This window comes from Trifolium pratense, linkage group LG7, assembly GCF_020283565.1.
Source record: "Trifolium pratense cultivar HEN17-A07 linkage group LG7, ARS_RC_1.1, whole genome shotgun sequence".
NCBI classification, from domain to species: domain Eukaryota; kingdom Viridiplantae; phylum Streptophyta; class Magnoliopsida; order Fabales; family Fabaceae; genus Trifolium; species Trifolium pratense.
In genome coordinates this window covers 11550812-11622900 of record NC_060065.1, presented here as the reverse complement: position 1 = coordinate 11622900, position 72089 = coordinate 11550812, and the positions used below count along the sequence as shown (strand labels likewise).

General features: G+C 33.8%; 5 protein-coding genes and 1 long non-coding RNA gene across 6 annotated transcripts; 4 read left to right on the top strand and 2 right to left on the bottom strand.

Moving 5' to 3' along the window:
• The first annotated feature begins 12519 nt into the window (after positions 1–12519).
• LOC123896987 (signal peptidase complex-like protein DTM1) lies at positions 12520–14186 on the top strand. The gene is made up of 2 exons (XM_045947457.1): positions 12520–12904; positions 13671–14186. Exons 1-2 carry the CDS (start codon positions 12660–12662, stop codon positions 13756–13758), a joined length of 333 nt encoding a protein of 110 aa, XP_045803413.1. The 5' UTR covers positions 12520–12659; the 3' UTR covers positions 13759–14186.
• A 4754-nt stretch (positions 14187–18940) lies between these two features.
• On the bottom strand, positions 18941–35329 carry LOC123896986 (probable mitochondrial adenine nucleotide transporter BTL3). The gene is made up of 4 exons (XM_045947456.1): positions 33739–35329; positions 32824–33127; positions 31559–32032; positions 18941–19665 (listed from the first exon to the last, which is right to left on the bottom strand). Exons 1-4 carry the CDS (start codon positions 34149–34151, stop codon positions 19594–19596), a joined length of 1263 nt encoding a protein of 420 aa, XP_045803412.1. The 5' UTR covers positions 34152–35329; the 3' UTR covers positions 18941–19593.
• A 4331-nt stretch (positions 35330–39660) lies between these two features.
• Positions 39661–42784, top strand: LOC123896984. The gene is made up of 3 exons (XR_006804716.1): positions 39661–39761; positions 40242–40351; positions 40799–42784. It is a non-coding gene; the product is annotated as an uncharacterized LOC123896984 (long non-coding RNA).
• Positions 42785–43024: 240 nt separating this feature from the next.
• LOC123896983 lies at positions 43025–44082 on the bottom strand. The gene is made up of 2 exons (XM_045947455.1): positions 43769–44082; positions 43025–43667 (listed from the first exon to the last, which is right to left on the bottom strand). Exons 1-2 carry the CDS (start codon positions 43985–43987, stop codon positions 43215–43217), a joined length of 672 nt encoding a protein of 223 aa, XP_045803411.1. The 5' UTR covers positions 43988–44082; the 3' UTR covers positions 43025–43214.
• A 17922-nt stretch (positions 44083–62004) lies between these two features.
• On the top strand, positions 62005–64180 carry LOC123896982. The gene has a single exon (XM_045947454.1). The coding sequence runs from the start codon at positions 62121–62123 to the stop codon at positions 63945–63947; it is 1827 nt and encodes a 608-aa protein (XP_045803410.1). The 5' UTR covers positions 62005–62120; the 3' UTR covers positions 63948–64180.
• A 1990-nt stretch (positions 64181–66170) lies between these two features.
• LOC123896981 (secreted RxLR effector protein 161-like) lies at positions 66171–67127 on the top strand. The gene has a single exon (XM_045947453.1). It carries the CDS (start codon positions 66181–66183, stop codon positions 66907–66909), a length of 729 nt encoding a protein of 242 aa, XP_045803409.1. The 5' UTR covers positions 66171–66180; the 3' UTR covers positions 66910–67127.
• Positions 67128–72089: the final 4962 nt, after the last annotated feature.

Genomic DNA, 72089 nt, shown 5'->3' with positions numbered 1-72089 from the left:
AAATAATTATCTCGTTCATAAAAGAACCAACGTAAAGGAAATGAAAAATAAATAAACCTAAGAATTGTTAGTCTATAATGGAACCGTGATCTTTGCTTCCTCCTTTCCGTTTGGCTTTGCCTTTTAAATTGTGATATTGTAAAACTATGAACCTGATCACATGTGTTGTGTTGAAATGTGACATTTTGTTGCCTTGTTTATTTACTGCCTTAACAATGGTACTTCTTATACTTTTGCTATAATCACCAAACTCTTTTTGAAAACTAATAATTATATTTTCCATAAGGTGAAGTGTTTTGTTATTATTTTATAATATTTTCTTGTGATGAGTATGATTCAATGTGGATACGGAAATTGACCCTTACAACCAACATTTTAAGTACTCAAGGGAAAAGCCATGATTGAATGTGATGACTGAAGCGCGCACGAACGGGGAAAATTGGGTTTTGTAAATTGAGAATTTTATGTAATAGATAGTTTGTTTCTGCTACGAGTTTTAAACTATTACTCATTTTTAATTAAGTTTATATTTCTATGAATTCTATTTCAATTATCTTTAGAATTGTTTTATTTCAAAAAAAAATATAGCCGTATTTTAAATAAACATCTATTTTAACAAATATCTTGGATAAAAATCCGGGATGTTACAAGTCTCACTTAATGTTTCATTACATGAACTAACTATTCTAGGGACTTTATTATTTTGTAAAACAAACATAATAAAGAAATGTCTACTTATATATATTAAATACATAAATCAAGTCACAATACAAAAGCAAATACTATAAAATAGATTGACTTTTAGGGCTTATTTCCAACAAGTTGTTCTTCTAAGTTTCACTTAACACAACATATAATTGACATTGAAGTCTATAAATTACTCACTAGTTAGTAGTTATGTCATATTTTTCAATCTTAAATATGCATGAAAATCATTTTTTGTTATTTTTTAATCAATTTAATATTTTAATAGTAATAGTTTCAATAATTTATTAATTTGAATGTATAATAGTATACAAAATTAAATTATAAAAATAATGGTTACTTTTAGTGACAGCAAAACCATGGGCAGAAGTATTTTTTTTTGCTTTTTGGGTTGTACCTACAGGCAATCGTAGCTAAAGGTTGAAAAGCTTCACGACATCCATTATATTATACATTGACAGACGGCCAAAAATCCGTTGAAAATCGAAGTACATGCATGGGGGCAATGGTCGTGGGTCAAAGTCAGGAAGATCTATACCTACGGTTTTTGACTTTTAGTGACAGATTTTGTCCGTAGGTACAGGTCAAATTTCTTGTAGTGTGAGTTCGGTAGTTACGATACGAAATCATACACATTCGTATTACAAATTCCAAATTGGTTTCAAGGGCAAAATAGTCAAGATGAGGGGCCTGAGAGTAATATATGGGGCCTAAAAAACAAATTTCATACACTTTAGACATACAAGAACAACAGGCCCTATGTTGTTCAATGTCTCTTTCTAATCCTAGTGAACTTCCTACATAGGACTTCTCCCAAATATGAGAACTCACCCACTTTCCTAATCACTAGCACATGTGATTTAATCAAACAATAATATATGAAAATGTTGGAACAAGTGTGTAACTTGTAGAGGAAAACTTGGTATTGAAATGAACACAAATGAAGAATTAGGTGTGAATTGAAAAAAGCTTCAATTAGTCCCACATTGGTTGGAACACACACATGAGTAGTGTTTATATATGGAAAAGTCACTACTTGGGGGCACGCCCCAAGGGGTACCTAGTTTTGTAAACGGGGCACACCATGCAGAATATAACACGCGCGCCTCCGCCGTCCGTCCGGGCTTGGGTTTGGTGATATATTCACTGAATATCGTTTATCTACTGCACTGTAGAAAACGGATTCTTAAGTAAGAATGAATTTGAGAGAGAATGAAGATTTCGAATTGCAGAATACAGAGAGAGAAAAAATTGTGAGAATTGAAGTGTATTTATAGAGTAAGCAAGGAACTGAATGGGAGGATTTCGTGGGAGCCTTATCAGGTCAACAAAGCAAAAACGTGGCCAAATATTATAGCCACTCAGTTGTTGAATTCGATGAGGTGGTAACGAATATAATTTTGTTTCTGACTTGGTCTCGTAATTTTGTTACCATCACATCACATATTTCACCTTTGCAAATTCATTTCTTGACTTTATTTATTTAAGATTTTGTTCTCTCTTTGAAAATCCTCGTTTGTCTCTAAAAATTTCAAAAATACCCTCTTACTACTTAAGTAAGGAAATCAGAGGGCGCCAAATTTGGGAAAAAATAGTTCGCATCTTAGTTCGCATTCTAGAATGCGAACCATAAAAAATATGGGGGAGGGGGAGAGATACAAAAAAAAATTGATTTTATAAGGGTCGCATTATAGTATGTAAACTGTTTTTCCCCGGTTTTTTCTATTTAGACACTCGCATCCTATGTTGCGAGGAGGATAGTATTGGAAGACCGGAGGACTAGATCTGTCAAAGGGGCCGGCCCGGGGGCCCGAACATTTAAAGGTCTGGCCTGGTCCGGCCCGTTAACTTTATGGCCCATCCCGTCATGCCCGGCCCGATAAGCAAAAGCCTACATGGCCCGATGGACCGGCCCGTTTAAATTTTTATTTTTTTTAAAAAAAAATGTATGAATGACACAAATTAGTATCCATAAAACAATATGGGTATCATGATTTCACAAGATAATAAATAATGCAAAATATCCACGCAAAAATCAAGAGATAATAAATTCACAAAGTGCACCCTCAAATCTAATAAATTTCAAGCTTACAATCCTTCAATTGGGATTTATGATTTAACAATGGAGGATTCGTTTGGGTTTAGTCAAAATTTTATTATAAACTATAACTTGAATTGATTCTAAATATGTTTGTCTTTAAATAAGCTTACAATAGAAAAACAAATGTAAAAAAGATAATAACTAACTTATTTTAAATTTATGATCTTTTAAATTTAAAACATAATTATCCTACTAATAACAAACTTAAGGGGTTAAAATATCTTTTTGTTTCAAATTCAAAATTTCAGGCTTTTTTTTTAACTTTTTTTAAAAAAATTCTTTAAGGGGCCGGCCCATGAAAAAGCCTGGTCCGATAAGGTCTGGCCCGATAAGGCCCGACCCGCTATTTGTGAAGCCCAGCCCGTGTAAATATATAGGGCTAATAGGCTGGCCCGATAGCCCGACCCATTTTGACAGCTCTACGGAGGACGTGTAGGGGGAGCGGGAAGAAGGAATTTATTTATTTTTGGCTTAAATGGAGTTTTACCCCCCTTATTTTGAATAAATCGGAATTTTACACCCACCTATTTTTAAATCCGGAATTTTACCCCCCCTATTTTAAAATCCAGAATTTTACCCCTATTTTATAATTCCTTGGATTTTGCCCCATTATATACTACAAGAAAATCTAGAATTAGCTACGACGGCGTTTGTAGCTAATTGGTAGCTATGTTCGAGTAAAACATCATTGTTATAACTTATGCCATTTTTATGTATTATTATAAGTTTGTCAAGGTAGTTTATGATAAAATAGCTTATAAAAATACAATTTTCACTAATGTGAACTTATAAAATACCATAAAACCTAATTTATATTACATAAGTTGTTTGCATAAGCTCAAAAATAAGCTAATTCAAACGGGGCCTTAATCTAAATGCAAAATCATCTAGTAGTGAATCCTCGAACGAGCAATTAGTCCAACATCTCGGAAACTTGGTAATTCACAATAGTCGCAATGCTAGAATTCCATAAAATTACAATCTAACATCATACACGTAAAATTCATTATCAATCATCTATCATCAACTGCAATAGGATAATTAAAGAAATAACATGAGTTGATATAACTAAAATTCAACACTGAATCAATCTATAATTAAAAAAAGCATGGCGAGTTCAATGCATTAGTAATTTTCACTTGATTGTCGATACAAGTATCATCGCCGTGATCGTCAACCTCTAATTCACAGAGATATCGAGAGAAAAGGAACAAAAATCAGGAAATTGAAAACGTATGAACAGTTTTTGCATGAATGATACATACCTTGGACAACAATGATGTTTTACTAGAAAATAGTTACCAATTAGCTACACACTCTGTCGTAGCTAATTCAAGATTTTTTTGTAGTGTTTAAGGGGGCAAAAACCAAAGAATAGGGGGTAAAATTCCATATTTTGAAATACGGGAGATAAAATTCCGATTTATTAAAATAGAAGGGTAAAACTACATTTAAACATTTGTTTTTAATGTGAGACTTAGTTTAAGGTACATTTGGCCCAATTTATTTGGGCTTATATCCTTATTAAAAGAAGATATAGGACAAATACTTCTAAAAAAATGGTGGTGTGTACCAAAAAAGAATGGTGTTGTATATCAATAATTGTTCTAGTTCTTTTCTTGGATTAATTTGTTCTAGTTCTAGCTGATAAAATATTTGGTCCCGTTAAAAATCACATAGTTTTAATATCAACCCTAGGATCAATGTATATTATAAGATGGTGATTTGATATTTATAATCTAAACGATCCAATAACAGATCCAAAGGTCATGATAGAAAACAGTGTGAAACTGTTTTGTTTTACTACTGCGGCAAATCCAAATCCCTAAAATATGTAGTGGCAACTTTGAGTTTTATGTATTAACTAAATAAAAATAATATGGCAGCAAAGCTACCTATAGATTTGGGAAGGCTATAGTCCAATCAAAAAAAATTATTTTTAATAATATATATATCAACTACGAGGGTGATTGTTTCCTTGATACAAAATTGTTTCCCAGAGAAGTTATTCCTAGGAATATTATGACAAGGAAATTTATTTCCAGAGTGTTATGAAATATAAGTAATAGTAATAATATATAAGTATAGAGGAGAGAAGAACAGAAGAGAGAAAGAATAGAGATTGTATTATTCTCATCAAGGTGTATCTTTACATGACAATACAAGTCCTATTTATAGGACAATATAATGGGCCAGTGGAATGGGTCAATGCTTAATGGACATCCACCAAATTATTCATAACACTCCCCCTTGGATGTCCATCGAGGATATGCCTCGTTAAAACCTTACTAGAGAAAACCCATTGGAAAAAAATCCTAGTGAAGGAAAAAGAGTACATCATCCTTTGTGTGTGAACTGCCTCATTAAAAACCTTACCAAGAAAAACCCAGTGGGACAAAACCATGGTTAAGGGAAAAAGAGTGCAGAACATATTTATATCTCTCCCTCATAAAGACAATTATATATGAGACGAAGAAAATCAAATAATCTTATGTAGTTGTAGTAGTTGCTCAAAAGTTTTACTTGAAGCTGACTTTGTAGAAAGACATGTCTTATCTTCTTTATCATATAATCTTCTCCAAATATGTAGTTTGTGCGACATTATCTTCATGTTGAATCGTTGCAAGAACCCTTTAGAAGAAAACTCACAAATTCTTGTATCTGATGAATGACACACTTCAACCAAATCACATTCTTGATTTATCTTCTATACTCCTCAACTTTCCTCGTCATTTTTTTCTTCATGATATTGTTATTGTTGTTTGTTTCATATCTCCATGAGTAATTGTACTTCTTCATGTGAACATATAGTTTGTTTGTGATCTATACCTTTACGAGGATTAAACAAATTACCTGCATATCTAAAATAACAAAATATATACTTGATGATATATTGACAACAAATAATAGGTCCATAATGTATTTGGCCCCAATTGAACTAAAATGTGGTACTTCAGGACCAATTAGTTCTTCATCATTTACTCGAACTCTAAAATATTCTTCAAATACTTATTTTGTAAGAAATAACAATATTTCAAGCTCTTAAGGAGTCTCTTGATTATATTTTTATCATCAACATAGATAGATAAAAAAATTCATTGCCAAATATTTTCTTAAAATGAACAAATTGTCATTTTCATATTTCTCACTTGGAAATATTCAACAAGAATATTATACAACATGCATATATATTGATCGAGTATTTAAGGAGACTTATTCATGTTTATTAAGTCACCTTTCCAATAGTTTGATATATGTGTCTAACGAAAATTAAATCCTTTTGGGATTTTCATATAATTATCAAGTGAGATGATTTTCATGTAATCATCATTATTAAGTGAGCCATTCAAATACATATACTAAACTTAATCAATTATAAAGAAGTTCTGAATTCACTTCAGGTGAATATGCCTCTTGAAAATTAATGATAGACGTTTATCATTATTCTTTAATAATGAGTCAAACTTTAAATATTTGTATATTTTCTTTTCTCAAATAGTTTGAAATGTATGTCTCGTGGAAATTAAATCATTCAAGGAGTTTTATATAATTCACACTAACAAGTGAGTCATACAAATATATCGTGACACATTTTTCAAATAAATTGAATTTTCCATGTGTTAATAAACTTAATCAAGTAAGACTTAATCAAGTAAGAGAAGGATTTTGATTTCACTTCACGTGAATATTTCTCTTCACATTCAATGGCAAACTTTTACCAATATGCTTGAATAAAAAAATCAAGCTTTTAATGTTTGTATGTCAACATTTTCTATTCACACGAAAATTAATTCGTATCTATCATGTTTTACATCTTCAGGTGTATGGACTGCTGGTCCAAAAATCTTCACTTTGCAAAGTGACTTTAATTACGTAGCAATTGCGTTTTCATTTAGACAATCATTGTCTATAATTCTCAATAGAATTTAGTTCATGATCCTCATTAACTCTTTTCACAAATAGCGCTATATTATATATAAAAATATCATCAACGTTGACTTCTTTTCGGTTCCATCATATTCCATTCATGACATAATTTTCATTCATGACATAATTCGTCAAGATCTCTTAATAAATTTCAGGTACCTGAGAAGTTCTTCTGGAACTTAAAACTCAATTATGTCAAATACTCTTTTGAAGTTTTCATATCCTCACTTGGGTCATCTTTTCTTTTTAGCTCCTTTTCTTATTTGAGGATTTTTATCGTTGGAACCGACTGATCTACCACACTTCAGGGTGGTTAATACTGATTTGCAAAATAAGATTGTCCAACAGGGACATCCATTTTGTTTGGAGCATTAGCAGCTAATAGTTGATTTCATAAATTTTGCAAATGATTTATATTTTGAACATTTGATTCAAACTATGAGGATCAATGTGAGATAATAACATTAATTTATTTCAAGTGATTCATTTGAACTTCTGGTTCATATTTTTCAGCTGCTTATTCTCCCCCCTAATATTGGGAAAATTAATTCATCACTTGAAAATCAGCCTACAGGGCTATAAATAATTCTCCAAATTTTGGCTCAAGATGATTTATAATAGATGGAGACTCATATCAAATACATTTTCCCAATATTCTTTAAGAACCGTTTAAATGCATTCTATTGGAGCAATTGCATATACACAACACATCCAAAAATGCTTATATGGGAATCATGTTTATAAACAAAGTTCAAATTGTAAATTAGGGGAGAACTTATAATAACTAGTTGGCTTGATGCGAATTAGTATCTCAATATACATGTTTGAATGTTCCCAAAATATAAATTAGAAGTTATGATCTCATAAGTATCAGTCATGTAATTACTTTAGACGTCTAAAGAATGGATCTTCTAGTCCATTTTTTGTATGATCATATTCTATTTGATATCGATTTCAATTGACATACGATACTTATCAAATATTTTCTAAGAATTTAGAAAATGAGATATTAGCAAAACTATTTGAGAAAACAAACTCACAAACTTCTGGTTGTGAGTAAACATGCATGTGACCAATTTAGTTGATGCATCAATTCAAGTCACAAAATATCTAAATGGTCAAAAATCTCAAATTATCAATTTCTTTTGGGAATTAGTAACCGATAAAAATTATTAGAATGAAGGAACTTCAGGCCCTTCACTATATATTTATAGTTTTTTTTTCGTATCATAATAAATCCGGGATGACCCAACCGGTATTGCCAACAATAAATTTAATATGATTTGTAAACTTCTGGTTTACAATAATTTGTGCTTCAATTGCATTATTATATATAAAAGTGTAGTATAAACTTCTGGTTTATAATTTTTTCATTACACTTAGTTTATCCAAAATATGTGTAGTAAATTAGTAATATATAGAGATATTCAACATCTCTTCATTTCTTGTTTCCATATTGATATTCATATATGAATGAAAGAAGATTATACTTATGCAATCAATTGGGACTATTGTCATTTATGTACGTTTAAAAACGTTTCATCATATTAGCGAGTGAGTGCCTTTACCAATCATTGGTACATTTATATAAATGAGCTCCAAGCAAACTTCAGGTTGCCACTCGAATTTTTCCTTACAAATGGAGCCAATAAATTTTGATGACTTTACAAGTCATCTCAAATAGCCACAAATCAACGGCAAACCAATGTATAATAATAAAAAAAAACTCTTATAATAAATCAATGTAAGGATAATTTAATACTCAATTAATTGTCTTAATAGTTCCTCAAAACAATAATTTCAATAACAATTTGCAAGTGAATATTCAAGTAACAAGACAATATAAAATTTACAAAATATTTACAAATATTCATATAAATAACATTTGGTGTAATAATTATCGTAAAAAAAATTTGGTGTAATAATTAACAAAATTGAGCCTAAAATAAATTTCCAAATAGAACACTTTAACAAAATAATTAACATTAGTGTTACAACTTTTAAAGTAAAAAAGAGTTTCTCATATAATATTTTAGGATCAAATCGTGAGATTAATATAGTTTAAAATTATATATGATTCACAGTTCTCACATTCAATCAACACCAAATATTTAAAAATTTCACAAAATAAATTCAAATTCCATAAATCAAGGATATGATATTAATATCAAACAAATATTCTTGAATTCTTGAATTCTTGAATTGAATATATAAAAAAAAATATTTCGGGTATAAATTATAATTAAATTTATTTCCAAAAGAAAAAAGATATGATTAAGGTATGAATTATAATTTTATTTCCAAAAGAAAAAAATATCAATTAAATTGATTTATTATGGAAGAAAAATATTTTCTTAATAAGACACAATTCATACCTTAAGCATTGTAGTAGCTGAATTAATTCATAATAACACATAGTACAAAGTTATCGTATAAAATAAAATGAATAAAGTATTAAGTCATGCACACCTTTTATTTTAGTAACATTCAAACTTAGTATATGAAAATAACAGGAAACATCACAATTGTCAAAAATAATGTAAATAAATAATCACTTAATTCATCATTTAAAAGGTCAAGTTGATTTCATCTTGCAAAAATCCCAGAAGTAATAGGTAGTATCACAATTACAAAAATTTGGCTAATAGAAATCACAAAAGAAATTAAAGGATATGATATTTCAATTGATATTTGAAAATTTGTCAAATCAACTAGTTTTATTTTTAAAACAAATCATTTAATTTCAAATAAATCAATCATAATACTTCCTTAATCGATAATGTAATAAATTGAAAACAATAAAAGAAAGAAATAAAAGGCATTCAATTGTTTTCAATGAGATTGATTGACCAAATTAACATATGAATGACATTGTTTTTTTGACGGTACATATGAATGACATATGAATGTATTAGTATTGTACTAAATTATTGAATTCTTCTAGAATTCGCATGGAATAATCTTGAGTTCTTCATGAACTACTCTTTTGAATTCTTCAGGAATTCATAGAGAATAATATGTGTTCTTCAGGAACTATGTAATAAATCACTATCAATTTACAATCCTTCAAGGATGTAGGAATATTGAATTCATCTAGAATTCATTGAAGAGAAAAAGAAGTTGTTTTATTAGTTCTTCAGGAACTATATAACACATAAAAGTATTTTGATGTGCAATCCATTAGGGATGCATGGTGATAAATGGTGATATTTCGTAAGTTCTTCAGGAACAAAATTAATTTTTCTAAGTTCTTCGGGAACTAAGATTATGAATTCTTCGGGAATTCATGTATTAAATGTCTAAGTTCTTCGGGAACTAAGAATAGGTTCTTTAGGAACCAAGATTATGAATTCTTCGGGAATTCATGTATTAACTTTCTAGGTTCTTCAGGAACCAAGATTATGAATTCTTAAACATGTTTATGTTCTTTTGGATGATCGAAGTGTTGATGTTTCACCATACAGGTGTCGGTCACGAAGCATAATGATGCTTCACCAGACTATTGTCGGTCACGAAACTCAAACAATATCAAACATCCAAAATATATATTATAAATAAATAAATAATTGATCAACATTTTATGTAATATTAATGATCAAAGTGTTATGCTTCACCATACAAATGTCGGATATCACGAAGCGTAAACAACATTGAATCAATTAAATACATAAAAAAATAATGCTTATTTATTTATTTAATTTTAATTATTATTATTTGATCTTTATAAGTATACAAGGTTCAAACAATTCATAATCATATAATAATCAAAAAATAAAAACTACTTGTGATTTCATAAAAATAGAATAAGAATTGCGTACCTCAGTTGGTAAGCTCGTGCTGATAACGTGTTATGAAATATAAGTAATAGTAATAATATATAAGTATAGAGGAGAGAAGAACAGAAGAGAGAAAGAATAGAGATTGTATTATTCTCATCAAGGTGTATCTTTACATGACAATACAAGTCCTATTTATAGGACAATATAATGGGCCAGTGGAATGGGTCAATGCTTAATGGACATCCACCAAATTATTCATAACACAGATATTTATAAAAATGTATTTGGTTACTATTTTAAGCCCATAGGAACTTTTCATTTTTAATTTTAATAAATAATTAAAATAAAGAATTCAAGTAAATGCTATATGCATGGGATAAACTTTAGAAGTAGAACCAAAGTAACCACTCATTAAGTAGTGGAGGCATGCGGTTACACACATAAATCGACCGGAATGAGATGTACCCAAGTTTATAAGTGGGGAATCAAATTCCTATATATTCATGGGAATAAAAAGTTCCCAATAATAGTAAATTCATAGGAATAATTATTTATTTTCTTAAAACAAACATGGGTATTTATTATTCTATCTTAAATTCCTAGGAATAAGTTTGTAATCTCCGAAACAAACGCTCCCTACGTAATAAAAAACATTGGTCTAATATTTATATCAAATTAAATTATATTATATTTTTAATTAATTACACATTAAAAAAATATAATATACTTTTTTTTATGCAAGAATTGTTTACCAATAAGAACACGGTTGCAAGAGAGGTACGTACCTTGCCAATTGGAATGTCCAGCTTGCGAAGAGGATAATAAAAATGACTTGGCATATTTTGTTTGCTTGTAATAATAACAGCAGCTAGCAAGCATGGCAGGCAACAGGAATTCAACATGCATGGCAAAGGAGATAATGGATGTCTGCAGGACAATTTCCTATGTTACTGTGGGTAATATGGGACAATCGAAACAATTTTATTTTTGTCTTATATTTCTCTTCAACAATTGCAAATTAATTTACCCACAATAAATTGGTACAAGCGGTAAGAGATTTGAGCCTTTTCAGTAACTTGTTTGAGGTTCGATTCCCAACACTTGTCTAAGGAGAAAATTCCGATGGAAGAAGAAAAATCACTTTATATGTTCAACAAGTTCTCCGACGATGATTAATCACTGCTAAACGACAGTAAAATTTTGGTATCAATAACATGATAACAAAAAGAAAATCAAATTTCATCTAAATATATATTTTCATTGGTAGTACAATAATAATTTCTAGCTTCCACCGAAAAAAAATTATGGATTCACCACTGTCAAGAATAACTGGGAACTAAAACCATGCACCGACGAAATGAATGGGAAGTTGTTCAGACAATGTGCGGCAACATAAATCAACCAGAGCAAATGCAGCAACATATACATTAGCATAATCCTTAACATGGTTGGCTCAAGTGCAATGTAGACGCGACTTTTCATAACGAGATTGGGAAAACTAGTGTTGGATGGTGCGTTGGAGATCATTTAGGACGGTTTGTACTTGATGGGAGCTCTTGGATTTAAGGTAGATGTGATGTCATAGAAGGAGAAGCAGTAGCATTACTAGGTGCTAACAAGCAATTGAGTCAAAGAGGGTTTAAAAATGTCGTCTTTGAAACCGCCTCAAAGAAACTAGCGGATGCAATTCATAAGTTAAATGGCAGTATGTCTGAATTTAGTTTTATTATAAGAAACATCAAATTTATTTTATCTTTACATTCGGACTTTGAGGTAAAGTCTATCAAGCGACAAATAAATATGGTTTGTTCACATGCTTGCAAGGGCGGTAATTTCTTGATCTAGTTTATTTTATTTAAAAAAATAAAAATAAAAATAAAAAACTGGCCAACCGGCATTATAAGTCGGTTACTATAGTATGATGTAAGACGTTAAATTAAATAAATATAAGAGTTCGAGTTTAAATAAAAAAAGAAGGGACCGTTGAGTTAGCATTTAAAGCTACCATTGCCGTAATTGCATTGTATGGCCCTTCATTGATTTTATCATGATAACAACAATAACATCAACAATTTAATTGAATCTAATCCCAAAGTTTCTAACATTGGTTAGTAAAATTCACCAATCTAATTATCAAATTCATCACCATGGCAAATGATGCAGCTCTAAGAACATCTCTACTTTGGCTAGCAGTAATTATATTGGTGGTTGGTATATGCACACACTCTTTCAAGAAGATGATGGTTACCTATGTTTTGGGTCTTGTTGGAATTTCTGGTGTTCTTTTACCTGATTGGGATTATTTCAACCGTCATATTTCACGTTGGCCTTATCCTGTTACAGTTGAAGAAAGATCAGCAGCTTCTCTTTCTCATGGATCTGGATTTCTAAGGTGCCCCCTCCTTAATTCACTTCAACCACTCTTTTATATTTTTGTAACTAAATTTTGATGAATAGTAGCATTAATATGTTTGGATTGACCGTGAGATTGTCAGAATCATGGTGAATTACCGTGATTTTGGCAAAAATTATACATTTGAGTTTCAACAAAATTAGGATGGTTGGTGTCCCTGATTTAACTAAACTCATTGTGTAGAGACATACATAAACTCTAGGTAGAAGGGAATTCACTTTATTAAGGTAGTACACTTTTGAAAAGATCTACTCTAGATAACATTGACTCGGTTGATAGATTATATGTAAATTTCCCTAACTTTGATGATATTTTAAAAGAACTGTAGTGTTTCTAAGTAAATCTTCAATAAGATTTAGGATTCTCTCTGACTTTTCCGATAGTATGCGTATGCCTTCATAATCTAAATTTTTAACAACTCTTAATTATTATCCACATCATGTGTGTGATAGTTGTTTTAGTTAGTATATGTGTTTGGATGGGCGTTTAAAAAAGTAAAACTGCAGCGAAAAACCACATTTACACAAAAGCTACGAATATTAATTAGCTCGAGTTTTCACGGTGTGTAAGTCTGGCCGAGAAAACGCCAATCCAAACAGAGGCATAGTAATTCTTTATTGCTTTAGTTAGCGAGTTATTGTTAGTTGTAAGGCAAACAAAGTTTCACTAAAAGTGCATTATGTGCATGGATGAATTATGAATTTCAATTGAATAATTTGTTATATAATTTTCTTCTCTGATACAGGTTTGCATGTTCTCCTCTGAGGGTGGTTGTTTATAGCTTGATTTATGGATATGGTATTTACAAATGGTGGGAGTATGTATCTAGCTAATTCTTAAACAAGTTTTGTGGTGACTTTTTTTTTAATCCCAAGCTTATAGCTATTTTTCTTCATACTTTTGTTGATTCAATGTGTTTAATTTGGAGTAATCCAAAAACCGCAACAGTGATTGTCGCCGAGGTGCTTCCTTTTTCAGTAGCAAATCAAGAGGACGATAATGGAATCCAGATCATCCCCATTTTCATATATCATTGGAGTCTAGCACGTAGGTGGTTGATATACGTAGAGTTTGTGAATGTTGGAAACTCTCTGGCATCAAGTTCGACTTATACTGATAAGAAAAATTTCTTGTTTTCATATATTATGTAACAGGTTGATGATTGATAAATATACTTTGGAACCCCAATTTTAGCTCTTAACTTGATTTGCAAACTCTTATGTTTTCCTTGCAAATTGTTATCATTTACGTATTATTATTTTTTGGATTATGCTCATCTCAAGGTGTTGATTTGGATCTTTGGAGTATGCTCATTTCAAGGTCTCAAGTTCGATTCCCCCTAGTGCCAATTTCGGTGGGTCAAGTCCATACAGAGCAAAAAAAATATCTGGCTTTAAATGGGCCCCCGCAAGTGGGCGGTGGGATTGGTCTATTTGGATTAGTCGGTCCTAAGGCCGGATACCAAGTTTTAAAAATAAAATATTGTTTCAAACAAATATAAACAAGTAGAAGCAAGGACGGATCCATAAATCAATCACACGGGGTCTGACTTTTTTTTAATAATAAATAATATGGTTAAATATAGTTTTCGTCCCTACAAAATAACGAGTTTTTATGTTATCGTAAAAAAAATGGGTTATTTTCTTTTTGTCTTAGATGAAGTGGTAATCCACTGAAATTAAACTCACATATATTTGTGAGATTCTGGGTTCGAACCCGGGTCACTTATGAGACCTAACAATTTTAGCATTTTACCAGTTGAGCTGAGACTTATGGGACCGAGTTATTATGTTTAGTCCTAGTAAACTTTAACTGTCAATTTAATCCTTTAAAATATTTCAGTCCGTAAGAATTGTCCCTATTTTGAACAAAAATTACAAAAAATTGATACTTTTTGTCCTCAAAATTGTTCTTATAAAATATAAATATGGGTTAAAAGTAAATTTTTTGAAAGACAAAACTTAAAAACTCGTAATTTTATCAAAATTAAAAATATATTTCCCTCAAAATTATTAAATAAAATCAGAATAGTTTATTTACAAGCATAGATGTCATTAACATCCATGTAAATTAAAGGCTACACACATGAAGGTTTGGACTTTGGAGCCCCTGCATCCCCCTTCAATCTGTCCATGAGTTGAAGTTATAATATCATTAAGGTTAAATAGGTTTTTGATCCTATAGTTTTCTAGATTTTTTGTTTTAGTTCCTGAAATTTGTTTTCACAGTTTTTAGTCCTGAAGTTTCATCAGTCAATGTTTTTAGTCCTTACTTTTCATTCAACTCGTGCACACCATTTGAAAAAAAAATTCCTGCGGTCATGATTAATACATTATACGAATATTTGTTACAAAAGTTTAAAATTTTTTAACAAAAAATGAATTAAATATCAATTTTTTAGTTTTTTGCACATAAAAATTCATAAATAATTAATCTTATGTTAAAAAATTCTAAATTTTTATCGGATATGCTCTTATAATATTATAAACATGAATACAAAAAATCATTCAAAAATGTGAAAGTATACACGAGTTGAATGAAAAGTATGGACTAAAAACATTGACTGGTGAAACTTCAAGGACTAAAAAGTGTGAAAACAAACTTCAGGGACTAAAACGAAAATTCTGAGAAATTATAGGGACCAAAAACATATTTAACCCTATCTTTAATAATCACGTAGATTGTTTAATCACATCGAATTAAATGTTTAACAAACATTTTTCAGTTGGAGAGAGTAAATAAGTTTATCCCAAATAGACTTAAGTGGTTAATAAGTTCCTTGACAATAAATTGTTTGGGAGAATCTGAATTACCATAGGGTTAATTACCAACATTTTTTTTAATCTCAAATAGAGTTTTTAATTCATTAAGTAAAACAATAGATAAATGATTTCTTTCAAACATATGCTCACACAATACACATCTGTGTGAGTAAAAGCTTTCCTAAAAATGAATTCTAATTTATCGTCCCTTCCCTTTGACTTGGAAAATTGATGAAATTCTCATGTACAAAACATATTGAGTTTAAGTAAAAGGCAAAACATATCTTCAATCTTATAGATGTAATTCACACATGGTGAATTCCATGCTTGATATCTTTCAATTTTATAGATGCAATTAGGGTGTTCAAAATAACTGTCGAATAACCAAACAGACCTACTAAGAATCAAACTGTGAACTAGCCCCAATCCTGTTTGCAATTTCAGTCATCGCCAATCTCATTCCTCACAATTTCTTCTGCCTCGGCTTGCAATTTCAAAATCGTAGTTGCTTCTTCTCATGCATATTTACAAGACTCCTTTTCTTGTTACCCCTGTTCAATCTAAACTTGCGATTTGCCAATTGAATTTCTAAATTTATTTTAAAATTAGATTTATGAGATAAAATATTATATTATGTATGACAGCCAAATAGATGTAGGTGAGTTGACAGGAAGATAGTAATCTCATAAAGCAACGTGTAATAATGAAGAAAGAAGAGCATTATGCAAATTTGCCAAATATTAAAACTTTCCCGCAAACTGGTCTGGAATTTTAAATTTGAAATCATTTTGGTTTCGTTCGGATCAAAAGTGATGAATCAGTTTACCGAACTGTTATGATAGTTTAGTTCGGTTCAAAACAAACGATTAACAATACAATTTGGTTTTTCTAAACTCTTCCAACACTTCGGTTTAGTTTTCTCTCTAAACCAAATCATGAACAGTCCTACTCCTAGATGCAATGACACATGGTGAATTGCATACTCCTTTTTAAGTCTTATATATAAACAATTAAATGTTTAGATTCATTAAAACAAAATGTATCTAGCCTATATTATAAGTTAGATATATCACTTTTCAATGAATCTAATTTTTGCTCATATATAAAATCGAAAGAAGTAGTTGTCGATTCTCTAGGACAACTGTACGGTGCACCTGCCATGGGATCCACACACTTATTTTACTACACTAGTTCCCTTATCATTATTTTCCTTTTTACTGCATTTTTCTATAATCTTTTTCTCGTTATCATTTTAAGAATGGACATTCAATTTTTAAATGTCCCATTTCATATGGAATTAAGAAAGTACACAAACCAACCATAATATTAAAAAAAGTATGAAATTTGTAGGGGTGTGCAAAATATCCGGTAATATGGATATGACTATATCCAAATCCAAAACCAACTCCAAATACCAGTTATTTGGAAACAGATATTAACCAGACCATTCTAAAAATGGTTGGGTATCCATTTTGTAAATCCGATTTTTTAATTAAATGCTCATATTCATGTCCAAATCCATTGGATTAGACTTTTTGCGCATTTCTTCATTTTTTGATAAGAAACTTTTGACTATTTTTTTACGCTAATTATCCTATAAAAACCTAAAATCGACTATAAATCCTAAAATCGGCAGAAAAAACCTAAAATTGGACAAAAGCCCAAAAATCGATTATAAACCCTAAAATTGGCCAAAAATTCAAAAAAATTGCAGAAAAACCTAAAATCGGCCAAAATTCCAAAAATTGACTATAATCCCTAAAATCGGATGAAAACCCAAAAAATCGGCCGAAAAACCAAAAATCGACCGAAAAACCCAAAAAATCGGCCGAAAACCTAAAATCGGCCAAAATCGGCTATAAACCCTAAAATCAGCCGGCAACCCGAAAAATCGGCAGAAAAAACCTAAAATCGGTCAAAATTCCAAAAATCGACTATAAACCCTAAAATCGGCTGAAAACCCAAAAAATCGGCCGAAAACCTAAAATCAGCTAAAATCCAAAAAATCGACTATAAACCCTAAAATCGGACGGCAACCCGAAAAATCGGCAGAAAAACCTAAAATCGGCCAAAATTCCAAAAATCGACTATAAACCCTAAAATCGGCCGAAAACCCAAAAAATCAGCCGAAAAACCAAAAATCGACCGAAAATCCAAAATCGGCCAACATCCAAAAAATCGGCCGAAGAATCTAAAATCGTCCCTAAACCCAAAAAACTCGGCCGAAAACCTAAAATCGACCCAAAATCCTGAAATTGGCTATAAACCTCAAAATCGGCCGAAAAACCTAAAATCGATTATAAACCCATTTTTCGGCCGATATTAGGGTTTATAGTCGATTTTTTCATTTTTCGATCAATTTTTCGTTTTACGGTCGATTTTAGGGTTTATAGTCGATTTTTGGGTTTTTTGCCGATTTTAGGTTTTTCGCCCGATTTTTTGGGTTTAGGGTCGATTTTTGGGTTTTCGATTAATTTTTTGGGTTTTCGATTAATTTTTTGGGTTTTCAGCCGATTTTAGAGTTTATAGTCGATTTTAGGGCTTTTGGTTGATTTTAGATTTTTCAGCCGATTTATGGTTTTTGACCGATTTTAGGTTTTTCCGCCGATTTTTTCGGTTTTTTCGGTCAATTTTTGGGTTTATGGTCGATTTTATTAAAATAAATAAAATTAAATGAAGGAAATTCAATTACATTATCCAAATAAAATATAGGAATTTATTCTATGTATAAAATTCCGATTTCTTTACTATTTTTTTTTACGCATGTTTTACTAAATTTAGATTTTTTTCAAAAAAAAAAAGATTTTTTTAAATTGTCTTAAAACCAATTTTTAAAAGGAAATAACTGATTTTTTTTATCAGATTTAAAAATAACCGGTTAAAAATTGGATTTAAAAAATGACCGCTTTTAAATTTGGTTTGGTTAAAATAACTGGTTATATATCCATAACCAAATTTATAACCAGTTTTATAACCGGTTTATAATAAAATATGGTTATGGTTATGAATCCAAATCCAATTAAATGGTTTCGGTTTGGATATGGTTTGGTTTGTCAAATTATCCGACCATGCACACCCCTAGAAATTTGTATCTAACTCCTAAACACTTCCCAGCCATTAGCCAAACATAACTAGTCATTTTGATGGCTGCAAACAAACTGAAAAGTGAAAACAAACCACTAAACCAGGTGGTGTTTGATCTCGTCCTGGTGTTCATTTGTAGCTACTCCTTGTCTATCCTTTTGGATAGACCTTATCAATAAAATCTTTATTATTGAAAAAACCAAAACTCTACATCAGCTCTTTAGAACTTCCTTGATTGTGACATACTGTGGCATGTATTCGGAGTCAACCATGCGATGCGAATAAGTTTTCAATAGCACAACACAGAACAGTACAATGAGATCTCTACTTACTTATCTGACTAAACCTTTTCACTCCATGAAACCACAAAATCACTTGCATTCACAAGTAGAACAAGTAGAATATCCAGTTAGGTGCAAGAAATTCCCAATAATTGATAAGCTACTTTAAGAGTTACAACCTAAAAAGCAAAGGGACTTGCTTGGACAAAAAGTAAACAAAATGTGTAGACGAAATAAGCATAAGAATCAAGATCCGGCATTTGCTACTATATTTTTTTGCAGACATGAAGCCTGGATATATTGACTGTAAAGCTGGTCCAAAATCTTTCTTCAGGTATTACATGTGACGTCCATACCGTGATGACGTTCACAGTAGTTTGGAATGGTAGACCCCAATTATGTTTTCACCCTCAAAGGGAAACATCAAATATAGCCAATTGAAGTTGAAAATTACCATTCCACAACAAAATCAGATGCTTGCTTATAAATCATGTTGCTGCTTCTTATCTGTATAAAACTGAAGATCTATTCATTGCCTACTCTACTTCTCTACTTTGAGAACAATCTTCATAAACTCATACACAAAGTAACTAATTGATGCTGAAGGAAGTACCTGAGCATGGGAAATCAAAACGAAATTTATTCAACTTTTATGATTAAGATAGCAACCTTAAGAAGCAAGAATTTCAAAAAATAAAAAACAACTAAATGTAAAATTGCGCATATGGTCCCCTAAGTTATTTAATTGTACCGGATTACTCTTTCATATTTTTTTCCCAAATAAGTCCTTTAAGTCCCATAGCATGCACGTGGTTGACCATTTTTGAGTTTGCATTCAACTTCGATAAAAATGTGTATGTGTCTGTTTTTTATTCCTACATCATATTCTAATCATTTTTTTTTATATTTTTACAAAAAAAAAAACATAGATTTCTTGCTTCTTTCTGAGCTTCTTTGAAGGGGAACAACCTAACATGTTATTTTTTATCCACATCAACATCATAACAACTACATAGGCATATTTTTTGAAATTCTGTCATCGGCAGGACAAATGTCTTACACGATGTCTAGGACAACTGTGGAGATTGCCAGATGTCTTAATTGGTTCAGACAATTGGTTCGACAACTGGATCGCAGGATCAACATAATAATACTGAAGTAAATACTAAAAACAATAAACGACACAAGTAATTGTTAACTCAGTTCAGTCCAAACCACACCTACTCTGGGGATACCAATTCAGGAAAGAAAATTCACTATTAGTAATTCTTAGCCTACCGGTCTTATATGAATAACCCCTTTATTCAAAACCTACTACTAAAACTACCCAATGACTTTCTACCTAAGAGCTTACTCCCCTTAGATATGAGTTACAGTCCACTTTCCTCTCACCACTAATCACAAGTGATGGAACTTCTTCTTTGTCATTTACAGATAAAGTTGAATAGCCATTCAACAATAACCTAGCAACTAAACCTTGGCACCTAAGCTTTAGAGGCTGGTATAATCCTAGCACAGTGGGTACAAGGTCTTTGACTCACAATCTTCAGTTATTGCGGTGCTTGAAAACGTATGCTTGAGTCTCTATTTATAGCCATGCTACTCCTCTTGATTATAGATTGTTTGAGATGCACGTTGATGAACCATCGTCACACTAGGTAATCCATGCACATATGAGAGGTATTAGACTTGTTTTGGATGTTTTTAAGTGAATAAACAAGAGAAATCAACGCAGAAATGGAAGTAACTTGAGACACAAGAAAACCAGAAAAAATGGTGTTTGAACTACGTCGGGGACGTGACATAACCACGCGCGGAGTAATTGGTGTTCACCTGGAGGGGTATTTTTCCAGTCACTTACGCGCGGCGTGATACCCTATCACGCGCGGCGTAATTCCTTTCCAAAGAAGAGGTGAAATATCTGCTGATCAAGCGCAGCGTGAGTGTGGACAATGCGCCGCGTGATGATGTTGTTGCACTACGCTGAGGGCGTGAAGAGGACCACGCGCGGCGTAATTCTTGAAGACCTAAATCCTGAAATTATCTGGAGACCACGCGCAGCGTGGGCAGTTATGAAGCGCAGCGTAGTTAAAAATTAAGCACCACGCGCGGCGTGATGGATCTGACGTGCGGCGTGATGGCAAACTGTATATATTGTCTGCTCAGATTTTGGAAAGAGGTTCGAATTCCTGGAGCAAGAATTGAGATTGAGTGCTTGTGATCGAGATTGGATCGTTCTCCTTCGATTCTGAGCCACAGATTGGTCACCATTGCAGCTACACAAAGCCATGAAAGGTCTAGCTATGGAGTGGAAGCTGATTCTTGACCAATTCACCATGAAGAACTGAGTTCTCAAGAGGTTGGATACATGTCTAGGATTTGATTATGTAATATTCAATGTGATCAACCATTCCATGTAATGAATTTCTCTGTTTAAGTGTTATACAATGAATTTTAGTCTTAATGCTTTCATGCTTTGATCAATGTATGAATTGAACCTTGATTTTGATTTGTATGAGAATATTAGTTGAAATCCGATCTGGATTCATTGTGCAGTTGTTAATTCCTTTGAGAATTTGAATTGACAATTGTAATGAAAGATTAACGCGCTTAACGAACTCCTTTACCGATAGTTTAGATCAAGAGATTGGCAAATTATAGGTAAACGATAGGATGAATTTATCAAGAGATTGAGATTCATCATCGAGTTAATCTAGTTGTAACACATGAGAAGTTCATCGCATCGTTGAGTTAATGACTTTACTTGTATCCGACCTCGTTTCCGTCAATTAAACTCCAAATTAGTATTCTACCAAAACTGAATTTCAAAGAATTTCCCCAATTATGTGTCTTAATACCTTAATGTGTCCGGATATGATTGAATTGATCGAATTACCACAATCCTCGTGGATCGATATTTTAATTACTACTTAAACGACAATCGTGCACTTGCGAAAAGTCATCAAGTTTTTGGCGCCGTTGCCGGGGATTGTCAATTAATTTTGACAAGGCAATTGAGCCAACAATTTACTTAGTTTGATTTTACTTTTGTTATAGTTGAAAATCCAAAAAAATAATCATAGTTTTAATTGTTCATTTTATTGTATAGTGCAAGTGCTACTAAGGTATTTTCTTTGTTGTTTAGGCAAGGAAGGAAGTCATGTTTGAATCATACAATCAAGAGACACTTTTAACTAGTTACAAGTTCAATAATGTCTTGCTACAAATTATTACCAAGCAACTAGAAGCCCAATGTATGGTGCAAGCAACCTTTCAAAACAATCCTTATTTCAACACCTATAATCTTGGAATGAAGAATCACATGAATTTTTCTTATGGAGCTAATCCAAATCAAGCATTTTCTCAAGATCAACATTTTGAAGATCACCTTGAATCTTTTGAAGATACTCTTATCCTATCCATGAAGATGACTCAAGGCAATTTTGAGGTGAGGAAGGCCAACCAAGAAATGTCAAGCGAACGTCATGAAGCCTCCATCAAAAATCTCGAAAACCAAATGGGTCAACTAGCAAGGCAAGTCTCTTCTCTACAAACTCAAAGTGGTTTTGGTGGAAACACCACGGATCCTCGTAATGAAAGTTGTAATGCTATTAATTTGAGAAGTAGAGAAGTTCCATCACCGGAAGTGGAGGAGAGTTCTAAGAAGAAAGAGAGTAAAAAAATGAGAGAGGTCGAAGAAGAACAAGTAAGCAAAGAAGTGGTTGAAAAGATGAGGGATGGTGTAGTTGAAAATAGAAAAAAAAATAAGAAAGAAGAAAAACATGAGGAAGAAAAAGCTTATGAGGGTGAAGTTGAAAAGAGAGTGGAGAATGAGTCTAGTGTCAAGAAAGGCAAGCAACCTCTTGTGAAGGACCCTAAGTTTCAAGTTCCTTCAGGATATGCTAAAGTGCCTTATCCAAGGAGGAAGAAGGTCAAGAATCAAGACCTTGAATTTCGAAAATTCATGAAGATGCTCAATAAGCTTGAAATGACCATTCCTTTTGTCGAAGCTCTTGAGAAGATGCCGGAATATGCCAAGTTCATGAAGGAGCTCCTTACAAAAAAGCGGAAGCCACTTGAAGATGAGACGGTGAACTTAACCGAAGAGTGTAGTGTTATTCTTCAAAGGAAGCTTCCACAAAAGAAGGACGATCCGGGAAGTTTTACCATCCCGTGTTCTATTGGAAATCTTCATATTGGAAAGGCCTTATGTGATTTGGGGTCAAGTGTGAATTTAATGCCTCTTTCAATGATGAAGCGCATTCCGGGAGTGGTGGCGAAACCGACAAAAATGCAACTCTCACTCGCCGATCGTTCACTTACTTATCCTTATGGCATTTTGCATGATGTGTTGGTTAGGTGTGCCGAATTCGTCTTTCCGGCCGACTTCGTCATCCTTGATATGGAGGAAAATGTCGAAGTCCCTCTCTTATTGGGAAGACTGTTTTTAGCTACCGGAAGAACGTTAATTGATGTGGAGATGGGGGAGCTCATGTTGAGACTTGACGATGAGCAAGTTTGTTTTAAGGTGTTTGAAGCTATGAAGAGCTATGGTAAGACCCCCGAGTGTTATAAGGTGGAAGTGCTTGAAGAGGTAGTGGTTGATATGAAAGAAGATGAATGAAATCGTGAGATTGAGGTATTCCTTCAACAATGGGATGTTGGCTTAGAGGAAGCACCTAAGGTGGTTGAAAAGCTACCGGAATTGGAAGAACTTCCTCCTAAATGGAAGTATGTGTTTTTGGGTGGCGACTCTAGGAAACCTATGATCATAAGTAATTTGCTCACTCCACTAGAAGATGATGACTTGTTAAAAGAAGCGGAGAAAGTGAATGATGACCTAGGATGGGACTTGGATGGTGTGATTCCTATCTATTGTTTGCACAATGGGGCCAAAGAAGAAGAGCCCAATCCGGTTGTTAATCGTCAAAAGTCTCTCATGTCAACATTGAAAGCTTCGGTGAAGAAAGGCTCTAAGAAATCTCCAACACGGTCTAGTAAGAAGAAAAAAACCAATTTGAAGACCAAGGGGGAAAGTCTCAAGAGTGATTTGGGAAGTGTGAAATCATTACTTGTTGATCTTAATATTGCTCCTTTTAAGGAAGAGAACAAGAGGAGCCGGGTTGAATCAAAGTTGAAGTATCCTCCCTAACTTGTGATGATGAAGTGTTAAGCTAATGACGATAAAGAAGCGCTTCATGGGAGGCAACCCATGAGTTTACGGTCCTTTCTTCCCTCTTACTTTTATTCTTTTGGAATAAATGAATTTGTTGCTTGGTGTGTGTGATGACAATTACTTGCTTGTTTGTTGTCTTATTTGAATGTCTTGGCCTAGATGAAAACCTTGCATTATGTTAATCAATTTGGCTATTGCTCTTAGGTTTTAATTTTGTTAGTTAATTGCATGATGTGGATAGGTGATGTTCTTAATTGGTTTTTGTGTCATTTGATGGCTTGTTAAGAAAATTTAGGGAATTTCTCAAATATTGACCACTCATTAATCCGGCCTAGCCGTGAGATTTTGAGCCATACACTTATGCTTCTTTGGTTATGAGAGTTCCACACTTAGCCATATCTCTAGAACTTGCGCATGTTCTCTTTAATTGGTTGATTGCTTTGATGTACACACGAGGCACGTTTTTTGGTACCTTGGGCCTATTTCAAGCCACCCTATATTAATGTTATTTCCTTTGTTAACCCCTTTTTGAGCCAAAAGAAAATATGTTGTTGTGAATATACCCAAATTTTGTGAAAATTGAAAAAAAAAAATGATTTTCTTGGAGGCTAGACACTTTACTAGTGCTTGTTGCACAATGCACATCATTAAGTTTGCGATTTCTTTTGGAATTAGCAACTTATTAAGTTTGGGGTGGGTGTACTAGAGAACCCTTAAAGAAGAAAATAATTGTTGATGGAAAAATAAAAGTCAAAAGGTCACCATGAAATGAAAACCAAAAAGAATGTGACATAACATATGGTGAACTTTTTCAAAAAAATAAATAAAGAGATATATGCTTGAAAAATTGGTCAAGTGAGTCCAAAGAAGAAAAGAGATTGATTTGAAAAATGGTTCTCTAGTATCAATTTTGTAAAAAGGGTTTTGGGATTCATATTTTTCTTGAACTAGGTGTATCTAGCTCCAAGTTTTTCTACTTACTATCCTAAAAACACCAACCATTTAACCCAAGCCACGGTACAACATATAAAGTCCTCTAAATGTGTGTACTCTTGGCATGGTAATTGATTTTTGAGAATGTTTGCAAACTTATGGTAGATTGGTTATGTTGTGTTGATTTGAGTGTGATTTACCCTTAAACACTTGAGAGTATGTGAGTGTGTGAAGAGATTAAGTTTGGTCAATATTTGTGAGAAGCTCTTTGTTTTCTTAATTTGAAATTATGTGCATATGAACCATGATAGAATTGATCTTTGAAGTGTTGTGTGATTATATTTAACACTAAAAGTTTGGGGTTGTGATAACTCCGTTATTACACACTAAAAGTGACATATTCAAGGGAGTTTAGAGGACCTTTTGATGAGATTTTAAGCTTGGAATAAGTGAAATTCATGGTTTTGAAGAGTTGGTTTATGTGGAAGAAACAAGGAAAAGCTGTTAAAAAGTGTTGCGGAAGGTCTGAAAAGCTGTCAAAAGTGTTGCTGAAGGCCTTAAGCTATCAAAAAAACTGTTGTTGTAGGCTCACTCTGGGGCGTGGAAGTATCACGCGGGGCGTAATTACTTGGTATTTTTTTGGCCTAAGTTGCTGCTCATCACGCCCAGCGTGGTACTGTCACGCTAGGGGCATGGTAGATCTGTCAAAATGAAAAGTATAAGTTGGAAACTCAATTTTTGGGAGAAGGTTACGAAATTTTGGATCAAGGTGAGTCTTTGGAGCTGAGTTCAGGCAACAAGAAGGTGGATCCAAGCAAGGAATAAAGTGTGGAAACACATCCAATTCCTCTTGTCATGAAGATTTCAATTCTTTTCATCCATGTAATTTCCTCTTTCACTATGTTTGGCTAAATTCTTAGATTGGATTTCTAGGGAATTTTCATTGTACTTTGTTTGAACCATGTGAACTTGATTGTATGCAATTGGATTATGATCTAGTTTCAATTGATTATTTCTTGCACTTAATGCATCATATAATTTGACGAAATTGTGTGATGAACTTAATAGTTGATTTATCATGAGAATGGAAATTAGCTATGGACTTAGGAATGATTGAACAATTGATAATCACTTTAGAGATTTAGGTTTATTGATTGTGGTTTAGGAATCAATGCTTGTGAAAACCTCACTTAAACACAAATTCACTCAATAGATTGGGGAGTTGTGATTAAGTGAGAGGATTATTATCCAAGAGATTGGGAATAATCATTTTATTGATTCAATCTTGAAACTAGTTGAGTAGTTCATGAGTATGTAATATGATTCACCAAACAAATTACTATGAAATGAACCGAAGAGATCCAATCGCCCGCCAACCGTTCGATAAAATTCCAATATTTGTTTTCAACAAATTCTTATGAACAAAATCCCCAATTATTCTTTTATTTTCTTTTAAGCATTGGTTTCATTGTTTTGGTTCAAAATTAAGGACAATCCTCGTGGACACGATATCTTAATTACTACTTGACGATAATTGTATACTTGCAATTTATCTATCACACGCTAATAAGGGATATTAGTTTTAAAACAAACTTTTGAGATGCACGTTAATTCAAGTAAATCTTTCTGCATCTCTTCTTGATTATAGACATCGTGAGATGCAAGCTCATATGATTCAGTTGATAAAAGATTTAATCTCATCATTTATATAAGTTAGTTATGATCCCCAATCATATCTAACACATAGGTTCGATAACAAACTGTATTATCTCACCATTAAACAGCTGGCAATCTTGAATTAGCGCTTGTAACAAACTTTGGAGTGAATCGCGCGCCTTGGATAAGCTTTAAGTTCTTCAGCCTGCTGTACAGGGGGCAAGATGTCCTACACTATTTGTTTGGGACATCTTGTTCAACATGTTGCACCTACATGTATTCTCCCCCTTAATAAGATGTCTAACACATCTTGCACAAGTTGTTTTAGCTTTATAATGCAGCCAATTCATAAGAACTACAATCTCCCCATTTGACAAATTATGGCTAAAACAACAATTTACTAGATGTGCACTCTTCAGTTTTGAATCATCAATTATAGCTTGATGGTGCAACTCTTTATCTTGAATCTGTGTTCTTCAAGTCTTCTTTGATCTTCAGATTTTTTGTGTGTCTTCAATGTTCAAGAACTCTCTCCTGTTCTGTCTTCAGTGATGGATTGTTTGTGATTTATGATTCTCACTATATAGGACAGTCTTAGTCTTGTCTTTTTACAATCCATTAACCACAGCCTTATAGCAGCAGAAGCACTTAATTAGAGTGATCAAGGCAAAAAAAGTGGTGTTTGGACACACACCGAGATTCTAAAGCATATGTAATGCTTTTAATTCATCTAATTATCCAACCCATCCTATTATTGCTACTCCCCCTTTTTACCATAATTTGGCAAAGATAAAATATGATTTTGATTAATAAGGGGAAAGCATACAAAAGGGTAAGCATATGTCAGAGCTTGCTTACATCAAGATGGGCAAATCCTTCTACATAAGATCAAACATGTTAATTGTCATTCCCTTCTCCTGTTTCTTTAGGTAGTTGGGACATTTATGTCTGATATGGCCAAATCCTTCACATTCAAAACATCTTACCCCTTTGTCTTGGTCAGAATCTTCTACATCTTTGACTTTGCCCTGTTGGATGTCTTGTCCACGACATTTGTCCTCCACTTTGCTTGAAGCTTGTTCAAGGATTTGTTGAAATTTTTGCTAATGAAGGCTATGGCGTCTGATAGATTGTCTTCATTATAGCTTTCCTCGGATACAAAAGCTATGTTCTTGTGTTTCTTCTCTGGTTTATCATTAAAAGCCATCTCAAAGGTTTGTAATGAACCAATAAGTTCATCTACCTTCATCGTGCTTAAGTCTTGTGCTTCCTCAATAGTTGTGACCTTCATGTTGAATCTTTTAGGCAGAGATCTAAGTATTTTTCTGGCTAGCTTCTCCTCAGACATCTTTCCTCCTAGGGCAAAGGATGAATTTGCAATATCACGAAGTCTAGTGTTGAATTCTGATATTGTTTCATCTTCGTCCATCTTCAAGTTTTCAAACTTTGTTGTGAGGAGTTGTAGCTTTGACATACGGACCTTAGTTGTTCCTTCATGAGCAGTTTGGAGAATTTCCCATGCTTGCTCGGCTTCTGTACATGTGTTGATTAATTTCAACATGTTTTTATCAACACCATTGAAGATAGCGTTGAGCGCTTTTGAATTGCCAGTAGCCTCTGTATCTTCTGCTGCACTCCAATTTGCTTCAGGTTTTAGGCTTGTAGTACCATCTTCTGCAGTAATTACTGGATGAGTCCAACCTTTAATGATTGCCTTCCATGCTCTATAGTCCATGGATTTAAGAAAGGCAACCATCCTTGCTTTCCTATAATCATAGTTTGATCCATCCAGACTGGTGGCATGTTGATTGATCCTCCATCTTTGTCCATATTGAACAAAATTTATCTCCCTGGAGCTCACCCAGCAGGTTAGGGTATTGAAATTCTGTTCTCGGCAGGACAGATGTCTTACACGATGTCTGGGACAACTCCTCACAACTTTCTACCTGAGAGCTTACTCCCCTTAGACATGAGTTACTGCCCACTTTCCTCTCACCACTAATCACACGTGATGGAACTTCTTCTTTGTCGTTTACAAATAAAGTTGAATAGCCATTCAACAATAACCTAGCAACTAAACCTTGGCACCTAAGCTTTAGAGGCTGGTATAATCCTTGCACAGTGGGTACAAGGTCTTTGACTCACAATCTTCAGTTATTGCAGTGCTTGAAAACGTATGCTTGAGTCTCTATTTATAGTCATGCTCCTCCTCTTGATTATAGATTGTTTAAGATGCACGTTAATAGGGGATTTTAGTTTTAAAACAAACTTTTGATTTAAACTTACCTCATAAGATAAAAGATTCAAGTAAATCTTTCTGCATCTCCTCTTGATTATAGAGATCGTGAGATGCAAGCTCATATGATTCAGCCAACTCATAAGAACTACATTTTTAGCGGAGTTAGATGGAAACTCAAAAAATGTCAATGGCATGCATATTATGAGTTAAATGACTTATTTGAGAAAGAAAAGAAAACATAAGGGACTGTTGAAGTTGTGAGATTGTTAGTAAAAAGGAAGAGAGAATGATAAGTGTTATAAATATTTGATTGATAATGACTGAATAGTAGCGTTATACTCCAACTTAGGTCAGTGCACATTCCAGCAGCTGAAGCCTTAGTCGAAACCAAACATCACAATTCACAACCATATTGGGTCAGCGCTCACTCCAGCAGCTGAAGCCCAAACTTGAAAGTTTCACAACTTCAGACAAACAAAAAATGCAGCGGTAGAAAACACACTAGAAAGCACACTGACAAGAGTGGCTTAGACAAATTATCATAATGATCTACTTCAAATTGACAGCGAGACTTGAGATATGACCACGCAAATGACAAAGATGATGCTAACAATAAAAACTAACAAAAAGATCCGGAAAATCAGACTGGAAAGAACTGTGCACTAAGACAAAAACATAGCACAACCAAACGTGAAGAACAATTGCATGAGACCCAAATGCCAAAACATTACTGCACTAGATGAGGCATAAAACAGTGAATTTGGCCAGAAAAATTTTTTTGATTCAACGCAAAAGAAAGCAAATAGTATACCAGAAGCCTATATGACCCGGATGCGAAATAGGGCCAAAACATGAAGAGGTAAGGGCTCTTTAAATAGGAACGCATATTTCGGTAGATCAAAACTGAAAAGTGAAGGCAGACCTGGAACCATGACGTCAAGGTGAGTTGGACAGACCAAACAGCGTAACGCAATCTGTGCATCAGCACCAAAAGTGTCACTGTCAGAATGGAGCGTGGGTGACCTTGTTGGAATTGCTAGAGGAGACAAGCACGGCGATGGAAAAATCGTCGGAAACGGACTAGGGGCGCATGAGATTAAACAACGTGTGAGAGTGCGTGGTTGGTCGACATTGGCACAAATTGTGGGTGGCCTTGTTGGAATCGCAAGAGCAGACGGCATGGAAACATTGCAGGAAACGGACTAGGGAGGCACCAACATGCGCAGTTGTGACGGTGGAGCATGAGATCCACTTGCAAGAGATGAAGCGATGTGTGAGAGTGAATGGTTGGACGGCCTATGACACAAACCGTGGATTTAACAAATCTGGACAAGACGAATATGGTCACTTTCCAGAAAAGTAACCTGAGAGGGTGATTGCGGCGGCGGCAATGGAGGGTTATGGCAGAAAACTGACGAGGTTATTAGTATATTCCCAACCTTTAGCGAGCTGGACAGCAGAATAATGGCAAAGATACTAGATGCCATGTTGAAATTGTGAGATTTTAGGTAAAAAGGAAGAGAGTAATAAGAGTTATGAATATTATTGATAATGACTTAATTGTAGCATATGATACAAAAGACTCAATAGTACTAATCCCTATTTATACGGATACACAGACCCAATCTTAAATTAAGGACAAATCTAAATAATAATAATAATAATAATAATAATAATAATAATAATAATAAGTAATATAAATTTTATCCTAAGATATAGTCTAAGATACTCAAGATTAATATAAAAGATACTATTAATTAAGACATTTTATAATAGGGTCATGCTAATTAACGCCCCTGGGGCACTAGTTAAGGAAACAAAAAAAGAAGTAAACTTTGTATTTAAAATAGCATTTTTTATATTTTTAACAGATTGACTACACAAGTTCAAAGATAAATTTACAATATTTGGTTCCTTTCCTTTATAATATTCTAAAAGAACTAATCTGGTACCGTTAAATAACTTAAAAGACCTTGATAGAAATTTCACCTAAATGGAAGCATACTTCTATTTAAGATCTAAATTTAGACCAGAGGAAGACAATCATAAAGCAGCATTGATTTTTTTGCCACCGTCCCTAGTATATACACTTCAATGATAAAAAGGTTTTTGCTTTGGTATATATAATTGATATTATAAAATGTTAAGCAGAAAAATATCCTAATTTCAAAAGTCAAAACATTTCATAAAGAAGACATTTCTGCGTTGAGGAAATTAGAGAGGGACCGTATAGTCAGCCTGTGATAACCGCATGGTGGTAAAATGTAAACGGAATTCAGATTTAAAAATAGAAGCATCACCCTATTTGAACCTTAATCTACATCCTCTATATTTAAAATAAAAAATTGAAGTAGTTACAATGTAGTGATTAATAATCAATATGAACAGATTGGTGACAACTGAATTTTATCATAATTCCTCTGCAAATAGGTATTCAAAAATGATAATTATAAGTCTAGTCAAATACAACTAGAGCATGACAAGAAGTTAAGAATTTAATACCTGTAATAAGCTGGGAATAAGTCCTGCATAAAGGGCTGAAATGCCTCCTTGTTCCACTATTTTGACAAAAGTCGCTAAAGAACTTAATTTAGTAGACTGGACTTGCAATTGAAGTCGCCTCCTCACCACTTCAAATGGGTATGTAGCAGCTTCTGCACATGCACCAGCAACAGCCCCATACAACAACGTTCTTACTGGCCCCAACTCAAGCTGATCAAAAGCACTCAGTTCATGATCCTGCCCCTGTTTATGCATATTCTGGATTCTTTGCATTCCTTCAGGTGAATGCAGATAAGCTGATTTTAGCATATCGTATACACCATAAAAGACTGCACTAGACGGAGCCATGCTTAATAGTGATGGCACTAAACCCTTGTATAAAGAAAAGAAGCCTTCAGTTTGAATCATGTATTGAAAAGCACCAATTACACCCCCGAAAGCTTCTCCGCCATGTGCCACAATCTTGGTCCTAATCTGAAAGGCACACAGTAAATTTTCCAAGAGAATGCACTGCAAAATAGCTGAATGTGTACACTTTTTTTATTAAATACAAAACCAAATTTTTAATGTGCACACAAGGTAACTTTTAAAGCCATTTTCTTACAATTTGGACTTTATAGCACGTCATATCATTAATTAAGTTACTCCAAAGGGGATCTGAAACAGTAGTGGATCGACCCATTTTATCTTCTAACATGATTCTCATTTTACCTTCTAACATGATTTTGACGTCCACTAGACAGGGTCCCATGACACAAACTCACTGATGTGTCCATATGAAAAATCTTATCTATAACAATAAAACTCTTCAATTTTCCTTCAAATTTGTATGCACAACAGAGAAACATATTCATATACAAGGATCACAACAAGCTAGAGAAGGAGAAGGAACCGTCTTACTTTATTGAAGGACAAACGTTAAGCACGACACCAAAATTACAACCCCCCCCCCCCCCCCACCAACAAATGTTTTTCAATTGCATAGATGCCATGTTTTCAGTTGGTTTTTCATTTGTTCGCACCAAGAGAAGTTAAACACATGCAATACAACTAGAAGGTCACTATTCAGTTCCCGAAAGTGAGGAATAGATACCACACCATTAAAAATTGTTGAAACTTGAGACCTTACTGGTTGAGCCCACAGTCATCATTGAATTCGTAGAACCTCAATTTCAAAGCTTAAAGTATGCAAGCTTAATCAGTTGGACAGTAAAAGATAAAAATAGGCTAAGAAATCGTGTTTCAGATTTGAAATTACCACATACAGTGTCGAGTGGCAGGCAAATAATAGTAGCAGTGACCCCAGCAGCAGCACCAGCAATAAACCTCTCAAAATTGGTAGTTTCCTCATTCCCAGAGAATCTAAGTAGTTGCTTTCTATAAGTATCGTATGCACTAAAATTAACAGCTTTGAACGGAGCTGTTCGCAGAACATTAAGAAGGTTCCCCTTCCAAAAACCTCTCAACCCTTGAGAAGTAGCAATGGATTTAATAAGCTCGAAGATATTCCTCTTCTCACCACGAACTATATATTCCAGCTTAAGTCTTTCAAGTGGAGCAACACAAGTTCTGGTAAAAACCAAATAGCAGCAGTTGAGATAGTATTTCTCAATACATAATCAAATGTGGAGGAGTACTTAACATTAAATACAGGCTATTGCTAGGGTAAAAAAGCGTCTCATATAATTAATTTACAGTGGACCAATGTTTTGATATCATATCACTAAAAAAATTAAATAGAAGTTTAAGGCACTTCACGTCCTTAAAACTGAGACATTGACCCGAACAGTATTGTTTTGAAAAAAACTAAGAAAATTATAAAAGTTGTAGTTTAAGGCACTCATATTCGTTATCTTAGTTTTTTGTCGAACAAATAACAATTGGGTTACACCGTTTCGATTGTGAGGACGAATAAACCACAAACTAAGACAGTTGTTAGAGTTTCAAACAACTTTTATAAACCGTTCCAAGGTAGACCGTTTGTGACACTTATCCATCTTAAAAGTGTCATAAATCAGATAGTTTCTCCATCTCACTTTTCATTTACACACTTTTCTTAATCTACTATAGTCAAACAAGTAACTCATTATAGTATTGATAGGGATTACAATTTAACAAACTTCAACTTAATTTCAATTGCAATATTCAACAAGGTATAGTGAAATTAAATTCAAATATACCTAGAAACCATTGCAGATATAGCACCAGCCCATAGATGCTTGGTGGTATTGACAGCACCGCGTTCTCTTGCCCTAACCTTTTTATGCAAAACGACACCGTCCAGTGGCGTCTCCTTCTCAGAAACGTGGTCACCATCTTGCAGTACGTATGGTTTGGGATCTACAGGAAGGTTAGTATTGCTAGGCAAACTAACCGACAAAAAACATGGAAGCCTTCGCCGTTGCCGGCGGTGAAGATTCGATTCAGAAGAAGCAGTTGCTGAAATTCTCAACGAAATGAAACGAATAAAGGAATCGGGAATTGAAGGTTCTAGAAATAATCCTCCAGTTCCAAAATCGAAACTAGGGTTGAAGAAAATAGGAAATGTATAGTTCTCAGTATTGCAAATGTTGTTGGGTTCAAGTATTGTCATTTCGTGAGTGAAATGAATGTAGCTTACTGGTTAAGAGGAGTTGCTTGTAGTTTTCAGAAACGGAAATTGAATAGCGGGTTTTGAGTTGTCATTGCTAGAGAAGTGCCAAACTCCATCGATAACTAACGATTGTTTGTTTCTTTTCTCTAGTCTTCTCTTTCAGCTGCTAATTACCACAGCGAACGATTTTTTTTGCATTATCCCCTACAATATTTATTTGTTTGAATTTGAATCCCAACCCTAAAATGTCGATTAGTAATTTTATTTTTTTGTCAAATAGTTTCCACCTTTACTCACTAAAAAAAGGGTTAATAACTCTTATCCATCAGCTAGTTTAGTTTTGGTTTATCCCTTATAAAAAAAAAAAATGATTATCACTATATTGCCTAGGTACGGGTACGGTACAGGTATCTAGTATGGGTATTGGTACGCGGTACGACATTTTTAGAAAATTTAAGTTACTGGTACGTTAATATAAAATATTAGAAAAATTATTTTTAAGTAAATTTGTTAGAAGTCCCACATTGGCTAGAGATGTGGCATAAATAGCCTTTATAAGTGTAGTGCAAACCTCAACACTCAAGCTGGCTTTTGTGGTTGAGTATAGGCCTCTTAAATTCTAATATGGTATCAGAGTCTATCCTAGATTCATTTGTTGTTTGTTGTGGAGACCTCTCATATTTGGGTCACCCGTTGTTGTTGATTCCACGTTCCAACTTGTTCATGCTTTGAAGATTAAATTTTTTTTTGTCCACCGTCTCAACTATTTTCATAAAAATGAGAGATAATTGAAATATAATAAAAAATTATAATATTTTAAAAGATTTTTCAACAACCAATATGTTTTTTCCCTATTCATCATCATAAATCAACCAAATAAAAATGGGTACGGAATCGGTGCGTACCATACGAGTATCATGGAGTATCAGGTACTGGTACGTACCCGGTACGGGTACTTCACCATTTTAGAAGTACTCATGCTACATAGTCCCCTGGCAATGCGAGTGAGTTTTTATTTATCCCCTCGGTAGACAACTTGGCTTGTGACCGGACATATTTGATGATTTGGCATGCCTATATGTGTTTTTTTTTCATTTTGGATTAATTTAATCAAAGCCACGTAGACTAATTAATTACATGTTCATTTTTTAAAAGAAAAATAAATTAAAAAAAAAAATAGAATGAAAACCTAGAAAATCAAAGTCCAACTTCATCGGTATCTTCATCATTCAAAATCCAGAAAGACAAAATCTTCATCTTCCAAAATTCAAACCAAAAACTAATTAAAAACTTAAAATCTTCAACTCAAAATTTTGTTCATGATCACTTTCCTCCTTCCTCCCACAATACCTAGATCCAAATTCAGCTTCCTCACCACCACCATACCAATATCCATGTTTCCTCCCACCACCACTACCACCATAACAACCACCACCAGAAGCACCAAATCCAACATACTCATGCAACAAACCCAGAACAATAGCATGAACAAACGCAGAGAAAAAAATCGCAGAATCAAAATTGCTAAACATCATCACAGGAAGACGCAAAAATCGTGTGACCTAGACGAGAGAGGAAGACGCAAAGCAAAAACAAAGCATAAGTAGAAAGAAGATATCCAATTTCTGTCAAGTTCTCCTTGATGATATCCAATTTTTGCAAACAAAAAACGTTACCCTATTCTCCAATTTTCATGAGCTTGATTTTCCATTTTGGGTTTGATGGTTAGAAGAAGAAGATGAATGAGTGCTTTGGTTCCATTTTGTGTTGTTGTTTTGAGGAAGACGAAAGCTCTCCCGTTTATTTTTTTATTTATTTGTTTTTCTTTTAAACACATTAATTTTTTTTTTTTGGTACAAAAACATTAATAATTAAATTAGGTGGTAATATTTATCTATGTGGCACTAATTATTTTAATAAAAAATGAAGGGAAAACCACATAGGAATGCCACATCATCAAATATGTCCAGTCACAAGTCAAGTTGTCTATTGAGGGGGGGTATATCAAAACTTGCTCACATTACGAGGGATAATCAAAAATTATTTTTTTGCGGGGGGTAAACCAAAACTTGCTCATATTACAAGGGGTAAAGAGCTATTAACCCCTAAAAAAAATAGTTTCACTTTTAAGATACATAAGTGGGTTGTTAGAAATTTGGTTCTATAAAATGCAATATTTCTATACCAATTGAGTTAAAGCTTATGCAGCCTACCAGCAATGAATTGGTCCAGGTGGTATAGGTTTTAAACATGTGGTCAAATGTTCGATTCTAGTGGTTAGGAACTTTGTCCCCTTAAATATGTGGTTAGGGGTTCGATTATTGGCTCGTGTGTATTGAAAAAATTTGGTTGCGGTGAGAGAATATGTGCCTATAGGTTCCCCGACAGACATGGACGAAGGCAGGAATTTTGTTTATGGGGACCCAGTTTAAAAACTTAAATTAGTAAAAAAATATATATATTTTTGAACAATTAAAAAAATAGATAAATTTCAAATTTTGAAAATAATATTAATCTCAAATTAATAGATAAATTTGTATTTTATGACCGTTTTTTTCAAGTTGAACTTTTTGATCTCCATTTACATATTTATTGTAAATTTTTGTCAAAAATAAAAACATATTTATTGTAATTTTTGTCTTAATTCATGCACTTTGACATAAAAATTGCGACTATTCTTTGTGGTGAAGGGATATTTGCTCTATAGGAGGGAGGATTAAGGGTAACATCGGGTGGTTTTCTTCCAATGTTAAATGTTAATAGTGTGTTGGAGAATGATTCATACATTAATCTTTTGCAAGAGAAAGTAGTTAGGTGAAACTCCTCTTTGTTTTGAGTTCATGCATATTTTTAGCCGTGCACGCAATAAGGAAGTTATTGTTGCTAACAGAGGCACGTGGGAGGGAGGTGAATGGATTGGCATTGGGATTGGATGGAGGATTTATCCAACATAGATTCAACAGAGCTCTCCGATTTAGAAGGAGTTCTCCAAGGCATTAAACCGAATATAAATGAAGCAGATAAGCGCAGATGGATTGCAAACTCCTCAAGTAACTTCTCGGTCTTGTCTTGTTACAATCTTTTAGTCTCAAGCAATCAAATCGATATGGTGAATCATAACGTTTTGAGGACGCTAAATGAACTCTAGTTGAATGTTATACCATCGAAGATTGGCGTGTTCGGTTGGCGTTTACTGCTTCGTAAATTGACAACGAGGGAGGATTTGTTTAATAAGGGAAGCATTACACACATTATAAACATGTCCTGTGTGTGTTTGTTGCTGCATATCAGAGAGCCATAATCATATTTTCTTCAAATGTCCGCTGGCGCGTCGTATTTGGACTGATATTTACGGTTGGCTCGGTTGCAGACCTATTACACATGAAGTTGGATGGACTCACTTTATAGCTTTTGGTGAGCCACTCAATCTTATAAAGTTTCAGGAGATAAGACAGTGGGTTTGGTGTGCAACAACTTGGTGTCTCGGGTCTCTTAGAAATAATGTTATTTATTTTTTATTTTTTTGGTTTACAATGTTGACACTGAGAATCGAACCCAGGATCTCATGCATACTACTCAAATTTCTCACCACCAGAACAAACCTAGTGGGTTGAAATAATGTTATTTTTAAGGGAGCATCAATCTCTCTTTGTAATTTGCTCGATAGAATTAAACACTTCTCTTGGGTTTGGTTTATTAGTAGGAGTGGAAGAAACTTATATTACTCCTATACCAATTGGTGTACCAATCCTTTATATTGCCTTCAAAGTAGGGGCGGAGCCCTTCATGGGCTGGACAGGGCCATGGCCCGCCCCAGAAATTTTAATTTTTTTTCATAGGTATAGTATTTAGCGGCGGTTATAAACCCCGGCTAAATAGTCTGTGTAGTTTGTTATATTTTGTTTTGCGGGGGTTTCAAACCATAGAATCCAGTATTCTTTAACAGGTTTGTATTTTGCGGGGGTTTCCAACCCCCGCTAGTTTGACGTCCCAGAATTCAACTGATTCAAATATACTTTTTAATTTAATTTTTTAAGCATCCATTCTAATGTTTTATTGTTTAATAATTTATAGATGTCTTAAAATGTGTAATTTATTTTGTAGAAGTATTCAAGTATATTTTTTTGGAGAAAAAAGTACTCAAATTTTTATTTAAAATAGAGTTTGTGCATAAAAATTCATGTTTGATCAATCTTTTGTTAAAAAAATTTAAATTTTTGTTAGAGAGATGCATATAATATTATAAACATAAATAAAAAAACTAATTAAAAAGTATGAAGTTTACACATTTGAGATATCCATACTAGACAGACCCTCAATATGATATGTCTTTTTTTTAGTAATTTCTTTTACATATTCGATTTATATTTGTAGCGGCCCGCCCCAATTTTTCGGGCTAGCTCCGCAACTGCTTCAAAGCATCTAAGATACTCCTTGTACCGGTTGAAATACTCACAGTACTTCCTTTTATATACATTGTCTCATTGCTTATAAAAAAAATTGTGACTTTTTGTATTAAAAACATGATTTCTAGTCTCAAAGAGATATTTTATCATTTAGGCCGTTTGTTATAGCTTATTTTAGAAAAAAATCATTTTTTTTAATAAAAATAATCACTTTTAATTGTTTTGCGTCCGTTTGTTACAAATTTTTAAAATAATCAGAAGCTAAAAATAATCAGAAAATAACTAAAAAAGAGAAGCTACTAAGAGTAGCTTATAAAATAATAGATTTTTTTTAAAGGAGGGAGAAAAGAAATATTAAAAGAAGAAAGTTATTTGTAATTAAAAAAATCACTTTTATAAGTTGTATCCAAACAAACTAAAGATTATTTTATTTAAAAAAATGATTTTTATTATATTAAACAAACACAAAGTACATTTAACTTTTCTAAAAATCTCTAAAAACTCATCTCTAAATTATTTTACATCAAAATCACTATTTTTTAATCTGTAGTAAACGGACCCTAAATTTAATGTTGAGCCAATAAATCACTTTTTTCTTTTTTTTTCAAAAAAAAAAATTTTTTTAGTTGAAAAAACACACTTCTTTTTTATGTTACATGATCAAATTTACACCGAATAAAAAAATAGAGCCAAAAAGTTGAATTAAAAAATACGACCATTTTCATGAGCTTAATAAAAATAGGTGGATCAAAAGTGAAATTAAGCCTATAATATCAAACTAATAAAAAAAATTAAAAAATATTGTCCCGTGAGCTTAAGTCAGTTGATAGGACATTGCATTATATATACAGCGGAACGAAGTTCGAACACCGGTCATCCCACTTAGCCACTAGGCTACTTGACAAAAAAATAAAATTTAGGGGCACCATTGCCTTGTCCCCTTATTAGCTCTGTCCCTAGCGACGGAGATTAGTGATCGGCTCATCGTTAATGACGATGGAAACTTCCGTCGAATATCATACTAACAAAAAAAAAACCTCTCTCAAAATATACAAAAAAAAAAAAAAAAGTTTATTTTTTTGATCTAGTTCCTCCCTCCAAAATCCTCACTATTGCTCTCCTCCTCCCTTCCAAACTAGCAAACAAATGCGGTTTGGAATTGAACTGCAATGCTTTTCCTTCCTCACTCTAATTTCGGTGTCAGGTTAGGAATTCAAACACAATCCCCTGCTTCATTCATTTTTTTATTCTTATTTACGATCGCTGAAATCTTAATTTAAATTCGATCATTAGGGTTTCTTACTGTTACAGCATCTCAATTTCGTTCCACTCTCTTGATTTTCCCCTATATGTATATAATTTTTTCATTTTATACGAATTTAGTGTCAAGTTTTTATTTATATTTCCCCATTGTCATTGATTGCATATCTATCCGTGTGTATGCCATTTTCATTTTAATGTCAGAAAATGGTGTTGAGGATTGGGACCTATCAATTAATTTAAGGACTTTGTTCCTGTACACTGATTCATTATCAATTCACATTTGGTTTCTTTTGTGACCCTTGTTACCATTGAAAAAGCTTGATGATTTGTTAAATTAATGCATTATCATTTGTTCTCCAACTATAATTTGGGGATTTATTTTGATAAGTTTGTTTGGTGATAACAAAAATCATTGATGCAGGTGTGTCCTTTGTTTGTTAAAGATATTAATAAGAGGTGTTGATTTCATTATTTTGTTGGTGGATTTTATCGTAGCTGACATGGAAATAGGAGTAAGACAATGACAGAGTGGTATGTACACTCTCTGGTCACTATTATAAGCAAAAATCAATTTTTAGATTTCTTGAATAACTGATGTATTTGGTCGATAATATTGAATAACTGATGTATCTAGTCTATAATATTAAATAATTGATGTATCTGGTTTATATTATATAGACTAGATACATTAGTTATTCAATGAATCTAAAATGTGATTTTTTGCTTATAATACAGTAGTGATTAGAGGGCATAACGTTTGCTTTATTGAGCATGAGAATTGTGAATCTAACTCCTCTAAAGTTAACAACACGATTTAAAGTGTAAAGTGTGTAATATAAACCATATTAGGAGATGATATTACATGCACATGTATATAACAAATCATGAGTGTGTTTTTTCATTATGTGCTCACTTTACTTTCTGCTTACTTTAGAGGAACCAAATCTACAATTCAAAATTATCATGTGTCTGAATCAGGGTAGTCAATCCCGTGGGATCCCGGTGGAGTGGAGCGGTTGCTTGCCGCTGTGGGATGGCTGCGAGCGACACAGTTAGCCTTAGCGGCTGCTATAGCCGGGTTAGTGGCTATCCCACTATCCGCAGTTAGCCTTGGGAGGCATAGCTTGTTACTCAGCTGCTTTACTTAAATATTATGCCATGTCTACTTGGTGATTCTTAAGTCAAATTTCTTTAACCCTTTTCATTGTATCTGCAAGTTAAAAGGATATAGAATCCGAGTTTCTAAATTTTAATGGGAGATACTTTGATATTTGGTTGTGTCTACCTACTATCTTTAATGATATCTTTGGTATTTGGTACAAGTTAAAACAGAAATTTATGGCATTTCTTATTTGTGGGTCCAAAATCTACTCTATTTTGAAAGATTGAATTAATCAGGATTATGGAAGTCATCACTAAGAATGAACACCTCAAACCCAGGTGAACATCTAATGGTCTGTATTGAATTGAATTAGATTGTGATTAGAATATGAATCTAGCATTTGTTTTCCAGCTTTTGAGAGTCTAGTATATGGATGTGGAGGCTGCATCTAACTGATCCACAATCGGTCGAGCCTCCATAAGTACCATATTTATTCAAAATTAGAATTTAGAAGTTAAAAAACAAAATACAAACTGAACATATTTATTCAAACCATCCCCAAACAAGGGCTGTTGTATCATCTAACTCATTATGATGAATAGCATCATTTATAAACATGCACAAAACTAATAAATTGATGTAAGAACCATCACCAAAGTAGAGATGTGCTATAATTTCCAAGTACTAGTAATGATTTTTTTTTGGCTACAGGCTTCCCGAAGGAAAGTCTAATTATAGCAAAATCTTAACTCTTCTTATTACCAATAGACTCACAAGATGAAACATTTCATAAATGCTGCTGATATGGTGGCTCCAACATCCACAGATTTATAAGTACAGTATATATCCATATAAAATTATAAATATTGTTTTTCCAGTGGATCAAGTAAGGATTATGGATTGTGTATCCCTTTCCAAAATCCTTTCCCTTAGCATTTATGGAGCAAAGAACGTTAATGAGCATGAGGCTACACATACAATATGCATTCAATGTGGATGTAAATGTACTAAAGGTAGTAGATTCAAGCAAAGCCATTAATAGAGTTTGGAGAGTGGTCAGGGGTTGGGTAGTTGGAAGCAACTGTGTCACACCACTGGAAATATTTTGCCATTTTTTTTTAATATAGAATTTGTTAAGTTATTAATGTGTCAATGTTTCGCAAATCAGAGTACTAGAAGTTATTAATTAATAATACTAACTTCTAACTGTACAAACCTACCATTTGCCATGTTGTAAAAAATTGCTGTTCTTTAGTCTCTGTAGGGCCTTTAGATCAGTGTGATGATCTTGATTAATTTTCTGCAACTTAAATTCTTGTTACTATTAGTATATAGTATGATGTTAAATTGTTGTATTCATTTAGGTATTGCCACATCAGCTGGTTTAGATTATAGAAGCACATTGCTCTTGTATTATTTTTCTTGCAGGAGCTCACAAATGAAATTTACTGTATGCCTAGATGTGGGGATGTGAATAATAAGTATCCTCCAGACAAAAATAACTTTGGTACACTTTGTTTCAGAATTGATTTTGCATCAGCATTTTTGTTTGACTAAATGTGATAAAAATTTGATTTTGGAGTATAATGAAAAATCATCCAAAAATAAACTAATTCACTTCAATCTCAAACATATAGTTGGGAGTAATTATATCTTATTTTTGTTTTTGGAGGGAATGTTGAAGGAGAATTACATCTTAACAAAAATGAAAAACTCCAATTAACAAACTCTTATAAGAGGAAAGATGATAAATGAAGAAAAACTTCCATTTTGCTAAAAAATAATCAAAATATAATTGAATACCATAACAACACGTAACCGAGACTACTTGTTTGAAGACGCATTTCCAGCAAAATGTACAGGTGGAGAAATTGTTTTAATAATATTGCAACACTCTTTTCTCTTTCGCACTACCTGTTTTACAGGTAGAGCAAAATTATTCTTCCTGGGAAAACAAAGTGATAGTAGTTTTTAGGTGAAAAATCACATTAATCAAGTTGAACATTTTATTCTTCTATGGATTAATGAAAATGGTCTTGGTTAGTTTCAAATCTTGAAAGAATCTACTGATATTCTGCTCCTGCAACATGGATAAATATAGATGATCGAGTCGAATATGTGGATAATATTATGATATGATTATTTACTAGGCTAGACATATATAACGAAACTTGGTCTATTTAACATGGAATAAGGAGAAAAGAACAAGATAGATAACATAGGATTGGTCCATGCCATGCTGCTGTATATAATAAAGCTTAGAATTTCTAGATGAGTAGTATCTGCACGTTCCTAACTAGAGCAGAAGAAGCTGCACCTGCTCTTCAAGAATTTTGAAGGGTTCTGATCTGGTGAGTGCATGAATTTGCAGTTAGGACAAGCAGGTGATGATTTGCATAGCATTACCAACATGTGGCACTGCATGCAAACTGTTGCAACCATCTCTTTGTAATCTCCCTCGGATGTCGTCAACCACGACAGAGAACCATTTAAACCACCTGATGAATCTTTCTTACACTTGCTTGATTCAAAACAAAGATCATCACGTTGAGTCAAATTCTTAGGTGAATTACCAGAATTCTGTTTTTCACTTATGTTATCGTTTTTCCTTTGTGATTCACATGCCAGGTTTAACTCAAGGTCTAAGCTCATATGATCAGAAGGAGGTGGTCGGAGGCTTCGTTTCGAGTCTTCAGTCGCCGTTTGATCCAGTGATCTTGTGTTACACAACTGTATCTGCCCTGACTGCACATAAAAAAGATTTTAGATTGATATCATAAAATATGCTATAATTGAAACTTTGTAATTTTTTTGACAATATATAGCTATATACAACACATTTATACCTGAATACTAAGGTATTGACACCATTTATCTGAAGGAAACATGGTCTTGAGGCGAGGCTTTATATCAAAGGTGGATTTCCCTTTCTCTAAATTTATTTGATCTTTGAAGAATTCTTCAGTAAATGGTTCTTCCAACTTTCTTTTCTTCGATGAAGCTTCAAATTCTTCATTAACTTCAGTTCTTGGACTCATGGAAAGCGCTTTGTATAAGGACACCATAGCTTCAAATGGTGGTTTGTGGTTGTGTGTGTCTCTCTATCTGTTAGTGATCAAATGTAGAACAAGAATTGGGTGTTTATATAGAGGATTTAATGTGTCTATCTATCTATCTATCACTTATAACTGCAAAGGAGAATTTAATGTGCTTAAAAGTTGAAAGTCCAAATAGAAGGCCTTTGCTTACGTGTAACGTGCTTTCCTATGTTGGCTCTTGATTTTTAATTAATTTATTACTGAATTTTGAGCAATTAAGTCTTATATTTGATTCTTCTTTTAATATGAAAAATTGTGAGTAAAAGATAGGAGATCATAAATTCATCCACATTTTTTTAACTCTTCGGTTGTTTGGAGAATGATTCTGGTAATCCGAAGTTGAGTTGAGAGGTAAATAAAATCTCATAAAAATTGTTTCTCTAGATATCAAATTCGGGTTCTTTGGAATGACTCATCTTTAGAGAGAGTTCATTAACCATTTGAATTCAATAACTTGTTTAATGCATCCACATTTTCTAAATGATACATTACGTTATTGATAAGTGCTAAAAAGGAATTAATTTTCATACATTATTTAAGCACTTATTAACTTGTTTTAGCAAGTAATTCAATGGAGAAACTTAACTATTTGTAAATATTGGTTTGAAATAGTAAAACAACATTTTTGTCCATTTTTACCGAATTCCTACCATTTTTCTAGGAAAATAGGAGTTTGATGAACTTATTAAGTTTCGTTGCCCAGCGACCAAAAGTCAAAATGTACCCCGTTTTTCTTGCCTCGATCGACCATCAAGCGAACGCAAACATAAGGTACCAAGTTCTGCTCATCAGGACTTCGCTCAATCGACAAAGAAGCGAACAAGAATGTCCCAAGTCTAGAAATTAGTAGTAGTTGCTCAGCGACCACACCCTCGCCGAGTGAACAAGGCCGATAAAAGGGCAAGTGGGCAAGTAATCTATGAGTTGGTCTTTCCCTCATATAAAGAAAGCTTGGTTGCTCAACGAACCATGTCTGTCTAGCGATGAAATGATTTACTTCCACCTATAAATAAAGCTCAAACTCAATGTAAAAATCATCAATGCCAACAGAGAGCACGAAATATAGTGAGTAGGGGCTAAAAGAGTGGTTTTCCACCACTGTGGAGGGCTTTGGAGCTTTGCTTTCAAGTCTTTGATGCAATCTCCTCTATTTCTTTATCATTTGTAAGTTATGCTCATGAATATTAGTAGCTAAACCCTCTCTTATGTCGAGATTATGTTAGTTACATTATCTATATTCTTAATGTAAATATGTAATCTGACTGGTTTATATATAAAGTATATTTTTATATTTTATATAATAATAATAATTAATTTCATTAGTTTTTGTTGTGGATGAAAATTGAATCTCTAACCTCCTTATCACTCCACTTCCATTTCATTCACCCAAACTACAAAATCATTCTTATAACTTCCATTCAACATTGTTCATGAGATACTCCGTACGTATTCACCATTGCTCACCATTGTTCATTTCAATTTTTTAATGTAACAAATATTTTTTTTTTTGAACAAGCCAGTAACAAATAAAATTGTATGTCTTAAACCACCATTTTTTTCTTTTATATTTCTATGAAGACTTGTTTCATGTGAACATTAATTGATTGATCTTTTTGGAATGATGCTATTAAGTATGGTGAAGGTAGTTTAACTCTGAGTCAAATAAAAATGTCATATTTGGCTTGTATTAAAGTCAAAGGGGTTATCTCTCGAGACGCAACTATATGCTAAAATAAACAATTTCATTTAACTTTTACTTACTTGTAATACAAAAACTTATTGACCTTACCAAAAAATAATTAATTGAGCCCTCCATGCTAATTGAATGTATCTTATAATTGATAATGTCGTAAGGTCTCTACTTCAATTATTAATAATGTTGAAATTCTTAAGTGTTATAAACTTTTTTTTTGTCAAGTAATCTAGTAGCTAGAAATTTCATCATTAAAGTGGATAAGTGAGATGACCGGAGTTCGAACCCCAGCTCCAGTAAAAATAATAACTTTATTACGGTAAAATTGAATAGTATTTTAGTAATGATAACATTAAATCAGTTAAAAATTAGTTATGCTAGACAAACAAATGTAGTCATATCTTTGAGACTAATAAAAAACATACAAAATAGTTCTGCCAGTTGGTTTCCCCAATCCCTAGGAGAAAATTCTAGGATTCTCGTTTTGCCGTGATTTTTGTTATGGTTGATCGATTAGAATTTTTGTTCATTGATCGATTAGAATTTTCTCCTAGAGATTGGGGATTCAATTGCGAAAATTCTAAAATTTAGTTTCGCTTAGAATAAAGTTTTTCAATCCCCTTTATTTAGGGTGACAACAATTGAGAAATCAATTTAGCATGTTCATCAACGTGTGTCTATGTATATGATGCATCATGGTGAAGATGACGTTACTTCATTCGTTCCAAAATATAAATTACTTTGACATTTTTTGAGTATTTGTGTTCAAATTGACCTAAATACTCCTTATTTTTTTTAAGAGACAAGATGTTTTTTAAATTTATTTATATTTGGTTTAATATAGACCAGATATATTAATTATTTAATAAATTTAAAAAATAATTTGTCTTTTATAAAAATGAATGAATTGGTGTATAAGATGTTTTTATTTTTTTTTTTAAAAAAAAATAAAAATTGTTTGGATCATATAAAACAACTTTGTTCATCAATCGTTAGTTGGTTCAGTGGTGGTTGACGCTGAACTTGGTAGGGAGGACCACCGTTCGATCCCCCGCAACTGCGATCGGAAGGGGGCTAGAACCACTTGATGCTAGAACTGACCCCCGAACCAGATTAAACCGATGGTGAAAGCAAAAAAAAAAACTTTGTTCGGATCAAATTTTAAATTATTTTTTTAAAACTGAACAAAACAGCATATTTAAATTTTAGTATTGTATAATTTTTTTATTACATTCCATAATATTGTTTGTTTATTGTTTTTTGAAAAATATTTTGTTTCAAATATAATTAATCAACTAGAACTTCGATCCGTGCGGTGCATGGATCTAATTAGCCTAATATGTAACAAAAAAATAATAATTGTAATATTAAAAGGTATTTTAAAAAAAGTTGAGTAACATTAAAAATTAATTCAACAATAAATTTAGAAAAATGTTCATAGAACAGAAATTATATTACGAATACTTCTTTATAAACTACATTGGAAGTCTTATTCGTATATTCACCGTCTTCGTCGATAATCAATATTTTCAATTCTTCTCTAACCGCAACATACAACTGACCATGTGAAAACACTGGCGACATAAGATATATCACAGCATGCTTAACTGATTAGGTTTAGAGTTAGCTTATCATAATAAGCTTAGAATATAAGAGATAAGAGAAGATTATAAATGCATTTAATATTAGGTTAACATATCTCTTATATTCTAAGCTTATTCCGATAAGCTAACCCTAAACCTAATCATTTTCCCTCTCTTTTTATTGCAGTTTTATATTAAAAAAAAATTAATTTGTTTACAGTGGGAATCGAACCCATATCCTTTGCTTACAATAAAGTTTTTCAACCACTATGTCTAGTGGTTGAAAAACTTTATCTTTTATATTATAAGCTTGTATACACAAGCAAACTCTAAACCCTAATTTATTTTCCCTGTTTTCCCTCCATTTTATCTTGCAATTTTTATTAAAAAATAATACAATTTTGTCTTGACTAGGATTCGAACCCGCAACCCTTCAATGTAAGCCAATATTTCCAACCATTATGGCAAGTATACCAATTGTGATTAAAATTATGTGCAATAATTGATAAGCACCATCAATTTTAAAAGTATATCATATCAAAATTATTGTTGACTATATTATTCATCACGAAATATTTTTATGTCTTTCCTGATCAATGATTTTTTTTTTTACCGGATCATAAATTTAGAGAATAATTATCATGTGAGATTTGGAAAGTTATTATCAAACTCAATTCTACTAAATCAATTTTTTTGCAATACAACCAAACACAACCATAGTCATGTCACTAATCACATTCATTATTTTGTTTTTAATATTGCAGATTTAATATTAACCGATGATTAATTGATATAATATGCACTAGCAGACCAATTGTGATTTAAATTATGTCCACAAAGTGTTAAGCTCCATCAACTTTCATAGGAAAGATTTCATACGACAATTAAGCACCATCAATTTTCATTGCACAATTTAAACAATTAAAAACCGATTATCTCTTATATTATAAGCTTGCTAACATAAGCTAGCCCTAAACCAAATTTTTTTCCCCTCATTTTCTCTTTCTTTTTATTGCATCTTTATATTAAAAATATACAGATTTATCATCGAACCTGCATCTCTTACTTACAATAAAACCTTTCAACCGCTAAAACATGTGCTTCAATTATGAAAGAATTTAGGAATCCTAATATGTTAACCCTGTTTTTCAATAAATTTGAACGGCGGAATTAATCACAATTTTTATTTATTTATGGATGTCTACTTAAGTTTATGTTCTTGATTACGTCTTTATTTTTTTTTTTAACCTTTAATTATCATCAATTTTTTAACCTTTAGTTATCAACAATTTTTTTTAATAAGTAAACAAAACGATGGGGTTCAAAAATTATTTAAAAAATATATAAAATATAAAATAAGCACATAAACAAATATAGAATAATTAGTCCATGAAATTTCCTATACTACTCTTATTGAAAATGCTCTTAAAATTTTTGTATTTTATTTTTTATTGTTACATATTACACCTAATTAGACTCATGCACCGCATGGGTCAAAGTTCTAGTTGTAAGCAAAGGATGTGCTTCAATTGTGATTAAACTTTATTGTAATCACAATTGAAACACATGCTCTAGTGGTTGAAAAACTTTATTGTAAGCAAATGATGCGGATTCGATTGCCACTGTAGACAAATTAATTTTTTTTTTAATATAAAACTGCGATAAAAAGAGAGGGAAAATGATTAGGTTTAGGGTTAGCTTATCGGAATAAGCTTAGAATATAAGAGTTAAGAGAAGATTATAAATACATTTAATATTAGGTTAACATATTATGATTTTTAACTTTAATCTTAATTGAAACACATGCTTAAGTGGTTGAAAAACTTTATTGTAAGCAAATGATGCATGTTTGTATTTAATTTTGGAAAATGTTAACATGTGCACCAAATACACATGTTAAGAATACAAATATAGTAATATTCTCTTGTAACTTGTGCATTATACTTTTTAAACGTTAAATTATTTTATGTTATTAAATCCAAATTTCAACTTTAGATACCTTAACATGTGCCTTTGGTGCACATGTTAACATTTTCCTTTAGTAATAGTCACACATATTTTAGACACATTTATTACGTCAATAATTTTATTGAATATCCGTAATTATTAGTAAAAGTTTATATAAAAAGGAACCAAGGGGTATTAATGTTTTGGCTCAAAATTTGTCAAAAACATACTATCTATAATTTTTTTTGGTATTACCCCTTTAGTTTTTATGGGAAGGGGCCATGGTAATTCACAATTCGACTGTGAGGTAACTAAAATATAGTCAATAATTGTTTTCATAAGGAATCGAACTTGAACTCTCCCGTAAGATTCGTTCTAAAGGGGCTGATTAACCACTTGAGTCCAATATCTTATAGTTACGCATGATCTATCCTTTTTTTGTTTGTTTTTGTTTCCACTACCAGTATCCGGTTCATTGGACTGTCTAATCTGGTCCAGATGGTCATTTCTGGCATTAAGTGTTTCCAATCCTCTCCCGATCGCAATTGCGGCGGATCGAACTGTGGTCCTCCTACCAAGTCCAACACCAATCACCACTGAACCAACTAACTAACGATTGGTGGTCTATCCTTTTTTTTTTATGTTTTTGTTTCCACCACCGGTATTCGGCTCACTTGACCGTTTGGGGCTTCAGTTCTGGCATCAAGTGATTTTAACCCCCTATAGGTAGTAGTTACATGAGATCGAACCGTGGTCTTCCCTATCAAGTGAAGTCTAACGGCAATCACCATTGGCACTGTCTCGTAAGTTTTGGATCAACATTGATCGAAAACATACGATCTATATATATATATATATATATATATATATATATATATATATATATATATATATATATATATATATATATATATATATATATATATATATATATATATATATATATATATATATATATATATATATATATATATATATATGTATTATCCCTCTAGTTTTTAGGGGAAGGGGGCCGCTGTAATTCACAATTTCGACTGAGAGATAAGTAAAATCTAGCCAATAATTACTTTCATAAGGAATTGAACTCGAATTCTCCCGTACGATTCGTAATAAAGGGACTCATTAACCACTTGAGTCCAATATCTTAGTTACGCATGATCTATCCTTTTTTTTGTTTTAACTACCAGTATTCGGCTCATCGGACCACCTAATCTGGTTCGGGAGGTCAATTCTAGTATCAAGTGGTTCCAGCTCTCTCTCGATTGCAGTTGCGGGGGATCAAACCGTAATTTTCTCTATAAAATTTAGTGTCAATCACCATTAAACTAATTAATGATCGGTCGCACGGTCAGACATATTATGAGACAGTTATGAAAGGGCAAACTTCGGTACTTATGAAAGGCGGTGACAAGTGAAGAGGGATGACATATTCATTAATGTTGTGGGTGTGTAAGCAAGCAGATGAAGGGGAAGTTTTGAATGCTCAATATGGTTCTTTAATGCTGCTGATATAACTCCAACTTCCCCAATTGAATCGCTCATAAAACTAAATAAAATCTTTAAAGCTCTCAACACCCTCTTCAGCCATTAAAACGAACCACACTCATAGATAGATGGATGACCTATACCTAGTATTAAACACCCCATAAAGCTTTAAATGCTTTCAACACCCTCCCCCATTAAACCAACCAAGTCCTATGAGTTACCGAAAATATTGAACGCAAATTTATTGTTCCTTCTTTCTCTTAAATACTAGTACTCCTTCTATCCCTATACTACTCCATCCTTATACTATCACTATTAGGATCTACGTATTTGATCGGAATTTTTTATAGTACAAATTTGTTCTTAATAATAATTTTTTTTCAATTTTATTTAAATTTAATAACATATAATCCAAATATTGAAACTGAAATATAGATAAATTTAGGGCCGTGTAGCGGCCAAACGCCCAAACATAATTAAACATCTAATACATTTAAAAATTTGTCAAAATTTCTTATGAAAAAAAATTAAATTTTCCACTTTTGATTCTTATAAAAAGGATCGGAGGGAGTATAACAATTACAGTTTCCTTTATAACATTTGTTTTACGAAAAAATTCATTTTTTTTGTTAAGCCTCATTTTAGTGTCTGTTTTAGGCCTCTAATTATGTTTGGCCGGCTGATGACAGCCAATTATATGATGTTTTTAGTAGTAGATTAGAGTAGTTTTTATAGTAATTAAACACCAAAAGCAAGCAAATATCGGGAAAAGTGAAGACACAAGGACCAGAAACAAGAAAAGTGGAAAAAGCAGCAAAAAAGGGCAAAAATGGAATAAAGCAGCGCACCATCGTACCCACGATGAGTCTCAGCGTGGCGCGATGAGAAGACGGATAAAATTGAAGAAAATCTGCTGAAAATCTTTACCATCGTGGCACGATGGCTTGTCATCGTGGCACGATGATGACCATCGTGCCACAATGATGACTTGAAAAATAAGCAGAAAATCCTGATCAAATCTTTCATCGCACCACGATAGGATCCATCGTGGCCACGATGAGGCGAAATTGCACGCCATTGTGGCCACGATGGGTGCGATGAATGCGCAGAAAAAGCCCAAACCTAACAGAAAAACTATAAATAGAGTCTTCCTCCTTCACTATTATTCATTCCAAAATATTCCAACATATTCAAGAGTTAGGAGAACTCTAAGGAGGAGGCAAGGAGGCCAAGGAACCCCAAGGCCAACAAAGTTCTTTTCTTTCTGTCTTTGTAATTTATTTTTCCTAGGTTAGGCGGAGTCGAGAATCTCCCTTACGAAAGCTTGGTTGTATTATTTATAATATTTATAAATTCAGTTATTTCTATTTCAAACTCTTTTGTTGTCTGATTTTAGTTATTTTAATATTGATCACATTAGAATAAATCTAAGGACCTAGTGGATATCGCATAGGAAACGAAGCTAGTAATCCCGACCGAAGGATGACATATTAAGGCCTACATGAGACCATTAAATTCAATATCTGTCGTCTTAGTATAGGATTGGAAAGAATGTTAATTTCTACCTTGCAGGGTTTGTGACTAGTTTAGGGCAAACGTGACAGCTTATCATTTAGGGGTCCCCAGGGCGATGAGACAAAAGTTTAAACGAAAAAGTGGAGTTCTGGATCATGGTGTCTAAATAAAGATATGACAACCTTAAATTAGGCCCTGTAAATGCTTGTAATAGAAATAGGACATAACATACTTCGAAGTAATGGAGGGATCCGACCACACTTAACCACCCGGTGTGGTCACACACACACCCTTTACTTTTCAGTTATTTAATTTATGCATTTATTTCTTGTCATTTACTAAAGTACCCGCAAAGATACATTCTTAAAACAAACAAAGCGAATTCAACTATCATATTCTTAAGCGAAACTAGTAACCTTGACACAATCCCTGTGGAGGCGATAACTTACTACTTTATTACTTGGTAACGATTCTGTGCACTTGCAGAACCACCGCCACCGGCCCTGAAACAACTTTTGCTGAGGACAAATGTTGTCTCGTGGGGACAAGAATTTCAGTTGTGGTCCAATTCCTTGGCCCTCTGTTTGTCCAATTCCAAGAACAATTTTAAAAACATGCAAACACAATACAACTGAAAATTTTCTTATTCAGTCTCTTATTTTTTAGCAGATCAAAAGCACCCTTAGAGTCCTTTTGGTGCTTAAGATATAATAATGACATGATATAATATAAAACAAGATAATGATAAGATATGATATGATTTAAGCAGAATAACAAGATAATGACATGATATGATTTAAGATATGATAATAAAACAAAACAAAAAATTATATATATATATATATATATAATTTTTTTAAATGACAAAAATACCCTTGTAAAAAAATTATTATTATTTTCTAATGCTTTAAATTTTATAATTTTTTTTAAATAATTAATCAAATAATTTTATAATATTTTAAATAAAATTACGAACAAATAAATAAGTTAATTTTTTTTATAAGAATCATGATTAAATAAATAACTCAATTAATATATGTTATATAAGCTAAATAAATATATGATATATTTTATATATAAATAATAAAACTACCATTGCAAAAAAATTATGTTGAATTTGTTATAAAATTTAAATTAATATCCCTATTTATTATTTTTATAATTATTTACAATACTACTTTTTTTACAAATTTTTTCGTTGATATATATCGAGAAAGACAGACAATATAATAGTACCATTTCAATTTAGGTTCAAATACTCAATAACTCACAAGATTCAATTTTTTTTAAAATATTTATAAAATATGTTAGTGTTTCGGATTGGACCAAAGCCTGATATACGCGACCCAAATGCTTCACATTCAGTCCAATATCATTCCTTCATGGAAGCTTCTTCTATACGTCACTCAATGGTAACAAACATAGGAATTATTGTGCACCACTTACAACTGATACACACCATGCACTCTTGGGACCGCTAGATTCATCTCGACGGTTCTCTTCATCTCCAATGTCAGCTATTGCTAGCTGGCACAAACGGTTATAACTGTTGATGACGGATCGTCACACTCTCTAATCCATGCCTATTTTAGCAACATTAAATGCTTTTTAGTAGGTTTTTAGCAATAAATATAAGAGAAATCTAATCAGAAACTTGATTACTTGTTTTGCAAGAAAACAGGAAAAATTGCAGGAAATTACTGATGTTCACTACGCTGGGGGCGTAGCCCATCACGCGCCGCGTGATGGAGATCATAGGGAGCCAAGTTTTCACTCTGATCACGCGCGGCGTGACACCTGACCACGCGCGGCGTGAAGCTTTGTTCAGGAATTGGTTTGCTCTCTGACTTGATCACGCGCCGCGTGATACCGTTACCACGCGCGGCGTAGTTGATGGATTTGCAACCACGCACGGCGTGATAGATCTGACGCGCGGCGTGGTTGCGTTGTTATATAAGGAATTCTGTTTTTCTGAAAAAGGGTTGGAAAATTGGGGAATCTGATCTTGATCTTGGGAGTTCCAGGCACGATTTGAAGACTGATCCTGTGTTCCAGAGGCTAAGGGTGGCTAGATTGGAAGCATTCAACATCATGGGAGTTGATTCCTTGAAGTTGGAGCAAGAATTGATCTACTTCACGATGAGAGGCTAGATCTCCATTGAGGTTGGATCATGATGAGGAACTAAACTAATGTATTGCATGTAATCAATTGTATCTGTATTGAATCTCTCTCTTATGAATGTTATTCAATGAAATTCTATCCTTAATGCTTTACAATTTATGATCAATCTTGCAATGAACTTAGATTTTAATTATGTACGAGAGTATGAGTTGAAATTAGAACTGAATTCATTGTGCATTTGAGTGTTTCCGGTCGAGAGATTGAAACATAGAATGTAGCATACGATCAACGCGTTTTCAAATACTCCGCTACCGGTAGCTTCCATCCAAGAGATTGGAGAAGTATCGGTAGAGGATAGGGTGGATTTTGACAAGAGATTGCGATTCACCATATTGTTGATCTAGTTGTAACATTCGAGTGATTCATTACGATACAATTGAATTGCATGTGAATACTATTGTTTAGGGAATTGTCGACGATCCAACCTCATTCTTAATCAATTGATTTCTCAACATTTTCGTACAAACACATCATTCAAACCAAACCCCCAATTTATGTGTATTCTTTGCATCATGTTTATGAACACTATTAGACTCGTTTAATCACACAATCCCTGTGGATCGATATTTTTATTACTACGTGGTAATTCGTTCACTTGCGAAAATTATCCATCAAGTTTTTGGCGCCGTTGCCGGGGATTGTGATTGATTCGACAAGGCAATAGTGTTCATATTTTCTGTGTTTTCCTTATTTTTCTGTTTTATATTTTTCTACCGGAGCGTTCTACTTGTGTGTTTCCTTGTGCATGCGGAGGACAAGTCCCATTGAGCTACAGTTCGATCCAGAAATTGAAAAGACAGCTCGCGCAATTCGGAAGGCAACAAGGGAAGCTCAAGCTTCAAGAGAAAAAGCTTTGCTAGGTGGTACACCGGACTGTCAAGGACAGAGTTCAGCTTAAATGGAAGAAGAGCAGGATCCACCGGTCCACGTTCCACCGGTTCCTCAACCACAAAGACGTACTCTTGGTGATTATGGGCGGAGAGACAATGACGCCCTAGCCAATCAGGGTTTTCAACCGGCAAACCCGATTTCTTTTGACATTAAGAATACTGTCTTATCCGCACTCAAAGAAAACCCCTACTCCGGATCGGAATCCCAATGTCCCAACCTACATTTATCACATTTCTATGAGGCTTGCGATTATACCGACCCACCGGGGTAAGTGAATCGGATAAGAGACTTAGGTTGTTCAAGCACTCTCTCACCGGCCGTGCTAAGGATTGGTTGGACACAATACCTGCCGGAACTATTGAGACATGGAGACAACTTGAGCGGAAGTTCTTAGACCGCTACTTCCCTATTCATAAGTTTTTGGAAAGAAGGGCTGAAATTAGCAACTTCGAGCAAGCGGATGGGGAGACGCTCTATGATGCTTGGGAAAGGTTCAAAGTTTGTCTTAAAAGGTGCCCGAATCATGGTTTCGATGGCCACAATCAGATGCAAATGTTCACCCAAGGCTTGAGGGCGCAAACGCGCATGATACTTGACGCATCAGCCGGTGGTTCGCTGAAAAATCGGGACGAGGCTGAAGCAAGAGAGTTGGTGGAAAGTATGGCTCAAAACGAGTATAGAGCTACTAATGATAGAGGAGCTAAAAAGAGAGGCGGAGTGTTGGAATTGGATACTCAAACAGCCCTATTAGCACAGCAAAAGCTAATGACTAGCCAAATGGAAGCAATGATGAAGCTGCTGTCCAATCCACAAGTTCAAACTTCTCCAATAGGTAAAATTGACAATGTGCGTTGTGATTTTTGTTTGCAGGACCACCCAAATGGCGGATGTTTCCCAGAGGGTTCAGAGGAGGCTCGCTACTTAGCCAACTTCCGGAAGCCGTACAACAACAATAACAACGGGTCCGGGTGGGGGAACAATATGCAAGGTCAAGGTGCACCGCAACTGCAGCAAAGGCCTCCATCAAGGATGGAAGAGACTCTAAATCAGTTCATGCTCATGACCCAAAGCAACTTTGAAGCAATGAAATCGAGTCAAGCAACCTCTAACAAGAATCATGAAGCTTCTATAAAGAATCTTGAGGTGCAAATGGGTCAACTCTCGAGACAGTTTTCAATGTTGCAAAACCAAGGAGGTTTCGGTGGAAATACTCATGATAATCCGAAAAATGAAACTTGCAATGGAATCACTTTGAGGAGTAGAGAGATACCGGAAAGGCCAGCTGTGGAGAAGCCTTTGAAAAAGAAGGTCATTGAGGGAGAGGTTGAAAATAAGCAAGAGGTTGTAGTTGAAAATGAGAGACATGAGGGAGAAGTGGAAAATGAAAATATGTCTAAGGAAGTGGAGATTAGTGAGGATGAGGAAGAAGAAGTTGAAAAACAGAGGGAGATAAAAGAAAAAGAAAGCAAGAAGGTTGAGAAAGGTAAGGGAATGGATGAATCGCCATATGCTAGGATGCCTTATCCTAGGAGAAAGAAAGTTAAGAATCTTGAGCGAGAGAAGGAGTTCAAGAAGTTCATGAAGGTGTTGAACAAGCTTGAGATGGCTATACCATTAGTTGAGGCATTGGAGCAAATGCCAAGTTATGCAAAGTTTTTGAAGGAGCTGCTTACAAAGAAAAGAAAACCACTAGATGATGAAATGGTAAGTATGACGGAAGAGTGCAGCGCCCTCATCCAACGGAAGCTACCTCAGAAAAAGAAAGATCCGGGGAGCTTTACAATTCCATGTTCCATTGGAATTCTCACTATTGAAAAGGCTTTGTGTGATTTGGGTGCTAGCATAAATCTGATGCCGTTATCAATGATGAAGAAGATACCGGGAGCGGTAGCAAAGCCGACAAAGATGAGTCTCTCTTTGGCGGATAGATCGATTGTGCACCCGGAAGGTATTCTCCATGATGTGTTGGTTAGAGTTGCTGGATTTGTGTTTCCCGCAGATTTTGTGGTCTTGGACATAGAAGAAACTAGGGAGTGGGAGCCTTTACTCCTTGGTAGACCCTTCTTAGCAACTAGCCGTGCCCTAATCGATGTAGAGATGGGTGAACTCATGCTAAGGACCGATGATCAGCAGGTTACATTCAATGTCTTTGATAAGATGAAGTGTGATGATGGAGACCCACAATGCTTTAAAATCCAGGTTTATGATCATATTGTTAAGGATGCCCTTAAGTTACCTTGGAATGCACATTACTTGCCACATGGTGGCACTACTTTTCCTTAACCCTTAGGGGCATGGAACGTCAAGCATCGGGACGTTAAACAAGCACTGGTTGGGAGGCAACCCAACGGTTTCTAATGTTTTAGTTGTTTTGTTTTTGAAGATTGTAGGTAGGTATGCAGCAGAAGCAAGGACTGAAGCAAAATAGGGCAAAACAGAGCTTAACTACGCCGGGGGCGCAGCACAATCACGCGCGGCGTGCTCTTTCAGTACAGAGGAAGGAGTTTTCAGAATCTACTACGCGCGGCGTGGGGGTACATCACGCGCTGCGCAAAGCCTGGAGAAAGAAGGACTCTCTGACTAGTGATTACGCGCCTCGTGATGGTGATTACGCGCGGCGTGGCCTTTATGAAAGAAGTTCTTAACCGTTACAATTTATACTATGCGCGGCGTAGCAGGGGTCACGCGCGGCGTGGCTGCACAGGAAAACGTGTAAAATTTGAATTTCTTCCTCTTCCCTCAACCACTTCACCACCACCAACATCAATTCACTCGTATGCTCACATGGTAAACTCCATTGTTAACCCTTTTTCATCTTCCAAACCTCTCCAATTTCATCTCTAATCACTCCAAATCATCCCACTCCTTCACATTCACATACAACCCATTTCACTCACTCCTAATTCACTCCAAATCCCTCATTTCACCACTTTCCCAAATTAACCCATTTCAATCTTCATAATATCACCATGTTGACACGACTAACCGGAAAGGGGAAGAAGAAGAGTGACGCTAATCCCCCACCAGAACCACCAAAGAAACAAAGGACAAAGATGAGTGCAAGCAAGGGCCAATCTTCGCGGTCCGCTCAAGCATCTCCTCCTCGCCGGAGCAATGTTACTCGACCACAGGTCCACCCTCACTTCATCAGTGAAGTTCATGAGAAAAGGTACACACAAATTCGAACCTTTACTATTAATCAAGAGAAGGGTTTTGGTGAGGATTTGCTGAATGGTGTAGCAGAGATAGGAAATGAGATTAAGTCTAGGGGGTGGGAGAAGTTTAATAAGTTGATGATGAAAGATGAAATTAATCCTGGCAATCAGATGTGGGTTAGGGAGTTCCTTGCAAATGCCTATTTACCGGATCAACCAATGTTTCCGGAATATACTTCCGTGGTTAGGGGTGTTAAGGTGAGTTATTCTTTTGAATCTATCAACAATCTGCTTGGTTGTGCTGCGGGAGGTGTGTGTGAATTCTTGCGTGATAGAGAGAGGATCGACAAGAGTGGTATCGAAGTTAGGGAGGAACTGAAAAGTATCGTGTGTCGACCGGGAGCAAGGTGGCTAGCCCACTCACCAGCTTCTCTCCCTAGAAGGATGAGTTTAACAAGTTTTAATCCTATTCACCGAGCTTGGGGTGAATTTTGGTTGAAGAATGTGAGAGTTGTTGGTAACAATTCAGAGATTCAACTTGATAATGCTTACGCAGTCCGATTGTTGGTTGAAGGGAAATACATTAATCTTGGGTATTGGTTACAAAAAGATCTTCATGATATAGCCAATCATCCGAATCCGACTTTTACTTTGGGGCATTGCAACTTAATTGCTGCTTTGTGTAGAGCAAACAATGTTCCAATGGATGTGCAAGAAGGTGATCTTCATCCTGTTCGCCCCTTGTCATTATCTTACTTCATCAAAAGTTTGAGAGAGGTCCTATTGTGCCCCGGGGAGAGGGGAATGCTGTGAGAGAGGAAGCTATGAGGGAAGAAGAAGAAATCAATAGGTTTGAAGATGGTGATCATCCGGACCAACAGGGGGATCCGGTACATGAGTCTCAAGAGATACCGACACATGCTCCTCCTCTTTATTCTCACGATGTTAATCAGCTAGCTTCTATGTTGCATCAGATGGAGATTTCACAATACTCCGGGCTTCCTAATCTTTACTTTGATACCGCCTCTTCCATGTACACCGAGGCGATGACTTACCGTTCTACCTTCCCTCCTCCTACTTTTGGGGCCTTGTATCCAGTTGATGCTGATTGGGAGGCACATCAGGCGAGGGAGCTGACTTCATTCCAGGCCAGACAAGTTTACAATTCTGGTTTGAGAACTTCTGAGTTGGCTGAGATCGAGAGGCGCCGCCAGATTGAGCAGGATGAGGCAGCTGCTATGGAGAGGGAGATGCTGGATGTGGACGGGCTGAATCTGAACTTGAATAGCCCTTTCACAAACTACTTCACTGGCCAGCCGGATGACACCGTTTGACGTCTTTGGTTATGATTTTCTGCTGCTACTCTACTACTCTATCTTTATCTCTACTTTTACCTTCTACTACTTTACTTTTGTTGGTTTGTAATAATAATTTGATGTTGCTTGGATTTGGCTGGATTGTACTATTTTAACTTTGAATTTGAACTTTGTCTTGTGTGATTGTGGAATGGTTTTTACTTTTAGAGTTTGTTTCAATACTTTGGCATGTTCCTTCTAGTTACTTGAGTATCAATTGCTTGATTTTCTCCGTGTGTGATATGTGAAACTTGCAGTGCAATAGATTGTTGCACTCATGTGATCAAGAGACAAAGGAAGGAAACGCACACTTTTTGACCGGTTCTTTGATTCGACCCAACCGAGAGGTATTGAGCCAAACACTCCTTTTTCTTCTATGTGTGATATCCACTCATGTATTGTCTCTCGATTTTGCTTGTCGTCTTTTTATTTGATTAGTACTTTTGTAGCACACACGAGGCATGTTCCTTGGTCCCTTTGAGCCTTTCTATCCACCCTTACATATAATTATCCTTTGCTTAACCAAGTTGAGCTGAAAAAGAATATGTTGTTGAGGACAAAATCCTTATTTGATGTTTTAAAGATAACAAACATGTTAATTAATTTTAATTATGATTATCTTGTTATCTACTAATGTGTTTTGTGAGAAATGTTTCAACGATAATGATATCATCTGTCAACGGTAACGTTATGGATGAACAACCAATGGACAAGCAAAACATATAAGCAATGAGTAGAAACAACAGAAGCATCTTAAAGTCTTGGCTTAAATGATGAAGTGCTTCACAAAGATATTATTCCTTTGCCTCATCAAAAGTGGTAGTATTTTAAGGAAACACATATGTAAGGAATATGCCAAACATGGCATAAATTGAATCATGGGCCATAAAGCCTTTTTGGACTAAAGTAATTAAAAGCCCCTTTGGACAAACAAAGGAAGCTTCCATCAATGATTGAAGAAGATTTGAAATTCAAATGAAAGCCACATCATACAATGATGGCTTGGACGAAAATTGGCCAACAAGGTGGAGTCACACCATAAGCCAAGTTGTAGCTTGCCTCATTCTCTTCAAGGGAACATAGAGGGGACAAGGAAACAACAAAGGACAATGAGTCACCAAAACAAAGTACAATAATTACATGATATTTTTTCCCACTTGCATACAAGTTGTCCAACCCTAAATTAGGAAAGATTCCTTCTTATGGACATATATGGGCCACGTAAATGCAGTGGTTGTCATTGGATTAAAAGTGTAGTGCAGATTGCCATAACGGTAATGTTACTGAAGCAACGATAACGCACTATTCACAACAAAAAGACAGCACAACATTGTGACATGTCAAGTTGGATTTGAAATTCAAATCCCTCTCTCATACGCTCCTCCAAGGTTATATTTGCCTATAAATACAATGGAGCTACATGAAGAGAAGATTAAGAGTTTGCAAAAAGAATCAAATCATATACTTAGTTGAAGCAAAAATCAACAAGTAATAAACTCTTCAAAAGCAAAGCAAAGCATCAAAGATATATCATAAATTTGTGAAAAACAAATAGACAAAGCTTGCTATTATCAATCTCTCACTTGAGTTGATTTAACCCATATTCCCCACAAATATTGTAACCCTCTCAAGTCTTTCTTTCATGTTAGATTGAGTGTTTGTGAGAAAGTCTTTTCGAGTGAAGAAAAGCATTTTGAGTGAAAGTCTTTTCGAGTGAAGAAAAGCATTTGTGTGAAAGTCTTTTCGAGTGAAGAAAAGCATTTGTGTAAAAGTCTTTTCGAGTGAAGAAAAGCAGTTTGTATTGATCCAGTTGTGATCAAGTTTTTGATGCGAAGCAGAAGGTTCTGATCTGAGCATTTATAGTGGACAATCTCACAAGGACTGTGAGGACTGGACTAGCCCAAGTTGGGTGAACCAGGATAACTTTTGTGTGTTTTTCTCTTGGACTCTAAAATCCTTAAAACATACTAAATTAACTAACTGAGTAATACCAGAGTGCTCTGGGCCTTAAACATTTACTTATTCAGCCACTAACTCAGTATTTATTTTGTTCATTTATATATTGTTTATTTTATTGTTGCTAACTATATTTCTTTGTTAATTGTTAACTAACCAATTAAAAGAAATATTGTCTTGAGTTATTTTAAACTCACATAAAAGATTTTTAAAAAGGGTCACAATTCAAACCCCCCCTTTCTTGTGACATTTATTGCTACTTCAATTGGCATCAGAGCCTGTCTCTACAGGTTTATACACTTAACAAGTGTTAGAGGAAAAAGATTCAGGAAGAAAAAATGTCAAAAGAAAGATACATTCCAGAAGGAGGATCTGCTTCAAGACCACCTTTGTTCACTGGAAAGAATTACTATTTTTGGAAAAACAAAATGCAATTGTTTTTAAAATCTCAAGAAGTAGGAATGTGGCGCATAGTCACAGAAGGAGATTATGTTCCTACTGTAACTTCTGCTGAGGGAGTCATTTCAGACAAACCTGAAGATGCATGGACAACTGCAGAACAACAAAAGGTACTCCTAAACTCTAAAGCTCATTTATTTCTATCTTGTGCTCTAAGCATGGAAGAAAGTGAAAGAGTAGATGAATGTGATACTGCTAAAAAGGTTTGGGACACTTTACAAGTTCACCATGAAGGAACTAGTCATGTAAAAGAAACAAGAATAGACATAGGAACTAATAAATTTGAAACTTTTGAAATGATTGAAAACGAAACTATTGATGAAATGTTTTCAAGATTTACTACTATTATAAATGAATTAAGATCTCTTGGAAAAACTTTTTCAACTAATGATAGAATTAGAAAACTTTTGAGATGTCTTCCAGTCACTTGGAGACCAATGGTTACTGCCATTACTCAAACTAAAGATTTGAAAACACTTCCCATAGAAGATCTTATTGGTACTTTAAAAGCTCATGAAGTTATTCTTCAAGGAGATAAACCTCTAAAAAAGGAAAAAACCATTGCTTTAAAAGCCTCTCAAAAAGATATAAGTTTTTTAGAAGATAACTCTAAGGAATTAGAACCTACCCAAGAAGAGGCAGAAGGAGAATTAGCTCTCATTTCTGGCAAAATCCAACGTATGTTAAGAAGAAGAGATCAAATTAGAAGAAACTTTTCTTCAGGAAAAGACATGCAGAAAAATGACTTTGACAAAAGTCAAGTAACCTGCTTTGGTTGCAACAAACTTGGACATTACAAATCAGAATGTCCCTTAAACAAATCACCCAGAAATTTTCCCTTCAAGAAAAAATCTATGTTAGCTACCTGGGATGATGATGTTGAATTTGAAACAAATAAAGAAGAAGAAGAAGCCAACATCTGTCTAATGGCAGATTCAGAAAATGATGAGGTATTTCTCTTTGATAAAACTCATCCTTATGAAGAATTAGAAACTAATTTTGATAGTTTATTACATGATTCTGAATTCTTATCCAAACAATGTTTTTTGTTACAAAAAGAAGTTTCTGAACTAAAAGAAGAAAAGAAAAAACTTCAAATTGACATTCTTAATTTTGAGAAAATTAACAAAGACTTAATTGAGTCAAAAGAAAAACATGTTTGCTCTAGTGTTTTATCTAAGAAAATAGATGAAAATGTTGTGTTGAAAAATGAAATAAAAGAACTAAGAAATGATCTCACTGGGTTTATAAAATCAACTGAAACTTTTCAAAACATTATGGGATCACAATCTCAAGCTCTTAACAAAAATGGCTTAGGTTTTAATGAAGTTAAAAACAAAATTTTTGAAAATGTTCTTTTACCAGCAAATAAAGAGTTTAAGTTGAGATGTTCATTTTGTAACAAAAATGGTCATCATGAATCAATTTGCTATCAAAAAGAAAGTTATGAAAGTTTTTACTATGAACCAAAACGTTATCGTCACTTGGAAAGAAAAAATAAACATTGTTCATTTTGCAAAAACCTTGGGCATCTTGAAAAAGAATGCTATTTTAAAAATAAACAAATTGTGAAAACTAACCCTCAAGGACCCAAGTCATTATGGGCACCTAAACGAAAATTTCAAAATGCAGGGATACTATCAAAGTGCAAAGAAAAAGCCATGGTTTTTGGACAGTGGCTGTTCAAAACACATGACAGGAGATAAAAGGTGTTTTCTCTCCTTCATCAAAAAAGAAGGAGGGTCAGTTACGTTTGGTAATAATAATACTGCACAAATAAAAGGAAAAGGTATTATAGGTAATAATGATTCTGCAAAAATTGAAGATGTTCAATATGTAGAAGGTCTAAAACATAATTTACTTAGTATCAGTCAATTATGTGATAGTGGTTTTGAAGTTATTTTTAAACCAAATATTTGTGAAGTCAAACAAACTTCATCAGGAAAAGTTTTCTTTTCCGGATCAAGAAAGAAAAATTTGTATGTTTTATACTTAGATGACATTCCAGCTGAATCATGTTTTATGTCTATCGAAAAAGATAAATGGATTTGGCACAAAAGAGCTGGTCATATAAGCATGAAAACAATTTCAAAATTATCTCAACTTGATCTAGTAAGAGGTCTTCCAAAAATCAAGTTTGACAAAGATAAAATCTGTGAAGCTTGTGTAAGAGGAAAACAAGTCAAAAGTAGTTTTTATCCAAAAGATTTTATTTCAACTAAAAAACCTCTAGAACTACTTCACATTGATTTATTTGGTCCTGTCAACACCACTAGTCTTGGTGGAAAACAGTATGGTTTTGTTATAGTTGATGATTTCTCCAGATACACATGGGTTTTGTTTTTGAAAAATAAAGATGAATCTTGTGATGCTTTCAAAAACTTTTGTAAACTTGTTCAAAATGAACAAAGCTCAAATATCATCTCTGTCAGAAGTGATCATGGAGGAGAATTTGAAAATTCATCTTTCAAATCATTCTTTGATGAAAATGGTATTTCTCATAATTTTTCTTGTGCAAGAACTCCTCAGCAAAATGGAGTTGTTGAAAGGAAAAATAGAACTCTACAAGAAATGGCAAGAACAATGTTAAATGAATCAAATGTTGAAAAATATTTTTGGGCTGAAGCCATTAGTACTTCTTGCTATATTTTAAATAGAGTTTCAATAAGAAAAATTCTAGACAAAACTCCATATGAACTTTGGAAAAATAGAAAACCAAACATATCATATTTTCATATTTTTGGATGTTTTTGTTATATCTTAAACACAAAAGATAATCTTGGTAAATTTGATTCAAAATCAGATAAAGCTATTTTCTTAGGTTATGCTACTAATTCTAAAGGATATAGAATTTATAACTTGAAAACACAAACCATGGAAATAAGCATGAATATTATCTTTGATGAATTTGATGATCTTATAATGCCATCAATTGATGATGAGCAAGAAAGACTAACTTCTCAGGATGTTCCAAATCAAAAGAAAGAAGATGATCCTCTTCTTCCTCCAAAAACATTGAGAATTGTTGGGAATCATCCTCAAGATCAAATCATTGGAAGTTCCACTGATGGAATAAGAACAAGACTATCATTCAAAGACAATGATAACAACATGGCAATGATCTCCCAGATAGAGCCAAAATCCATTGGTGAAGCCATTATTGATAAATCATGGGTAGAAGCAATGAGAGAAGAACTTCTTCAGTTTGAGAAAAATCAAGTATGGTCACTTGTTCCATCTCCTACAGATCATTCAATCATAGGAACAAGATGGGTTTTTCGAAACAAGCTAGATGAAGAAGGTAAGGTTATTAGAAACAAGGCAAGACTTGTTGCTCAAGGGTATAACCAGCAAGAAGGTATTGATTACGATGAAACTTTTGCTCCAGTTGCCAGGTTAGAAGCAATAAGAATTCTTTTAGCATATGCATCACATAAAAATATTAAATTATTTCAAATGGATGTTAAAAGTGCTTTTTTAAATGGTTTTCTAAATGAAGAGGTGTATGTTCATCAACCTCCTGGTTTTGAAAATGAAAAGAAAAAAGATCATGTGTTCAAACTTTCAAAAGCTTTGTATGGTCTAAAACAAGCTCCAAGAGCTTGGTATGACAGATTAAGTGCATTCTTAATCAAGAACAATTTTTCTAGAGGAAAAATTGACACAACTCTTTTTACAAAAATTGATAAATTGGATTTATTAATTGTTCAAGTCTATGTTGATGATATTATTTTTGGATCAACAAATGAAAAATTATGTGAAGATTTTTCCCATCTCATGCAAAATGAATTTGAGATGAGCATGATGGGAGAACTGAGATATTTTCTTGGTTTACAAATTAAACAAGAAATGAATGGAATTTTTATTTGTCAAGAAAAATATATTAAAGATCTTCTCAAAAAATATAAAATGAATAAAGCCAAAATTATGGCAACTCCCATGCATCCATCTACAAATTTGGATAAAGATGAGGAAGGAAAAATTGTTCCTGAAAAGGAATATAGAGGTATGATTGGATCTCTATTGTACTTAACTGCAAGTAGACCAGACATAGTTTTTGCAGTAGGTTTATGTGCACGTTTTCAAACTTCTCCTAGAGAATCGCACCTAACTGCTGTTAAAAGAATTTTCAGATATCTTGTCGGTACTACTAATCTTGGTCTTTGGTATAGCAAAGATTCTATTTTTGATTTAATAGCTTATTGTGACGCTGACTACGCTGGAGACAAAATTGAAAGAAAAAGTACAAGTGGTGCATGCCAATTTCTTGGAAAAGCACTCATAAGCTGGTCATGCAGAAAACAAAACACGATAGCATTATCTACCACTGAAGCTGAATATGTGTCAGCTGCAAGCTGTTGCTCTCAAGTTCTCTGGATTAAAAATCAGCTTGAGGATTTCTCAATAAGGTACGAAAATGTACCTATTTATTGTGATAATACTAGTGCAATTAATTTGTCAAAAAATCCCATTCAACATTCAAGATCCAAGCATATTGAGATAAAACATCATTTTATTAGGGATCATGTTAATAAAAAGGAAATTGAACTAATTTTTGTTGACACAGATAATCAACTAGCTGATATCTTCACTAAACCCTTAGTAGAAGATCGTTTTAATGAGTTAAAAGTTAAATTAAAAATAATTCAAAATCCCATTAAAAGCTAGTAATCCAGAAATATCTAAGGTGAATTAAAAAAATTATCATTTAATAAAATGACAACCCATAAATGATTTCCTTTCTTATTTAAAACTTTTCATCTAACCTACTTTACTAAGTATCATCATTATCTGAAAAGGGATATCTTTTCAAGATATCACATCTAATCACTCCCTCCCTCGGTTACTTAAACCAACTCCCACCATTACTCCTCATTCATCAACTCTTCCTCTTCTCACTTCAACCGAGTTCATCATTTTCTCCAAACCTTTCTTCTTCCTTCATCTTCCTCTCCTTCACAATCATGAGAACCAAACAAACAGCCAGACGAGCACCACCATTCAACCGTTCACCACCACGATTCCGCAACCCTTCACCACCACCATCTTCATCGTTACCCTTAAACTTAAAACCCTTAAGAACCTTGTTTCCTCCTTACTATGGTCAACCACCACCAAATCCAGTTGAACCGTCTCAAAATCTAAACCAAACACCATCACATCTCAAACCAAGAACAAAGAAAAAGAAACCATCCTTCTCTGCTCCTCCGCGTCGTTCTCAGAGAATTAGGGAAAACTTTGCAAATCAACAAACTCAGAGCAATGTTGAAAAAATCTACATAAATGTTGATTCAACTGATGAAGAAGAAAGTGATGAGGAAGAAACTTTCGTTCCTCCATCGTCCAAATCCAACTCAAACCCTTCATCAAAATCCTCAAGCGAGGAAACTAAGTCAGAGTCCACCATTCCCACTCAACCTCAAACTAAAAAGGGAAAAGAGAAAGTTTGTGAAACTTCCTCTAAGCCGAAACAGAGATTGGAAAAGAAAAAATCTGTGAATGCTATGTTTCAAGATGAAACACCAATGTACTCATCAGAAGCTGAAGAAAAGATTTTTCAAGAAAAATGGAGAACCAAGCCAATAGCACCAGGACGGTTTTTCAATTTTAAAGCTCTTCAATCACATCCTCTTGAGATAAAAGCCTACACTGACTTTCAAGGTTGGTCCTCTTTTCTATCTCTTAGAGAAACCTATTACCCTAGGTTAATTCAAGCCTTTTATTTTAAGGCCAAGTGTGATCGTGAAAATTGCACAATTAGAGCCAATGTTAAGGGAGTAGAGTTTGAACTAAACCCTGACATTATTGCTGACATTTTCAAAATTCCAAACAATGGCTTTAGAGCTTATGGTAAGAACTGGTATAGCTTAGCTAAAACCACTTTTGAGGAAGTAAGGATCCCTATTTTCACTTTAGAATCTCCAAAAGACTCTCGAAAAACCTCTGACCTAAACTTTTTGCCAAAAGTCTTTCACATCATGAGTCAAGGGAATGTTATGCCTAGACAAGGCAAGTATGAAAATCTGGATGATAATGAAATTATGGTCATTCATCATCTTTTTGAAATGAAAAAGCTAAATCTACCTTTCATCATAATCAATTTCATGATAGATATAGCTAGCAAAAACAACAAGAAATTTTGTGTTTCTTATGGCATGGCCTTAACCAAAATTTTTGAACATTTCAAAATTCCTTTTGAAGGAGAAACCTTTGCAACCTTTTGCAAAAATTTTTCACTGAAAAATCTCAAACACTTCAAGAGTGAACCTATCTCCCAAGCTCCTGTAAAGGTTTACACTAGAGCCAAGAGAAAAAGGAATGAGCAGTATGATGACACTGCACAATCTCAACAAATGCATGAACCTTTTGTTGAAGATGAACTTGTTTCAAATCCACCTTTTGCGCCACACTCTGTTGAAACAGAAATTCCTCAAAATGAGGCTTTTATTTCTCCATCCTCATCTCAAATGCTAGGCCCTAGAGCTGAGATAAACTTGAACATCCCTCTAGCCTATCCACAAAATGAATCACCAGTTGTAGCTGCACCTCAACCCGAGCCACAGCCTCAAATTGCTCCAAATTTAACAGTCAATCAATTTGTGAACCAACCTGATCCTGATTCTGTGTTAAACCATCTCACCTCCTCATCCACTAGTAGTGCTCCATTGTTTACTTCTCCACCAAGCTTCAATCTTTCACCTATGTTCAATGAAAGCTTTAACAGTTCCTTTTTTAACTTTTCATCACCTCAGAACCCTTTTTCTCAACCCTTCTTCACTCAAAACATTTCCATCCTTTCACCCACTTTGAATCTCCCAAACATCTCAAACTTCAATGCTGGACCATCAAATGCTGCACCTAGACCTTCACCACAATTACCAAGATCCAAAGTTGAAAGAATCACCTCCAAAACTAGGAGTGATGTGAAAAAATTGTTCCAAGCTAATCAACTTCTTGATTCTCATCTAACCTATATCACTCTTGAAAACTCCATCATGAGGGATTGGATTTCTAATGTTTTCTGTCAAAGGTTCAATCTTCCAACACCTCCAGCCAATCCATATCCCATTCCTGTTCATGTTATGCCTCAACCTTCAACATCATCATCATCAGATGGCTCATCACCATCAAGGCCTGCTCCTTAGATCACTTTTTGATGTGACAAAGGGGGAGAAAAGAAAAGAACACAGCTGAAGCTGCAGATGCTGGCACAACACAAAGCGCGCACATTTTGTTCTGTTTTTAACTTATTTTGCTTTAAGCTATGTAATGTTAAAAGACTATGTTTTGTGATGCATTTTCATATGTTGAACTAATGCGCCAGTATGTTATGCTATGATAGCATGCATCTGTAAGTTTTATTTTGAAATGATATTTTGAAAAAACTTTTGCTGCAATGAAATGAATGCTTATGTTATTATGACAGCAGGTTTATGAATCATTATTTTGATCACAAGAAAACAAAGCTATGCTTTGAGAAATTATGCAGTTGAGAGATATCTCAAAATTTTATCATGATCTCTTTTTTTTCTGTCAAAAGACAGTTTCAGGATTCATGTTGAAATATGTGATAAATTTCATATTGTTTGATTCTCTGAAACATGCTAAGTTTTTGATCCATGATAAGTTTCTGCATTGAAGGCAGGTAAAAGATATTCAACCAAAAGGATAAGTAATGCTCTAAATCAAAACATACAAATGTTTTTGAAAATATCCTTAAAAACTCTGATATGAAACTCATTCAAATTTTGAGCAAAACCATCATAACCATAAACATTCACTTTGGTAAAAGAATGACTTATTAAAATTTGTCATATTATTAATCAAAGTTTAAACTCAATTTGCTATTGAAAATAGAATGCTTAAATTGAGGGGGAGTTATTGACAAATCAAATGCAAAAGATTATCAAAATCTTTTATCAAAAACTCAAAATCAAAATTAAGTTAAATGTTTGTCATCATCAAAAAGGGGGAGATTGTTGAGGACAAAATCCTTATTTGATGTTTTAAAGATAACAAACATGTTAATTAATTTTAATTATGATTATCTTGTTATCTACTAATGTGTTTTGTGAGAAATGTTTCAACGATAATGATATCATCTGTCAACGGTAACGTTATGGATGAACAACCAATGGACAAGCAAAACATATAAGCAATGAGTAGAAACAACAGAAGCATCTTAAAGTCTTGGCTTAAATGATGAAGTGCTTCACAAAGATATTATTCCTTTGCCTCATCAAAAGTGGTAGTATTTTAAGGAAACACATATGTAAGGAATATGCCAAACATGGCATAAATTGAATCATGGGCCATAAAGCCTTTTTGGACTAAAGTAATTAAAAGCCCCTTTGGACAAACAAAGGAAGCTTCCATCAATGATTGAAGAAGATTTGAAATTCAAATGAAAGCCACATCATACAATGATGGCTTGGACGAAAATTGGCCAACAAGGTGGAGTCACACCATAAGCCAAGTTGTAGCTTGCCTCATTCTCTTCAAGGGAACATAGAGGGGACAAGGAAACAACAAAGGACAATGAGTCACCAAAACAAAGTACAATAATTACATGATATTTTTTCCCACTTGCATACAAGTTGTCCAACCCTAAATTAGGAAAGATTCCTTCTTATGGACATATATGGGCCACGTAAATGCAGTGGTTGTCATTGGATTAAAAGTGTAGTGCAGATTGCCATAACGGTAATGTTACTGAAGCAACGATAACGCACTATTCACAACAAAAAGACAGCACAACATTGTGACATGTCAAGTTGGATTTGAAATTCAAATCCCTCTCTCATACGCTCCTCCAAGGTTATATTTGCCTATAAATACAATGGAGCTACATGAAGAGAAGATTAAGAGTTTGCAAAAAGAATCAAATCATATACTTAGTTGAAGCAAAAATCAACAAGTAATAAACTCTTCAAAAGCAAAGCAAAGCATCAAAGATATATCATAAATTTGTGAAAAACAAATAGACAAAGCTTGCTATTATCAATCTCTCACTTGAGTTGATTTAACCCATATTCCCCACAAATATTGTAACCCTCTCAAGTCTTTCTTTCATGTTAGATTGAGTGTTTGTGAGAAAGTCTTTTCGAGTGAAGAAAAGCATTTTGAGTGAAAGTCTTTTCGAGTGAAGAAAAGCATTTGTGTGAAAGTCTTTTCGAGTGAAGAAAAGCATTTGTGTAAAAGTCTTTTCGAGTGAAGAAAAGCAGTTTGTATTGATCCAGTTGTGATCAAGTTTTTGATGCGAAGCAGAAGGTTCTGATCTGAGCATTTATAGTGGACAATCTCACAAGGACTGTGAGGACTGGACTAGCCCAAGTTGGGTGAACCAGGATAACTTTTGTGTGTTTTTCTCTTGGACTCTAAAATCCTTAAAACATACTAAATTAACTAACTGAGTAATACCAGAGTGCTCTGGGCCTTAAACATTTACTTATTCAGCCACTAACTCAGTATTTATTTTGTTCATTTATATATTGTTTATTTTATTGTTGCTAACTATATTTCTTTGTTAATTGTTAACTAACCAATTAAAAGAAATATTGTCTTGAGTTATTTTAAACTCACATAAAAGATTTTTAAAAAGGGTCACAATTCAAACCCCCCCTTTCTTGTGACATTTATTGCTACTTCATATGTTATTTTGCACAACCTTAAGAAAATTTTGATGAAAAAAGGAATGACTTTCTTGGAGGTTAGACACCTAATTAGTGGTTGATGCGCATTGCTCACCACTAAGTTTGGGGTTGCTTTTTGGAATTAGCAAACAATAAAGTTTGGGGTGAGGGTACTAGAGAACTTACAAAAGTTTGATTTGAAAAATTGAGAAAAAT

Bases quoted from the DNA above. Each gene is read 5' to 3' on its own strand.
- LOC123896983 (XM_045947455.1), bottom strand. From the start codon at position 43,987: ATGGTGTCCTTATACAAAGCGCTTTCCATGAGTCCAAGAACTGAAGTT. The intron at 43,668-43,768 runs GTATAAATGTGT...TTTTATGTGCAG, and splicing joins GTCAATACCTTAGTATTCAG to TCAGGGCAGATACAGTTGTG.
- LOC123896987 (XM_045947457.1), top strand. From the start codon at position 12,660: ATGGCAAATGATGCAGCTCTAAGAACATCTCTACTTTGGCTAGCAGTA. The intron at 12,905-13,670 runs GTGCCCCCTCCT...TCTCTGATACAG, and splicing joins CATGGATCTGGATTTCTAAG to GTTTGCATGTTCTCCTCTGA.
- LOC123896981 (XM_045947453.1), top strand. From the start codon at position 66,181: ATGCATCCATCTACAAATTTGGATAAAGATGAGGAAGGAAAAATTGTT.
- LOC123896982 (XM_045947454.1), top strand. From the start codon at position 62,121: ATGTCAAAAGAAAGATACATTCCAGAAGGAGGATCTGCTTCAAGACCA.
- LOC123896986 (XM_045947456.1), bottom strand. From the start codon at position 34,151: ATGACAATACTTGAACCCAACAACATTTGCAATACTGAGAACTATACA. The intron at 33,128-33,738 runs GTATATTTGAAT...GGTTTTTACCAG, and splicing joins ATATCTGCAATGGTTTCTAG to AACTTGTGTTGCTCCACTTG. The intron at 32,033-32,823 runs GTATGTGGTAAT...TGTGCCTTTCAG, and splicing joins TTTGCCTGCCACTCGACACT to ATTAGGACCAAGATTGTGGC.